Source organism: Echeneis naucrates, chromosome 7 (assembly GCF_900963305.1).
Source record: "Echeneis naucrates chromosome 7, fEcheNa1.1, whole genome shotgun sequence".
Classification (NCBI taxonomy): Eukaryota; Metazoa; Chordata; class Actinopteri; order Carangiformes; family Echeneidae; genus Echeneis; species Echeneis naucrates.
This window is the reverse complement of record NC_042517.1, coordinates 7,296,881-7,368,969: the sequence shown is the minus strand read 5'-3', so window position 1 is coordinate 7,368,969 and position 72,089 is coordinate 7,296,881. Positions and strand designations below refer to the sequence as shown.

Below are 72,089 nucleotides of genomic sequence, written 5' to 3'. Positions count from 1 at the left end.
GGCGGTGCCAGGGTCAAATCAGGATGCAAATGAAAACTAAACTCAATTCAATAAATTGAGTTGGCAAACATCTGAATGGAATATGCTGTCCAACTTTGTGTATCTTTTTGCACATTTAATTAAATTTTCGAAGCAGCTTATTCCCCTCAACGTTTTCCTGTGGATGTCAATCGAATTAGCTTTTTATGAGTTACCCAACATCATTGGGAAATGAAATGATTTGTGAACCAGACGAACACTGATTGGTGTTTTGCAATTATTTACATTTTATTTTGCTTGACTTTTTACAAATTGTGAGTCCAACGCTATTTAAAAGTGCAGTTTTAATAGTGTGACAGTGTTATTTTGACTGTGTGTACAGTAAGGGATTGAACTAAATGAAATTCACTTATTCTATCAAGGGTGAATAGTTGAGTTGCTAAAATCTTCTGAAATCTGTATTTCTTCCTAAATGTAGGGCGAGATCATGTCTCTGTAATTGTTATACAGTACTGCTATTTAGAGGTGCTTTTCATGCCAGCTAAAAAGTGAATTTGGCCTTGATTACTGACGTGCCTATTAGTTTTCTCCATAATGGCACCCTAAAGCTGAGCGGACAGAGTGTCAGCCTGTATTTAACTGTTATAACCCTTCATTCCTGCTGTGTGGATGAGACTCCTTCTCATTCACATATGGTCTTTATCTATTTTATCATAATGAAAACAAAAGACTTAAAGGCCACGCTCCAGCTGAAGCAGACAAAGGACAGTGTGTCTCTCTATCTATCTAGCAAACTGTCTCACGGCGAAGGCTTTTTTTTTTTTTTTTAAGAAATCAGTTTGTGCACTGACTCATCTATTAAGATACTGCCCATTTATTATGAGATGAAGAGGTGTTCGCCGACAGATGTTATTATTCAAGATAAAGTCAACGTTTGAAGAAAAATGACTTTTCCAGTGAGGGCTAATTTGTTTTCTGGCAAACTTCATGCATGAGAGCGAACTTCCCCTAATCCAATGCAGACCATGACAGTGTTGGCGAAAAATCTGGTTGCAAGTCAGAAGCGGCTTTTTAACCCCGCTGTGAATGCAGTGCGGTGCATGTGCTAATTACCCTTTAATGTCACATTTTGTCCACAAAAATTCATGTCGAGACTGCTGGTTAAAAATGTATTCCTTGGAAGTTGACATGAAAAATACTTGACATTGGGAGCCAAATGCAGCATTCAGCTGTTAGTGAATTAGCTCTTACAATATTGGTCTGAGGAAGTCGCTCCTTTAAATGCCATCATCAGACCAGCTTACACTTGGCAGATCTGTGCGACACTGACCTCCTGTATGGGCTTTTATAATGGGGTGCTGCGTAATAACTGCATGGAAGGCGTTCACATGAAGGTTGATCTCAGTAATCCAGATGATCAGTAGTTGGACACACAGTTTCAGGATGATCACACCACACAGCTGGCATCTCTGGGCGCCTGAGTGCCAAACCTGTGTGTTTCCAAGCCTCCCCTCACACACATGGACACACCCCACACACCCGTTATCATCCCTCTTGCTTGTATTCTTTGGCTCTTGCTCCTAAAAGTAAAGTGCTATTCTAGGAGCAAGGTAACAATCAAATGGCCAAGATCGTTAGCCTCAGTTTTCCCCCGTGGGCCAGACACAGAAAATAACTTTCCCTTTTCTCTGGCATCTGCAGATAGCGGGGTAAATGAAGACATACAGCCCGCGGGTCCAGCGGCCTGCTCAAGGTAACCTCTGCTGTCAGCACACATTTACTAATGCCGCCTGTCGACGGGAGTGGGCTTTGGGAGAATAGAGAATAATATGCTGCAGAGGTGATGCCCCTCGGTTGATATATTAATAAATAAATACCTCTGCCCAATCCCATTTCATTTCCATGAGTGTATTCACAGAGAAGAAATCCACCTTGAACCTTTCTGCGCGATCACTAGCCTGCAACAACTAGTGAACTCTTCCACAAATCCAAATCTCAGGCTCAATTACAAAATGAAGGGATTTAAAATTTTACTGTACATTTTGTTTCAGGGCTGTGAGGTGAGCATAGACACATTTATGGTTGCCAAAGGCACTTACGGCTACTTGAACTGCTTACACCAGGTCGTATTGTGTTGTTTATAGTGTAGCCCCCTTAATTGCCTTTTCAACAGTATTTGCTCTTCACGCTGATCAGAACATACCACTTGGGATTTTGTTGTCATCCACTCAATTAGTTTGTCTGTAGTCCTGTATTTTAAGGAGTCTTAATTTATTTAGTTACATATTCAAATCAACTGTGACCAGTATTGATATCTTTATTCTCATCAGTCTGGAAGTATTAGGAAGCACAACGACTGAGCGCAGCAATAGTAAACTGAGGTGCTCATGTACTGACCCTTGTTTGGCTCCAATCTACAACATGCATGAATGCTACAAATACAGTCCCCCCAAGATCCAAAGTACATCAATGCATCCATTTATAAAAAGCTGCAGACATTTTAAAATGCTGATGAAATCAGCACAGTAAAGCCCAAACTGTACTTTCTTTGTTTTTCCAGCCTGACACAAATGCGTTGCATTGTTACTCCCTGGTGGTTGTGATGTTTTTGCTCATCTGTCTTTGATTTGTATAAAGATCCGCACCATGATTACGGAAAGCGCTGGACCAACAGCTCATCACTGCATGACGATCTATCTGCATTTACACAGAAGATATTCTGACATGTCCCAGTAGGAGAAATAATGGAGTGAGTGATGGCCGACTGCCATTTAACGGTTTCGGTTTCATGATCCTGGTATAGTGCATGCCGAGGCTTATATAATTCTCCAATGATTAGCATTTTGCTACGAGAGTACTTCCAGACTCCCAGACTCCAAGTTTTCATTGTTCAAAGCGATGATAAAAAAAATAATTTAATCATCAATCATCAATTAAAAACACATCTTTATCACTTTCCTGACCTTACTTCTTTGTTTTAGCATATGTAAGCATTTTATTTTCTCTCTGGTATCCCACGGAGGCTTAATATGGGAACGCTAATTTGATGACAAAGTGACAATGCAGGCATTCACTGATGATGCGTCTCCTCGGGACGCTTACACGAACCATCCCAGCTAAATTAACATCATTGAATATTATACACAAAGGCAGTAAGCTGGAGGCTCTCACTGTAGACTGTAATTTCAGCATGTACTCGGTGCGATGATTAATCTGACTCAATGCTCCACAGTGATTCCTTGCATACAGTGAACAGCATGACAAAAACTTTGAGCTTGCTGCATTTTTCAGCACCACGGAGAGCGACTTTGGGCTCTGGGAAAAACGTGAGTGTTCATCATTTCATCGTGTCAGTACATTCAGGCAGGTCACAGAAACTGATGTATTTTAGTGTCAGTCAGCAAAAAAAAAACAAACACGCAAAACAAATAAATCCTTCCCCAAACATAATTTACACTTCATTCCCTTTTGTCAAAGCACTTCACTTTCATATCCTTCATATTAAGTCTGTCACGCGGGAATGTGTTTTAATATATCCCTCTGAGGTCCTGACTTCGCAGCACTGATGCTGCACAGGATACCCTCTGATTTGTGATAACTGGAGAGGCTGGCAATTTAGTCCTTTGTGCGTCTACATTGTAAAACAAATCCGGGTAAGGAAAAACTCATTATAATAGACTGAATGCTGAATAGAGTATCATAGTCTCTGGGTGTTGTTTTAGCCACTGATTTAAATAGAAGCAGTAATTTAGTCTAAAATCTGAAAGTTCTGTGATGATAAGTTAAGTGGAACAGAAAGTGGATCTGTGCGGCCGTGAGTACCCCAAATAAAACTCTTTGTCTTCTTTGGTGGCCTGATTTCCATCCACAGAGAACCGCATTCTTGACCTGGTTACTCCAGTGACCTGCTGTTGGTTGAATACATGAAAGAATATGTGAGTCAGAATAACCTAGCTAAAGTCATCCTCTGCTTAAATGTGCTGCTGTGGCACAGAAACAGTGTCTCTCTCTGGTCTCACATACTGTCACAATGTTACGAGGGGCAGGTCAAAACAGAAAGTGACTGGACTTGATCTTCCTTCCTGATTAGAACAATATGAGACTACTATTTTCTTCGTTTATAACAGAATTTGGACAGTGAGCAGATTACTTGTACTTCTTTGTAAGTCTTCCTTCTTTTACAAATCTTGAAAGGTTCAAGATCATTATACCATAATTCCACTCATAATTTTTTTTTACATAGGGTGAAGCCAAAAGTAGTGTTGAATACATCTGTGTAAAGTGAGCGCATAGAACTTCTACAGGAAGATGTGGGACGATCTCAAACCTTAATCATGCTTCCAAAAAGTTGAATGAAAGATTGTAAAAAGAAATCCCTCCTCAGTTCGGTATAGTCATGATTCTATGGGAGAACCCCACTTTGTCTGGTATCTAGGAATTTATTTCAAATGCACTTTTCATCCAAGAGAATGTAGATCAAAATGCTTTCCAAACAACAAAAATAAGGCCAGCATAATAAAATAAGATAAGATTGAAGGACAGTGAAAATAGATATCAGCTGATAAAATACGAAAAAAAATAATAATCTAAGACTAGTAAAATTGTGCTTGTATCATGTTAGCTCACTGTAGATACAGTTTAATTTGCTGTGTAAATGGATTCATCAGATTTCTGGCGTTAAGGCTCATGCTGTACTACATTTGTCCAACACTTTCCACAAAACAATCGCAAAGCTCTTTATCACATAAACATGAAAAAACGCAACGTAAACACACCCAAGCTCAGAAGATAGCTCTCCAGTGGGTTTCTTTCTCCCTCTACCCTTGTTTTTTCTTTTGAACTTTTTGTTTAAACTTTCCAACTTTCCCCGACACAACACCTATAAAGAAAAAAGCAATAATAAAATGAGAATGTAGTGAAAAAACAGAGAGAGGTGAAAACTTACAGCAATTCATTGTCCATCTGAAGAATATGACGACTGCAGCTCTGGGATGTTCACTGTTGTGTTACTACAGAACAAATCATTTGATCCAAGTCCCACGTACAGTACAGCACAGTTCAATCTATAAAAATGGGTCAGTTTTCAACTGTGCTTTGAAAGAGAATACTTCTGTGAAGACTTCTTTCAATAGCTGACTTCTGGTTGGTTGTTTTGAACCTTTGAGCTCACAGTTATTGTTTCCTCTGATTTTCACTATCCTTCCATGTCGCTCCTAACAGAAATAACAACGGCTCTGGATAAATTGTTAAATGCTTTGCATTTCTTTATTGACGTCACAATTCCTCCATCACTTGGCAGTTTCCTATTTTTCCACACTTTGTCCAATATAATTCCACGTGACGTGCATCCACAAATAAAGACAGAATAAAAAGTGTAATAGATATGTCTTATTTTTACCTTGACTACTGATTCCCTCATTACATTTTACACACAGCTCCTCCCACGTCATATTTAATTCCACTCCCCATCTTTCCATGATATTCCCTGTATTTTGCAAAGCCTTTTATATATGTGTGAGAGTATTTTTTGAAAATTTGGATGTTTTTCTACAGTACTGATAAGATCTTCTCTACTATTTGGCTTTTTACTGACCATTCTCTTTCTTTATGGCGTGTATGTGTCATGTTTGAACCCTATATAAATAATGTGATAGTGTAAATTGCTCCATTAGATAATAAATTCATTGTATTGAGACCTGTGCTGGCCCATTTTCTACAGTCTCAGATATGTCTGTGGATGCATCCAGCAGCTAAAGCAAGTCAATAAAATGCAGCAAAGCTGTTGGGGTTGATACATGTGGCATAAAGGGGCACTAACTACAGCAATATAAAAATCTTTTGTTTGTTTTTGTAGATTTTACCAAACATGAGTGCACGGGATACTGCTGAGATAGTAATGGTGAAGAAAGAAATTGCGCATATTAATCGGATTTGAGGTGACAGCGTATAGATGCAAATGGGAATCTCCTCAGATTGACATAAATTCAATTGTGAATTGCAGTTGAAATCCGCATTTATCTCTACAAAGGTATCTTTACCTTAAACAAATCAGTGGACTTTTGAAAAATAAATGGAAATCCAACCTGTCATAAAACTATGGTAAGCCCTATGTGACTGCAGCAGCAGCTGTTCAGGAAAAAAAAAGATAGATTAACTAAAAGTGACTGTTGAGTACAGAGGATGTGCAAGCACCATGTCATTACTGATCAATGCCTGGCGAAGTCCTTTCTACAGTCTTTTAGTGTTCAGCCTCTGGATATATAATGTTTAATAGAACCAGGGTGACGCTCCTGTGCTACTAACTTGTCATTGTCTATTTTGCACCAGACCATCATGTACATGTATGTTATGATGCACTAAACATATTTTAGAGAGACGGTGACTCCATGTATTTTTAAAAACCACCATAGCAGAGATGGAGGCATTCTACCTGATTTCCAAAGCTGAAGTGACAGTCGGCACGGCGGACTGAGGCTAAATGGAGGATTGCATGCAAGTTTCTTTCTTTTTGCCTCCACTTTATTTCCCTTCACTTGCTCTGTTTTCACGGTGTATCGCCGTCTTCCTGCTCCTGTCGACATTTTGCCTTTCTTTCCATCCTATACTCTGCATCGTCTCCTCTCTTCTATCTCGCTTCCACTCACCCTCCTCTCTCTCCGTCTGACAGCAGTAGGGCTCCTTTGGGAGGTAATTAGGAAAAACTCGACAGAGACGCACACACCAGCTGCTGAAAACAAGGCTTTCGATACTTTCTACTCTGCCTCCTCGCATTACAATAGCAATGGGCTGGGAGTCAGGGGAAGATGAAGATGAGGGAAGGGTGTGCAGGAACTATCAGGACATCTTTCAGGAATGGTGTCAGGAGGAAAATGATGCTTTGGTAAGCCCAAACTTTCAGAGCGACTTGACGCAAGTTTCGTATTTCTTCTACCTGCTTGTAGCTCTGAAAAGCAAAAGGTATCATCTAGTGTTGTCCACTAAACTGCAAACCTGTTAAAAAAAAAAAAAAAAAAGACAAAAAAACTGAAAATGTGGCTAGTCAAAGGAGACGGAGTCCAGTAATCTAGGTCAAAGACAAAGTTGCTTTTCATCCTTCAAGTAATTTCTTCCCTTTTTTGTTACTGGCTCCTTGCCTATTGCTCTGGAGGCTAGTGCACAAAACCGTCGGATAAATCTTGGGTAAATGCACCAGATGGTTCTTTTCTTTTCTATGAACCTACCTCTTTCGCTCAGGAGTGAGTTTAAGTGTTCTTCATCAAGCGGCATGGTCATCTGGTGCCTGCTTTGCACACTATGAGTGACCTATTTCAAATCTTTCACTTCAGAGAAAAAAAAAAAAAAAGAAAACCAGAGGGGTTCATTTGATACTTCTTTTCAACCTCTTCATTTTTCAGTCATAGCTTTCTTCTTTTGTGGGTATAACACTGTTGTGGGTGAGGTGCCCTTCAGTCATTTAAATTCTTCAGCCGATTTCAGCATAATGAAAAAAGAGTGTCAATAAACAGCATCATATTGTATGTGGACACAGGGAGGTTTTCATTTTAGGAGAGGAAATTAGTATGATATCTAAGACCCAAATAGATTTAAAACAAGCGATGAGGAGAAACGTTAATTTAATCCAGCATTCATTTTAGCGACTCTGTTTAACATCTTTCCATCACTCCTGGCCCAGATGCGTGACCTAAACATAGGGAAGACTATGAAACTGTGAACTCCCTGCGTTGTATTTAAAGTATATTTGTAGTTTTATATAATAGTAGTAGTAGTATATAGTATATTTGCTATACTCATAACTCACTAACCGCCATACAACTCCTTCTTTGTGTAAGAAAAATGTTCCCATTTTCTATCATCAGCAGGCGTAATAATCAGTCCAACAGTTGTTGAGTCTTAAGTCGAAACCAAAAATTAAACCTTATGACGACATTATTGGGCAATCTTTACAACAGGTGCTGAGAAATTTCAGTATGGACCAAGCAGCACACTGACAGTAGCATTCACCGAGCCAGGCAAATGTGAAGTAACAGGGAGCATGGTTCACTGACTGAGAAGTCCATGTAATCCATACAAACCATGTAAAACCGAAGATGGCGCTGATTGAGGGATGTTATTTGAAGTACGTTCAGTGCTGCCACCGGTGACGATACAGGTTTTAATTTAAAACGGCTTAAATGTTGTTAAATGTTCTTTATTCTGTGTGGAAGTATTCTCGCTGCCTTTATTTTAGCAGAAAGCCAGCACATCACCGGGGATGGAGCTTCTATTTTGGGGCTGAGGAGTATCAGAGGTCTGTTTACATGTGTACCGTGTTATTACACAAGGCAATATCAAAGAGGAATGATTCGGCTGAGAGCCCCCCAATTTCTGGAGATGTTTAATTTTCTTCCTTTTGGCTTCTTACTACCGTTCCTCTTCCACAAAGACAGCTAGTATTCCATGTTTATGTGTGATTTCTACATCTGCACCAACAGTCATCCCCCTGCAGAAATGCGCTGCAGGTTGGCTCAGCTGAAGGGGAGCAGGCATTAATTCTTTACATACACACATGCAGAATATAGGCAAGCACAACATTCACGTACTACCTAGAGTTGTCCGTCTCTGAATTACAGGTCCCACTTTGTATTCTGAAGCCATCAGAGATGTATGGTGCTTTATTGCTGTGGTTTATTGTAACCTGCAGAAAATGGAGTGATGGTCACGCTGAGGCGAAGTTAGGGTGAATGGATAGCTTGTCTGCGGTGCAGAGAGAAGGGAGATTGGTGGGATGATGCCACAGCATCAAGGAAAGGCCTGAGGATGGATGACTCACCTTTCTTTGTCATTGTGGTCTTAAGGACAGAGAGGATAAACATATTTGGATACCTTCCAAAAGGCTGACTCAAAAGTAAGGGAAACCAGCTACTGTATTTTAAAGTGGCTTTTTAACCTGTGGCCATCTGTCACCCTCCGTTGCCACTCAGGGCCTCAGAAATGATTTTTCATACTTTGTTTGGCATCTGATTGCAACTGGCTTTGTCATAAAAGTCAAAGGAGTTTTTAGAAAAGGCAAAGTGATATTCTGTGGTAACTAATATGATTAGAATATCTGGAAAGTTCAAGTTCATCAGAGAGATTAAAAAAAGAGAGAGAGAGAGAGAGGAAGAGAAGTGATGGAAAGAAAACCCTCTTTATTCGTGTTTAACTTTTAGACTCTGAGTGTATTAGCAGGTTTAATTAGCTGGGTTTGATTCTCAGTGATTTCGTTTATCTTTAGCTGCTGTCAGAGCAACAAGTCCTTAAGCCCAAACCTGCTAAGCTGCAGCTTACTGAATTGAATCATCATCAAGAATTTTCAGCATGTCCTTCTTTGGAGGCCTCATTAGAGGGATGTTGATAAAATTATCATTAGAGATAAAAGCCACCAAGTCACTAGAGCTGATTTTCATATTTTACAGCTAAGTATAAAAATGAAGACGTTACAGTAAAGTGGAATTTCAGAACAAACACACTATAAATGTTAAATATGAATCTGCCAGTAGCATGTGGCTAACTCATCTCAGCATCAAGGCTGGAAACAGCTTTGGAGAGAGCTAACAAAATCTGCTCCTGATTTATTACACAGTTGTGTATTCAGTGAGACACTGCAGCTTCTTCAGATTAAAGCTGTGACATCTAACCTGAGACACATCAGTCAAAGCCACAGATGGAACATGCAGATGGATGGACACATCGGGGCTGGAAAGTGAACGCAATTCTGAAAAGCCTGCAATCTGCATGTTATTGAATGGCCATCAGGGGACAACACCTCTGGGTGTAACAGGAGCTGTCTGTACTGAAGTCTATGTAAAAATCGTCGCTTGATTTATTCGCTCAGTAAATCCTCTTCCGTTGAGTTTATGGTCGGTGTCATTTCAAGTCTTCTATGCATTAGGGCGTGGCCACACAGCGAAGTACTAGACTGTGCCATCATAGAGCGGGTCAGATCCACCACTTTCTCCTCCAAATATGGCTTCTTCCAACGTGGCGACAGCCAAATTGCATATCCAAACTGAGAATTTCACAGCGGGTTGCCTCTGGGTCACAGCAAGACACATCTTCTCACTTCTTGTGCGATGTTTATGGAAAATCTGACTGATATCTGGAGCTGGATGAAGAGCAAATAGATGAATGGATGGACAAATAGAAACAAATAAACGAAAAGAACGAAAGATTCCTGATTTAACAGCTTTGGGAGGGGTTCAGCAAAATTTGTGGCTCATGATAAAAAATAATGCTGAAATGTGGAAAAAGAGCAGTATGCTCCTTTAAGCATCAGTCCAGACTAAGAACTGAGACATGTTTGAATGATTTATAGTGAGATGTTTCATTAAGTGACTGTTAGCAGTGAGGCAGGCGGGCAGTGTAGCATGTGTCCTGTATACAGTGTGAGCGCTCTTTAGTAAGACTGAAGAGATGAAAGCTGCCTTCAGCCACCATGTGGATCAATGTGACATCTCTCCTGAGGCATGACTTACTACGGCAGCCTCTTAGATGCCTTTAATAATCCACAACTTCCTGTTTTCCGCTTAAACAGTTAGACAGAGCAGGTGGTAGCGGCATTAAACAGGAGCTGTGAGTCCTGTTGGAAGTGTTGACACAGCGGGTCACGGCGGACTCAGCAGCAAGTCGTCTAATCACCAATTCACAAAGCCTGCAACGTTCCTGTTCAATTTGGTGATACAGCACCTCTGGGTGGGTGGGTGGGTGGGGGGGCAGGGGGTTCAGTGCAATGTAGGTGAATTTGAAAGGCTAAGATTGTTACAAGCTCAGGGGATCGAGTCCAATAAATGACTTCTATGTGTTTTGTAAAGCCCTTTAAAGAGCAAATCTAAGATAACAATTTCGCCTGTAGTGTTTATGATCTCCGAGGTGCTTACATGGCCCCGCGGTTCACGGCAACAGAATTACAAAGTGTTTGGTATGAGTACAGGAGCCCGAGGCTGATACACCTCCGCTGGTAGCCATTTGTGTAATATCTACAGGGAGCCGCTTCACTGAATGTGGAGCTACTGAGGGGAAAGTGCCAAATCATTAAGTTATTTAATAGTTCATTGAGTCTCTACAGTTGGATGGTAATTAAACAACATTCGATCAATGTGAGCAGGGAGAGGCAGTGGATGACATTAAGTAGATGAGATGGTCTTAACCCCTGCAAACTGCAAGGATCAACTGATTGGCAATTAATGTTCTCACCAGCTGCCACTGATGAAAGCTGCTGAAATGACTTTGAAAGCTTAAACTTTCCGACAATAGCGAGACTGGAGTTTTTCTGCTGCGGGGATGGCACTGCTCTGTGTCTGTGCGCTCGCTTCATGTCCACGTGCTGTTCTTGACTGGACTCACTAAAACAATGAAAAGCTTTTATTCCACATTCAGAGAGCATCTTTCACAATTCGACAAACACTCACAATACATCAGATGTGTTTCCAGCAGACAGAAGCTGTAAGAGGGGGACCTTCCTGTGGCTCATCTGCTAGCTTTTTTTTTCCCCCTGTAAACTCCCTGATCTGACTGTCGCTGTCAGTTATACTCAATTAGAAAATGATTCACCAGGCTGGTGCACACACCAACATGGAGGCATTACATTTTCTGAGGTTGATTGTGTTTTCTTAATTTGCGCTACAGTGAGTATTCAGATGAAGAAAAAGGTTCATTGAGCGCTGAATCTGATCTGACAGCTCAAAGCTCCCTGAACACTCTGCCCCTTCCCTTGTTGCATCTTGAACCTATTAGGAGCTGGGGTCTGCATAAATGCTTCAAAACCTGAAGTGAATACGCTGGTTTGGTTTGTCCTCACTGTGTTTACATGAAAGCACACAATTAACACACACATTTGGTTTAACTTAACTTAATCTTCCTCTTTTAATCAAACAGCTCAAGGATGACAAAATAAAATCTGGAGCTCTTCTAATTCAGAGCCAAGGTCAGCTGCCTTGGCCATGTAGAATCTTATCATGATCAGTCCTTCTGTGATGGTTTGTTGATCACAGTTGGTGCCCAGTTAATTAGAGCAGGCACAATCCAATGCAAAATCATTCTCATGATTGTTGCGAACTTTTATCTGTCAAGCATTCAGCCATCTAACACACACTGAAACTACAGTAACTGCGACAGCCTGTCTGACGGTAATTATGATGCTTTAGGAAACTGTGAAAGACATGAAGGATTCTGGGCACAGTGTTGGGTCCTCAGAGGGGCAGCTGCTCTATTGATCATAAACAGGGAAGTCCCATGAAAACAGCCGAAAGGTCAAGCCGGCGGGACACTGTCTGCAAAATATGAAAATAGCCCAACTTATCTGTGATTATAATCACAGTGTGCCACCTCATCTGTTTCCTGCAAGCAATTAGCATCTGGATGGGAATGTGTCAGAGGGAGCAAATTAATTTCGTAATGAAACATGATACGCAGTGAAATAATTGCTCTCAGGGACATGTGGAAGAGTGACAGAAAAAATTATGTATCTTGTTTGACTATTTACTGCATAGTCATTAGAGGCGCACTGTCAGGAGAGGCAATCCAGGCAAATGTTTGGGCCCCTAATGGCCCCCTGTAATGGTAGATTTTGAATTGGCAATTGTGAGCGATAGACTGAATGAGGCAAACTTGTTGCTGCAGGCAGACAATTCCAATAACATTCCCTGCGCAAAACAGACTCACCTCTTTGAGGAAGGATGCTTTCATTTCGTACATAGGCTCCACTTAAACATCAATCACGCAGCAAATCATTAGTCATTGTTGAAATAAAAGTGAAGTAAACTGCAATGGAAAGGATGACAGCCATACATTAAAGGACAGAACAAACCAGAAATTGATCGAGCAAGGGGCCTGAATAGCTTTGTTATGTTTGTATGTTTATTTATTTATTTGTTTTTATTCCACAAATTGTAAGCAGAGAACAGAGTTGATATAGTTAATTAGAAGTTTTGGATTGTGTCACATAAAATAGCTCTTACATTTCTATCGACATGCACGTGGGGAAGCTGCGGTGAAACTGCAATCTGAGGCAAAATTTCGGGGGCTGATGGGGTGAAGGCACTGGACGCTTCATTACATAGGAAGCACAACATTTTCTGCCACATTTGAAAGGGCTTTCAAAACAAAGCCATGCCGCTGTGATGCAATCGGTCTACAAATACATTCACACAAGATCACAGGCCCCTGATTTCAGACACAGCGTTTGGATAAGCAGGTAGATAAGTCACTCCTTATTTTCCTCATCTTAGACATCTAGGGAACATCAATAAATCATGGTATCTACTGACAGTATGACTGTAAGCTGTTTAGGGATCAACTAAATCATATAGAACGAACACTCCTCCCCCCTCAATAGGCCCAATGGGCTTCTATGCCCCCCCGCCCCCAAGAGCCTACGAACCATTAATTTACTGTAAGCATAAAACGTCAGCTCTATTGGGTGTAAAAACTCTCTGATTCCCTGTACATGAATAATTAGCATCTTCACATGACTTCCTCTTCGTTCTCCTCATCCACTTAATTCCTTCCATAGTCCTAAAATGCTGACACGCAGAAGTAACGTTAAAAATGTGTTGCATCAAAGTGTATAGCTTCCGTTTGCTTAATTCCATCATCCCCAGTGGCGGAGCGATTGTCACAGTGAACAAAACCGACATGAAAGCTCTCCTTGGCTCACAGCGACAAGTGCGATATCTCTTCCTTACCCTTTGTGTTACATTCACACCAGAACCAGCTTTGATCTCATTTACCCCCTCAAGTTCAACGTAAGATTAAATAAGTATGATTTTTTTGGTGTTGAGGTTTTGTTGTGTAAACATTGATCATCCTAAGAGTTCGCCTACGTTTCTGTAAAATAATAACATTTCCAGAGAAGCAGTATTTCAATCATATGCTGTGTTGACCAAAGATGCATTTTTCGAGCAGTGGATTAGAATGCAATAAGATAGCTGGCAGATCAGCTGTCGTAACCTGCCGGCTTAAATAATGACAAAGAAAATGAAATCATTAAAAGACCAACATGTATAAAAAATGTTCTGTATCGCCTCTTAAGTCAGATCCAAGAATGACTTTCACTCCCTCTTTCATCCTCTCCCGCCTTGGTTGAAAGAGAGCCCAGCGGGAGAGAGAAGTCCTCTCCTCAGAGCTGAAAGACAACAACTCGCAGATGGCGGACAGTCACTGTAGCTGGAGCTCTTTCACTCGTGCCCATTCTTCCCTGTTCTCTGTATTGTTAGATGGAACCCTGACCTGCCAGTCTCTCCATTCAGAACCACTTGGCCGAGAGAAGGTAATCAAGATCCGGTGTGGAGAAAACGTAACATCAGAGCAATGCGGAGAGCAAAACCCTGGAGATAGATGGGAAAGGCCGGATCCTAGCAATCATGAAGTCAATCTGCGTTCGCTCAAAGGGAGCGAATGAAGTGGTGGTGGGAGGAGGGATGGGGGGGAAGGTGGGCGGTGGCAGCAGGGCACTCAGTGAAAGAAGTGGATATCACCTCAGGACACTTCACCTCTCCTGCTACTGCTGAACTCTTTTAATAAACATTTAACATTCACAGGGAGGAAAATCAATATCCACAGGAGGCGACTTCCCCGTGTTCCCATGAGTTACTGCTAACTGCTGCTAACATTAGTGTGTGTGTGTGTGTGTTAAAAGGCAGGTTTTTATGGTCTGGCAACAGAATCTCATTCTATAGATTCACCACAGTACAACATTCACAGTCATCTGTCCTTTATGTGCCAAAGAGAAAAATGCTTTTTATGTCATCACAGGTTAGATGCTACTGAGCAGGAAGTTCATACCAAGTTAACATCTCACAGATATATCTGATGGACATGGATCATCTAAGGTGATGGCAAAAGTTTGCAAGAAAAGCAAAGTCATTTCAGATCTTTGTGTCTCCAACACGATTCATTTTATACAAGTTAAGACTTGATGTTTAATGAACGATCCATTTAGTGAGGTCTCTCTTTTTTCTTTCGGTTTTTGCTTCCTTTTTATGAAGGAAGGAAGCTCTTCCCTTTCCTTCCTGATTCACAGATCATCTCAAACTAACATGTCTGGTTCAGTTGCTGTAATGACAGTGGTAAGTGATCTATACATGTCAAGGGAACTGTGTGGTGGCCTATCGTGAATGAAGCAGCTACGCAATGATAGTCGATAAAATCTCACAAATGTTGTGTCCCTTTCACATTAAGAGGTGCAGGGGCACTGTAGGACATTGTAAATACTGGCAGGCTTAGTATGGAGACTATCGATCTCCATGTGGGATTCGTTATGGCCATTCATATGACAGAAGACTTCTAAACCTCAGTGGGTCAAATTTTTGAGGGCACTGCTACATTTCTGTTTGCGCAGACGCAGGCTCATTATTTGATGTGCTGTTTAGAACACTACTCAGTGGAGCTTGAGAGTTAAATTACAGATGTAGTCACAAATCTAAGCTCCTAACTGGCTTAGGTCGCACATTATCCCATGAAATCAATACCGAACAACGGGCACAGTTTTTCCAGCTCAATGAAATCTTCCCCAGGATCAACCAGGCCCTTCCTCTTTGTTCGAGTATCCACGCAGTTTGTCAGCAGCTCTCTGGAGGAAAATCTCCACGGTAGCACTGACACTCGTGGATAAAAAGACATATTTCAGGACAATCTTTACAATGACACCACGAATCCTGACCCTGAGATCCAACTGGAGATATGTTTATCCATAACCAGTTTGGATTTGTGTCTTAATAAACCGAGCCTGACGTTCTGGACAGATGAAACAGTTGTGGTTGAGCCCTGTTTTCTGTCTAATTGTGAGTAAACATTTACTCCTCTGCTGGATTGAGCTTCTCTATTATGATCCCCCATAATGAGACCATTCATATCAGACTTTTTATTTCAGCTTGTTAATGGTGAGGGGGTGCACCTACCATATCAACTCCAGTCCAGCTAAATTATGCCGGAAAATTCATGCTGTTTATGTGCACATAAACAACATATAATTGGGATTCTGTAAAACCCTGACAATGACCTGGATACTTTGGAGCCCGTAAAAGCGCTGAGCGTAAGCACGCAGTGAGCAGGATTACATCATTCAGGCTGGAGTTCATGTTACTTTGTTCACATGCAGTGTGTTTCAGCACTGGATATTTTTTGGACATGCCAGCAAAGACTGCATTGATCCCTCCATCCATCTGTTGTTATCAACAAGACTTTATTTATTTCTGCAGCAGCATTGGCCTCATTTTCAGCCAGGGGCACGAGGCACCTTCCGATACAAGGCTCTGCCAAACAGGAAGCCTGGGCAGCAGCTGGGGTGCGTTCACTGTCAGCGACTATTACCAGACACACACACACACACATGCAGAGAGAGCAAGAGAGAGAGAGAGCTTTAGTGTCATTTAATTACATGTAAACATAATTAGTATATCATTGTCTCTACTTTGGCAGTATAGTATGGGAATATATCTGTGTGCGCACGCGTGTGTGTGTGTGTGTGTGTGACAATAACAGAAAGATAGGCTACCCCAGCTCAGCAGCGCAAGTAGTGTGTGATAAAGCTATTCTATCAGCCAGCGGGTCGGCTGTTATTGCATCCGTTCCGGATCTGTGAGCACTCTCCTTAAACTCAGCAAAGGAGCTCTTGGAGAGTCCCATTTGCACAGAATTGAATCACTCTTTGGAACATGAAGTGGCCCGACCTGACGAAGGAAAAAAGTTGTTTTCACTTCAACTGCATATACTGTCTCACTGTCTCACACACAATCATACACAGGTGGTGTTTGAGAGGCTGCAGCAGAGACAAAGAAGAAAAGAGCCCATGAATGTTTCATCAACACTTTCAACGTGCAGTCAAAACAAGCCTTTCTATTCCTCAAGTCGATATTAAGTGCGGATGTGTGGAGGCTGATCTATGTTTAGCCATGCAAATGTGGGGATTAAAACTTCAGGCTAGGCTGGAGAGCGGAGAAGCGCTTGCTGCTAAATTAGTCATTGCCAGAGAAATGCATTCACAGGCATGCGTGCATGCACACTCACAAATGTGCCCCAACTGAGTCCTAAATTTTGGTCTGCTGTTCTTTAACAGAATGTAATGTAAAATCGTTTCGGCAACAAACGCGTTGTCTGATTTGCCGTGCTTTGATGACAAGCCATCAGCAGGCTGACTGATGGCCCCGTGGATCTGACAAACATCGGCCATCCTGGAGACATCGCCCATCCGCTTCAGCATCAATCAGCCCGAGGCACGAAAACTGCCACAAAAAAAGCCCATTTGGGTCTTTTTGTTGATGTATTTCCCTCAAAGGTGAGTCATTTGTTCCACACCCAGACACTCTCTAATTGGATTGTAAATCTTTGGTGACGATTAATCATACGACCTGTTTCAGAGGTGCTAATGAGGAACTATTTTAGCGGGATTACATCACCTAAAATCACCTCTGGCAACTGCGAGCTCCGGGCTTTAACCTTTTTGGAGCCTTTTTTTTTCTCCAGTTTTAAGGGGAATTAAATTGTCATTTGGCTGTTGAGGGCATTGTGAAAGGCCTTTTTCCCAAATCTGTGCTCAGCTCTTCCTCTCGTACCGGATTGCCTCACCCTTTGGTGTCTCGCAGCTCGTCTGAGTGACAGACATTAAGTTAGTCTGTCACCCGAAAATGTTCTGCCATTTGCAGACTCAACAATGCATCGCTGGGGGCACTAAGGACGTGTGTGTTTTTACAGCATGGCATTTGAATATAAGCACTGTGTGATATTGTGCTGCTCCTTGTCCTTTTTTAGCTCATTACCGGGGTTGTAAAATATCAGTTTAGTCCCACTTGGAGGATTACGTTCTAATCACAGATTGTGGAAAAAGATGGTGTTAGTGTCTGAGAAGTCACCTCTAGGTTTTTCAAGGGGCATTGAGGGCTTTTATTTGGATTTAGCAGCTGGCATTTCTGGCAGAAAATCTGAAAACCGGTCGAGGAGAGGGGGGCTGGATGGTGCTGAGACGTGATGTGAGAGTAATGAAAAGCACCAACCCTCCAGCTGACTGACAGAGTATGGCACCTGTCAGTCAAGAGCGTTTCACTCAAAATATTAAGTTGCAGCTGAAAATACATGAAATAGATTTCACACAGGAAGTGATGCTGCTCACATTTGGTTTGTGTCTAAATGTTCCATTCTTTAAATTTGATCAAATATTAATTATGAAAATATTCAACATTTGTTTTTATTGCGCTACTTAGAAAAAAAAAAAAAAGTACTAAATTAAATGCACACGAAAGACAACAGCCCTTCCCTAATTTTAAGTGTTTTTAGAAGCCCTAATCCAACAACACATAACAGTTTGTGTCCCCAGATCTACTGCAAAGTTTTGTATTGTGTGTGCCCACCATTCCCCCTCATCATATTCCTATGACATCTGTGCATCTACAAAGAATGCAAACTGCATGTTTCCATGTAGGTGTCTTTCAAATTACATGCCAGAATGCATTGTTGGTCAGTGATCCTCAGAGCCGCACACATGAGCATCCCATAATCTGATCCTACTATCGGGAGGACAACACAAAAGCAAACCCTTTTATGAATAGAGGCATGCTTTGTTGTGTTTTGGTTCGGTTGAGATATGAAGATCTTGCTTTGGGATAAAATAAGTACAGGGTGTGTTGACATGGTTACAATAATGTGTGTATTTAATGGGCCGAGGCAGACTAAACTCTCCTCACCCTTAGGATGTGGCGAGGTGTTTAAAGATACCACAGCCTGCAACAAGTTGAAAGATCAAAACGAAACTAGCAAGAAATGATCCCCTTCTGCAACTACACAAACTGAGAACGAGGAAACGCTGCGATCTAGATTTTAGATTGTGTTCATTATACAAAGCAGAAAACGTGGCAGTTTTACGCTGCAAAAATGGGCTAAAGGAAAGTCGGCTGGTTCATTCAACGGGCAGCGGGGTTCACGTGATCTAATCTGGAGAGGCATGGACACTAAGACACTACAAATCACCTCCATCATGGCTGTAGACTTTCATAAAAAATAGATCTTTTAGCTGGACGCTTTGGTCTTCTTAGCTGAGCTCACTCTACACCGGATGACCCAGGAGCTAATCAGCTCTGACTGTGCTGTCTTGGCTGGGGGGTGGCAGAGTCTGTGACAGGTGGAGGTCTGCAGCAGGGATTAATCTCAACACACTAAAGTATCTCCCTGCATCCAAGCATCTGTTGGCAGGTGCCATCCACCCCGTTGATTGGGCCCGTCTGTGTAGGCCGGGCTGGATAATTCTATTTAATGTATGAGGAGAGAGGGGGGCTCCGGGCCTGTCACAGTCAGTATGGACCAATCCAACCGGTCTCATGCTAATGTAACCTGGCAGGCCTCCCGGAGGACAGAGCTGGGCTTTAGGGGGCGCAGTGGAGGACTCATTCTGCCTATGCCAATTCGTCAAACAGGAGAGGGGAACTGTATCTCCAGGTAATCCCAAAAAGTTCCAGGGAGTGTGAGAGGGAAAAGACAGGAACAGATGACAAAGAGATGCTGCTTCCATCTTGAATATTCCTTCATTTCTTTATTTATTTAAACATCTTTCTAATTGTTGTCATTTCACTATCTGTTTAGAATTACTTTCAGCAGTTAATTTGTATACAACAATGTTTTTATTATATTCTGTCTTAACAGTGCAAAAAATGTAACCAATAACACATCACCACATATCAAAAGAAAATATCAGACTGTCCTGATGTGTATAAATAGCATAAATCCGTCTTCCAAACACTGAACAACATGACTGTGGATCATGGGAGAAAGCCAGATGTCCAGATGGAAGAAAGTCTTTAGTTTTTTCACTATGAAATCATACAAGACAAGACTTTGTTTCAGTTGATGTTATGTCTTTCCTGGAAGGAAAGTCAATCACCGAAGTCAGTAGCATTCATCCACTGGGTACCATGAACGGTGAGTGAGTGGCAGCCGATCCGATTTGTTGTGATAATATAAGTTTGAATCAGATTGCAGTGACAATGACAGGCCAAAATGACAACAGAGGTTCCACAAAGAGGAAAAACAACAGCACTGAAATTGAACATGAAAGAAATTTTGCTGCTACTAGGTCAAAGTCATGAGTGTGGCTCTTTCACGTAAGCTACTGAAATGAAACTGACGAAAGTTAATCAGGATTCTTCACCCAGCTTGCAAAACCACGGAGAAGGGAATGATAAACAGAAGCTCTGCTCACAAAGCTTTAATCAATGCTATTATTAATGGCTGACTGCTCCTGATAGGAAGAAAAGCCAGCTGAGAGGACATTTCACACCTCAGCTAGAAAAATAGCTATTGCAGCACTTACGGCTCTGCCTGCAAATATGTCACTGCTCATATTTGAGCATTTTATCCATCTGACATCTTTTTTAAACGTAGTTATACATCTTCTCTGTCACACTTCTCTCCACGGTGCGAGCAGCTGCAGCTCAGGGCGCTGTTGTTGCTTGCACTCACTCACGCAACACTCGGTATTGATATAAAACCTAAACTTACTTTGCTAATTTAACTCAGCCTTTAATGTATGCTGTTCTGAAAAATGGTGGCCATAACTACGGAAATAACAACATCATTTTACTGACTCAGATGTGTAAGGAACACGGGAATTTTTGTTGGGAGTCTGAGGGTGAATGCAGCAAATGCAATAAATCAGTTTGATTTTTAATCTGCTGTTGTTGTAGTCCCCCCATGCACTGCAGCTGTAATCAGCACCTTTAGAAAATCGCAATATTGAGGAGTTTTTAAGACCAATAACCTGAGATAGATTGTTAATGTTTAATTTTTTGAGACCAACTCCATTAGTCAGTCTAATATTTGTTGCATTTCTCTCCTGCATTTCAAGGAGCTTTGAGAAGGAAAGCTTCCCTTTATTGCTGCTCTCATTTGTTCATTTGTATAATACTTGTTTATCAGATGAACAATATCATTATTTATTAATCAAAATGCCTGCAGAACTGCTTTAAAAAGAGTTCAGAAAAACACATAGTTTGAATTCATATTCAAATCTTTTATTTTGTGCTGTATGCCCTGATCAGTAGCCCACCCCTGGACTCATTCCAACAAACCCTCAATAGCACAAGCCCATGTTGTTTTACATTTTATTAATAGCAACATCAGAGTACTAAATGTACAGAGGACGAATCCAATGAGAATCGCATTTACAGTGCTTGCAAATACAGAGCTTAGTAGTACAAGAGTAACCAAATCAAAGTCACCTGGAAATCGAAACGTTTACCAATAACTACAAAAGGAAGAGATGTGGCTCATAAGACACAAAATAAAAGTTATACAACATTTAGCTGTCACAGAGACAGACTGGAGTCCCTTTTGTGGAGGTGTGGTGCGTGTGTGTCTGTGTGTTTGTGTGGGTGTGTGGTGTGCGATGTGGATGTGTTTGTATATACTATAGTCTTATACAAAAGTTAACAGAGGTACTCATTGATATATTAAACACAAATATAAAAAGTTTAAGAGTCACAAAGTACAAACTCTTCATTTTTATGGCGACAACACAACAGGTTCTTTCACGGTAGTTATGAATCGTGATTGTAAGTCGGTTTCAATGAACAGACCACTGTGTCCCCCTGTGAAAAGCCCTCCCCTCCCAAAGTAAAATAAACAAATAAACAAAATAAATAAATCCTATACTACTTCCTCACCTAAATTTGACACTGCATGTAAATAAGTTTTTTTGTTGTTGTTGCTTTTTTTTTTATATATATATTATTATTTTATTTATTTTTTTTTTAACTCCATTCACTAATTTTGATTTAAGTTAGCAACCAGCTATGGATCGTTGTCACTCATATCAGCCCTACATTTTGTTTTGAAGGCATCACACAGAGTCAGCGGTTCTCCATGCAAATCTAATGCCGCTACGGCAGATTTGGGTCACGAAGCTAGTCTCCATCTAGCAGAGGGATTATGGGAGATTTCAGATGTTGTGTTATTTTAAATACTTTTTTTTTTTTTTTTTTTGTTTCAAGTCTTTAACTGTATTGATAAGCACTGACAGTGCCTTAGCTCTTGTGAGTAGAAAAGTAAAAACATGACCCGAGAGGAGAGTCGGAGCCCTCCACTTTAGATACAGTAAGCGCACAGTACGTGATTTGTCTGAAAGGATGAGGAGAAGCAGAGTGAGGAAGCTACAGTTTTCTCATGACTAAAAAAAAAAAAAAAAAAAATGGGTTCAGTACCATACAAATCAGTCCGTAATTATGGACTTTGTCCTTTCCTGCGAGTGTCACTTTTTTTCATCTTCCTGCTGAGTCTCACCTTGTAGTTTGAGCAACCTGCTGTAGACTTTTCCAAATGAGTATGATCACCATGTTCCCATCACTGACAGCTGTGACACATGTTTCTAGGCTAATCAAACACCCTAAGGCCGTGATTAAATAGTTGGAGAAGAGTTGATACACTAATTCCTCTCCCCTCACATTAATGCTTCCGATGATATGGAAAATAAAAACACAAACCTTGGCCTTGGAGATGTTCAGTCAGAATCTAATTCAAACACAACGTCAATAATTTCTCCTCTGTATGACTGACATACAAACAGGAATCACAGTCCCTGCGCACGAGTGTGCATCCTTCATCTTGACACGAAAAGCCTTACTGATTGATAGCTTGTTTGTGTTGAAGGAAGCATAGGTTTGGTCGGTTGCTGAAGAGACAGAAACGGAAGCTGCAAAATATTCATCTGTTGTGAAAAAGGCGTGCCGAGTCTTTGGCGCAAGCCCGCTCCTCTTCCCTCCCAACACTTGCCCCCAAAATGTTCCCCCTACCTTTTCCCGTGCTGCTTTCAAAATGTTTCCTGGATCGAATCTGACCTGGAGTGGGATCATTTTCCTCCCTTTTAGCTGTAATAGTCCACCCTCATCAGCTGAAATGCAAACTGAAAAGGCAAGAAAGCAGTAAGGCATTTCCCTACGTATCAGTTTGATTTCAGACAGAGGTAAAAGGAAAAAGGCTGAGTGTGCCGATGTTTCTGAACATATACGGTGTCAGATTTTTCTTTGTCCAGATGTCCTTCAGGCATGCAAAGTGTATTGCTTTTAGCTAGTTGCTTACAATGCAAGCAGGCCTATTCAAGGCTAACTTGAGTAAAAGCCCCCCCCCATGCTGTATGAAACGTGGCCAAATATCTTAGTGTGATTTTTGTTCTTTTCTAATAATCAGAAAGCAGTTATTATTGGCATGCTGGTAAATTTCAATCGCTTTCAATATGGCCGCACTGATATTTTACAATAATCAGGTGCAGTGTTATAAGTGTGTGAAATAGACAGCCACAACTATCCTCTTTGATGAAACATGCACAGAAATAAAAAAAAATTGTAGAATGAGTGCAAATCATCAACTGATAGGTCTGACGTGTAATAGGGAACCACGTTAAGATACCTCAGCATCGACCCCTCACAGTTTTCACACTGGAAGCTTAAAGGATAATTCATGTTTAGCCTAACTTGGGTCTCAGTTCACTGTGTTGGTTTAGTCTAAGTAATATTGATTGACATATTCCAGCCTGTGCAGCACTGCACAGACCAGAGAGGCCGTCTGTGTCTTTTCTCAACCATCGTAGCAACTAAATAGAAATGAACCCAGGATTATCTTTTAAACACAACAGCTAATGTAAGAGTGAATGGCCTGCTTCATCACTGGCTTATCTGATCTTGGCATTGGAGAAATAGGCTGAGTTAGCAGTTGCATTAAAAAGGAAAGTAACGACAAAAAGAACTTCACATACCATCTCCCCTTGATAGTTCGTTCTTGTGATGTTGTGCCCTGATTTTATCGTCGTATGCTCATAAATGCTAACCGTAGTGTTCACGGACGCTTCTGTATGGGGCAGTTGGAGCAAAAATGGGAAACTTGTTCTGCAACCCTGTGCAGATCAAGTTTAGTTGGTTCCTGGCAGCTACTGTTGGTGATGAAACGTTGTAGATTAGAGTTCACTTAGAAATGATGTTAAAGAACCGCAAGTCATTGGTTTCCCAGCCAACCATGAATACAACAGAGCCCGTGGTATGACAACTCTTCCTCCAGCTACTCAGCAGTTTCTATCAAACATACAGCCTGGAAATCGCTCTCCAGTCTCTGAACTATTGCAGCGTCTACTGAAGTATTATACTGGTTAGCTAAAGATATGATACAAGTACTGCTTGAAAGTGCAGGTAGGAAGCTTGGCACAAGGTTAGTTTTGTGTTTTGAAAGAAATACAGTAGTTACACATGTAAACAAAGACACTATCCCCGACCTAGCTGAAACCTTCCCAAAAATGGGAGAGGTCTTGTAAAATAGAACACACCTGTACACAAATAGAAGCAAATATATAGAAAATACATTTACACGTGTATAATATACAGTAAGTTTTTGTAACCCTCTGACTAGTAAGATAACACTCTTCATTCAAAAAAATATATGTTATGTCAAAGAACTCCATAGCCTAACACGCACGTGAGGCTAAACTGGTATGGGCCATTCATGACAGTGGATTTCATGTTGTGAATGGGCAAAAGCACGAGTTTTGCACCACAGTGTTGATTCTCCGCCATCCCGGCACCTCCTGAACGGCTCACATTTATAGATGCAGATTTTTTGTGGGACAACCTGTTTTCTTGAATCCTTCAAGGAAGTGAGCAAGCCTAAAAAACCACCTTAACGTATTACGGGAGCTTCACTGTCGACACGCATTAAAAACCTTTTTAATCTGTACATATTGCTGTCTGCGGCCAGAAACATTTACAATTACAGAATTGTATTTGTGCTTTGTACAAACCCGCAGCACAATAAAAGGTAGATTCAGAGGCGGCCTCCTCAAAAGCTTCATAGCACTAAGGTATTCTGTCTGTCAGAGCTTCAGGTTGATATTCAAATTATTGGTGCAAGAAAAGGCTCTTAGGAGATCTTTACCTTCTTCCCTGACCACAGAGGTCCCTCACCTTGATTTAGCAGCTAATTTAAATGCATTTGGCAGCAGCTGACTGTCTTATCATGATCCCGTTACTTCAACAATTCACTGATGGAGTGTTTTCAGCTTTTGAAAGAACAAAATTGTATGTTTCGTCTTTTTGCTTGGCTTCCTCTGGCACGAATTGTGATTTGTGCACACACTGCCTCCGACAGCTGAAATTCTGTTACGCTAGAAGCACTGACTGGATCTGGCTCTTGGGAGAGCCAGCTAACCCTTATCACATATCGAGTGAGGGAATTCCTTCCTTCCTTACGTCCTGCATTTAAAACAAACAATGCCAATTGTTTTGAGCCCGAGGGGAATCCCCCAGCAGCACCTCTGTCACAGTTTGTCCCTCCTCACTATCAAGTGAAACCCTTTGATCCACCTTCTTTAACAAATTTGGTTCAACAGTTCAGCCGTGCAGATTTCCAACGTAATTTGTTTAAAATGAAACAATCTGGGGGTTGGGAGGGGATATTTGTATACCATCAGAGTTGGGATTATTTTTCAATCTCTCACTGCAAATTTCATGTGAAGCTCAAATTCAATTTATTTCTTCCTACTCATGTTGCAGCTCACACCTGAATCCCAACACATCTTTAGAATTCAATCGAAACGGCTGCTTAGACTACGACTAGCATATAGTGTGCAAAAGAGCTTGACAGACCTGAGGCAGAATTAATGTCCTGTCCAGCTCAATGCAGTATGTTGTCGCTGTTCCTACCCAATCTGAATGTGAATTTGCTGCCATGGGATTTGTTGACGCTAAGAACCCGCACCACGGAAACCTTTTCTGTATTTGTCTATTAAACCATATCATTTTTGGATGTTACGTAATGAGCATTTGGAGCAGCCATTGGTTTGTCTTGCACCAGGTGATTTCTCTTTTCTTTGTTATATTCTCTGCTCAGTTGGGAGAATTTAATTAACAGTGGTGAATCCCATGTGATGTATCCACTGTTAGGGCTCTGGCAGAATCTACTGTGTAAAAAAATAGACCTAAGTATTCTGTTTTTAAAATGGGACCGTTTTAAAATCAACTGTTCAATAAAGCATTCACCACCCCCCCCCCCCCACCCCGACTACCTCTTCTCTCTTCTCGCTTCTCTGACTAATAGAGTAGTGCTTCATATAAATATCTTTAAGACTCTTTTGCAACACATTTCTTAAAACTATTTCAAAACATATTCAAATACACTTGTAGCATTTTTAACTTTCACATTTCTTTAAAAAACAACCCCCCCCCCCAAAAAAAAAAAAAAACCCAAAACAAAAAAAAAAACAACAACAACAACAACAAAAAAAAAAAACTTAAACAATGCAGTTGGAGTCAATACACGGTTAATATAGAGCTCTTGGTTAAGTCCAGTTGTTGTTGAAATGTCCTTCTATCCAGGTTGTGGCACATAGTGGCATTATTGGCACATAGTTCATAAATACAGTTCATCTTCCACCCGCAGCGGCTCCTTTTTCAAATCTCAAACGTTTTTTCCTTGAGACATCTGTGATGACCACAGTCTTGTCCCACACATCCTGTAAATATACTTATATATATATAAGCTATATCTAAATGACTGTACGTTCCTGGAAATATGGAGTGGCAGCGCTGTGGCTGCTCTGCTTGTCATCTCTATAAAAATAAATATCTTCACCAGTGTCCAAAGAGGGATCGCACTACTTTACAAAAGAAGCTGTTTTGTGTGTTTCTTGTTTCCAACTGGATCCTGTGGAGATGCGCAGAACAAAATCACAATTATCCCTCATTGTAAGCACAGCGCAAAGGAAAACAATCACTGTAGCACAGATGGGATTTTCAATAGATTGTCTGAGAGGGGACTGGTATCCAGCTCTGGCCTGAAAAACATGCAACCCAGTACCTTTCTCATACTGAACGTAAGCCTAAAATGAGAATCTTTATGTCTAAAGCTCACTGTAATATGGTCTTGTGTGTAAGCTTAAGTCATGCAATAGGTCCGTTGAGGTAATATTGCATCTCATATGTCTTTTAAGACGACAGTATAGAGAGCATGTTGTGGAGGACTGTGCTGACTGAGGCTCATGTGTGTCCAGACAATGGAGGGGCGCTGTCCTCTTAGTATGCTACCTGCAGGCAATCTATTCCTTTTAAAATCTGGGTCAATAGCAGACGATAGACCTCCCCCCGGGCTTCCAGCTACACTGTAGGACCAGAGCATGTGCTTAACTTTCACGCTTTGAATTTCAAATGCAGGCCATTCTGCCATACGTGAGCCATGCATGAACGTGTGTTGCAAGTCAAATGAATATGCTTTGATATCGTGAAAAATGTTCAAAACCGCATGTTCCTTGTGTGAGAATGAGAGGGGCCTTCTAAATATTCATGAGAATGTTTCATATATGAAATAATTTACTGTGAGACTATAGTTGCTGATATGTAAATATAATAAAAAGTCTCTTTCTTCAGCTACAGGCCTCTTACACTGAGTGGCTTTCTAAAGCCTTTTTTTATCATTGCACAGAAGATGGAAGGGAGCATAATCATGTCATAAATAACAAACATATGCCAAGTTCCCCTCTATTCCCAAAGTGGGGCAGCATCACTACAGGGATCGTGGTGGTTACAGCTCAGATGATGATTTGCAAGCAGACAAAGTGGCACAGTACCCATCAGAGCGTGATTTTCAGGGAGTCTCTTCCACCCACAGGAAGTGAACAAGGCCTTCAGCTCGTCAGCAGGAGATCTCGAACCATTTCTCTGACACAAAGGCCACAGGAATGAGTTGTCTTTCAGTGGGGGAGGGCCTGCAGAATGACATTGAAGACTTTAGGAGATGAAATTGACTCATTCCAACGGATACAATGCGTTTCGCTCTAACTGCATCAACATTTTTTCAATAAACATCCCCAAAGGTTTACTAATTTTGTAAGCCGTTGGTGCCATAGTCAGCACTGTACCACCGGTTACAGATACCTCCACTTCATGTAGGAGGTCTATCCATCGCCCCCTGAAGGGAAATCAATAACTCCTGACATTATTTACACAAAATTAATTATCCTGCAGGGACTGTATCCACACGGAAAGTGTAACTTGTTGCTCTGCAGTGTAAATTAATATTATTATCAACTTACACTTTAAAGATTCACTGTCAAAAATGATATATAGACCAGACACACGGCAAGATTTCTATATTAAGCATTGTTGGTCTAAAAGATTAGGCGGGATATATCTTTATTCTCAGACAGAAACTCAGTGAAACGCAAACACACCGCTGACCCACTCATCTTTAGGTTAGAAGCACAGATTTACTGTGCTGGTGAACATGTACATGTACAGTTTACTGAAATCAAACCACATGACTTCAATTTTCGAAAGGTATGCAGCATGCTGTATATACATTTTATGTGGCATTTGAAATTCAGTCAGAAAGATCATTTGGACAAAAGATGGCACTGTAAAGACTTCACATCTCATTGCCCTACTTCTATAAACTGAATCATTACAACCCAAATTACTGGTAGCCTGAGCACGTAGAGGGACAGCATTGAGGCAGCTCTCCAGGTGTCAGGCAGATGGAGGAGGAATGAAGCGATGGATAACAGTGCTAAAGGCAACCAATTTCTGTGTTGATTTGCTTGCATAAGGCCTCATAATGAAGCAGAATGTGGGTCAAGTACCATTAAGTTTCGATGTTCTCTTATAGGTTTTTGTTTGTTTTGCTTGCATTGCCATCTTTTCTTATTGCATCATAATTTCATGCTGAAGATATTCTAACATTTTTACCTTCATGAGAAATATTATCAAAAAAACAATAAATATTGATTTCTTAGCAAAAGCTGAATTCTTGAAGCACTACAGTTCAGCGTGGCATTCAATAACACATTGGCCATTAGACTCTAATGAGTTGATAATAACAGTTATGAAATGTAATATCTTTAGTGGATGCCAGCATTATTAAAGGATTACGCTGCAGCCAATGGCTTTCCAACGCTGACTGGCTGAAGATATTTAGTACACCTTTGTGGGCCACTGTACCTGTTTCCGTTGTAAGCAGTCTTGTAGACAGGCGTCTGCTGAATCATCTCATCAGTGTAAATGGGCACAGCAGTCCGAACGCACTCATGTGAGCACTGCAGGCTGTCATTGTAGGCAGTGAATATGTCCACCTTGCTGGGCACCCGCGCTGGGGTGAAGTCTGTCAGGTTTTGGCAGCTTTCTTCCTGCTGGTGGATCTTGCGCTGATGGCTATTGTGGCGACCATTTCCCGACTGTGCACAGCTACAAAAACACGCACCAAAGACAAGAAACAAACATAAAATCATACCTTGAATCTTTAATCGTCTATGACGATTGCTGACAGACAATAGAGTTGACGTCTTTATGTGTAAAAAGTAAAGGAATCTTTCCTACCAGTTTTTGAGGACCAGTGTTGTGATCAAGGCTGCGATAACCATAATGAGAGACACAGTGATTGTAATTATCTGGTGAACTGCCAAACCTGAAGAGGCAGACAGAAACACATGAGCAGGAAGTTACAGCAAGTTCATACAGAAAACTTTTTCCACTCTTGTTGCTTATACCTGAGCGCCAAACAGTGCCCTTCGTTTCTCTTTTATTTTGGATGTGTGACTCAGCTCCCTCGACAACAGTGTCAGGGGCAACTCAATTAAAAAGTACAACATGACAACCCTGAACAATTTAGCTCCACAGTAAGTATTGATGATGTTGTCATCCACTGCTATTCATAATTTAATAGTGATATGAATTATTCCATTACAGTACAGCCGACTGTAATAGATGACTCGTCCAGATTTCTCTAATTATAAAACTTACTATTTTTATCCCATAAAAATATTATCAATATAATGTTTAATTCTATGTATTATTATTAAATCCAGGTACACTGAGCTAATTGAGCAGTAGTCTGTATAAATAGTGGATAGGCCTTTGCTGTCATAAAGTTTAATGCATTTGAAAAATTGTTAAACGCACACAGCTCTGCAATACCACAGCTCAAACCAGAACCGTGATAACCAATAATTCCACATACTTTTGTCACAGCTTCCGGGTATTGGGTAAATAAAAAGCGGTAAAATTTTAAGTAAACACTGAATACAGTCTTTTGCTTACGGTGTGCACCTTATCCAGATTACATATACGAGTCTGGACTAGATGTTCTCTGCCTCTTCTCTTTGTTCTGTGCATTGTTCTTATTTAAACTCTTAAGACTCCCATGTGTGCTGATCTCTCACTTTTGCCTGAGGACACTAATCCACAAACAAAACTGTACTATACATGTCTAAACTGGGGATTTGTGCAGGTCTGTTGCGCCCTACCGTTTGGTTAATGTCTTGCATATGTGTGTGCGTGACCGATAGAGCATGTGAGTGACTCGGACACAATGACACACTGCAGCAGGTGACATGCTGCAAGGGTAAAAAAAAAAAAAAGCCGTCATGATGAAAATACCCATGTTGGCCTTATACATCTCACCTCTTCATCTGCCAGCTGCCTAACTGCTGATCCAAGCCAATTTGTCTTCAAGAAGGCTCAAAAGGAAGTGCTGCTCAGTCATTTTGGAAACACACATGCTCTCTCCTCGGCCTCCTGCTGCCTGGGCAGCGTCCTCGTGCAGATCTGCTAATAAACCTCTTTGGCCAGGGCCGTACAAGTCATTTGCACTTCTCTCATATCATCTCCCTATCCTGCGTCTGTCCCTCTGCCTGTTTCTGCCTGAGATCGAATAAAATCAGGACTGATACATGACCGGGATCAATATTCAACCTTATATCATTGAACACTTTGACCGGTGCTTGTTTCAGTGCTGTGGTGAGGCAGGAAGCATTACTGCTTTATTTTTTTTTTTAATTGTTGCTAATTAAATACAACTTTCTGCATAATGTTGGATATAAAAGAGAGTTTGAGACAGGTCTATAGTTGTTCATTATAGAGGCATCCAGACTCCTGTTTTTTAATAGTGGCTTAATGGCTTGGGAAAAATGCCTGATACCAGTGAGCTGTTTACTGTTAGCAGTAGCTAAAAATAGTTTTTGAAAGTGAGATGGAATTATGTCCAGAGTGCATGTGGTTGATTTCAAATGCTGACCGGTTTCTCTTAGGATTTTTAAATAATCATATTAAATTGTGACATCAAAGTGAAGTTATTCCCAGGTTTTAGACACAGATTAGCTTCTAGGTTTACTGTGTGGCAATAATATTTAGACTAACGGCTTTGATATTTTTTTCACTAAGAAAGTTGGCATATTCTTTGCATTTCTCAGTGGAGAGGAGTTCTGCGCTTATCTGTTGTTGTTTTTTTTTTAGATACCAGAAGAATCCCATTGCTAATGTGACTAACCACAAGCATGCTGTGTCTAGTTTACTGATGGCTTGTTTCATGTTTTCATGGTGTTAAAGTCTTAATAGCTCATTAAGATTTCAAAGCATACTTTGCTTTAATGCTTTAATGTAACAAATTAATCTAAGAATCTGAGATCCCGAAACAAACGCCATCGTTGGGTCCATTATAACCTCATTTGCAGTACAGTAGGATTAAGGTTTTAGGAATAATAGAGCAGATAATGGCATGGGTGACAAATTTGTGTGCAGAGGTCAGTTATATGTACATCCACAACTGCCAGTTGGACGGAGAGAAACTCTGACTGATCTAAAACTCATTGTATGCTGGTGGTCAAAGTGAAACATCACCTTGGTTGTCACCTCTCTTTAGAGATAGCCAGTAAGATTTTGTTTTATCAAATCACTGCAAAACAAAAAGAGGCTGAGAGAGAGACAGAGAGAGGACAAGGCAGAAAAAAGGGTTAGAGACGAAAACGAAGCACATGGGACAGCCAGCTTCTGACCTCTGTTGCAGCAGGATTAAAGTCCCCATCAGTCTTCCCAGCAAGAAATAAATGAGTTTTTTTTTTCTTTTTCTTTTTTCATGCCTTCCTAGCTATGACAGTTTGATGAACACGCCAAATAAACGCATAGCAGCGAGATAAAATCTCCCGTTGCTACCTGCTTTTAATAAAAGATTTAATGCAGACAGACACGAACACAGCGTGGACTGAATAAATGTGCATGGCAGGTAAAGCCTGGTTTGTGACACCTTTAAAAAATTTCTTATTGTTTTTTTTTTTTTTTTTTTTTACATTGTCATATACTATTATAGTCACCTTTGTAAAAATTTGGATTATATAATTCCACTGGGGCAGCACGGCATATTGGTTAGCGCTTTCCCCCACAATAAGAAGGTTGCAGGTTTACATGTTCTCCCCGTGACTGCGTTGGTTTCCTCCAATCGTCCAAAGACATCGTGTTTGGGTTTACTGGTGACTCTAAACTGTCTGTAGGTGTGAGTGTGAGTGGTTGTTGTTCTCTGTCTGTCTCTGTGTGTTGGCCCTGTGATGGACTGGTGACCTGTCCAGGGTGACCCCGTCTTCACCCAGTGTGAGCTGGGAATGGCTCTAGCACCCCCCAAAACACGGAAAGGGATGAGCAGTTGAAGATGAGTGAATGAATGAATAATTCCATTGTGTGCACCAAACAGCAGACGAAGGTCAGTGACTAGCTGGTAAAGACAGTAAAGAGTCAGATACTTGTATTTCCCTTCAGAGCAAATGGACACAAAAACAACACTGTAACATTGTGAATATTGGACGTGGGGTAAACTGGGCGTGTAAAAAGAACCCATCGTCTGCTTAAAAGTTAACAGGGCGATAAATTGTCAGTGTCGTGTTAACAAATTCTTCTGTTGCCCCATGAGGCAAAAATAATTAAATAATGCTGATTTAAGCTCAAAACATATTCTCCAGCTCTCAAGTGATGCACTGGTTGTAAAAAAGGCAGCTGCAGGTCTCTTAACCAAAGGTGTTATTTTTGACTTATTTGAATGGAAGCATTAAAATCAAAATTGATGAACTAAAACTAAAAAAAACTGCAATTCTTTGTTTTCAGAATGTCCAGAACACGTTTTAAAAACCTCCTCCTCACCCACGAAGCCCCTAATGGTGAGGCCCCATCATATTTTGAAGAGCTCATAGTGCCCCACTACCACATTACTGTACCACAGTACTCTACTCCCAGAATGCAGGCTTACTTGTGGTTCCCAAAGGGAGGCTCATCTGCTTTGGAACCATCTTCAAGTTTACTTCCTGGAGGCAGAGAGCCCCTCTATATTCAAGAGCAGGCTTGAAACTTTCCTCTTGTAAGAAAGCATAGCGTTAGCGCTGGCTTAGATTTGCCTTTAACCATCCTCTTCTTATGCTCCTATAGACCTAGACTGCCGGGGGACTTCCCATGATGCACAGAGCTCCTCTCTCCTCTCCTCCCTGTCTGTACTCCCTCATATCCTATTAAAGCACACCGCAAACTCAACATGGTCTCTCTTTCCTCTAGTTTTGTTCTTTCTCATATCTCTACTCTCCTCCTGTCGCTTTCTACAAGTATTTCTGTCTCTTGAGCTGTAGAGTCTGGATCTGTAACTGCAACCCCTTATTATTACCTGCTGGAACAACAATTTCCCTGACGGAGACCTCCCAAGGGATTAATAAAGTCTATCTTATCTTATCTTATCTTATCTTATTAGTCTCTTTGCTATTATCATTATTGGTACTATTATTGTTGCTATTATTAATTGTGTTTCACCGTCCTAATATCTGGTCTAGCATCGTATTCTATCCATGATTATTGTTTTTTTTGTCCCCCACCACCCCCGAGTCAGTCAAGGCTTCATGAACTGGACTCTGCTCCAGTCTCTTGTTAAAAAGGATTTCCTTAACACTTTTGCAAAGAAGGGGGGATTGTTATGTCGCTTTAATTGATATGATAAAGAGTACACTCTACACCTGTTCAATATGAAAAGGACTCAGTTATGATACGGCATGATATAGATTAGATAATCTCTAAGAGCCAATCTGAATTAGGAATGCAGACATCTATTAGAGTCTATGACAGTAGCTCTTATTAGGTAATGTTATTAGCTTCAACAGCTGGCAAGATTATTTCCACGCAAAATACCTGCAATATCAGTACTACGTGACTTCCCTCATAATTAACGTGATGAAGAGTATATTAGGACTTTGAACTAAGATCAAGAATAGACTCAGACTTCATTGCAGACATTTTTAATTCTAACTGCAGTTACTGCAAAGTTACTAAAAACAGACTCATGCTCAACAATGTAAAAGTTGGCAAAAAAAAAACAAAACAACTCATGGCTTTAAACTATTTAAGTATTTTGTACATTGCATCATTTAGATGGGAACCACATCAAGGGGCATAACTACTTTTTTAGCTCATAAGTGCATTCATTCAAAATGTATGCTCATGGATGCAAGTTAACTGCAGACAACTTAATCTTGGGCATCCCAAATTCTGCAAAAGGATTTTCAAGCATAGCTTTTTATTCTTTCATCTTCTACCGCTGGCAGTGCGGCGGTATAGTGGTTAGCACTGTTGCCCCACAATATGAAGGTCGCGGATTCGGTTCTCATGCCTGGGGCTTTTCTGGGTGGGTGGTGGAGCCAATCCCAGCTCACACTGGGTGAGGTCAGGTACACCCTGGACAGAACACCAGTCCATCACAGGGCCAACACACAGAGACCAACAACTCACGCTCACACTCAGACAATTTAGAGTCACCAGTTAACCTAAACAAACATGTCTTTGGACTGTGGGAGGAAACCGGAGTACAACATCATCAGAATTTTTTTTATGTTTTGGGAAAAAAAAGCCTGTTGGAGGAAAAAAAATGTGTACATTGAAACTGCATGAATAAAGCATCTTCATAAAAATGTCAATATGTTATGTTACATATCTATGTCATGCTAGGAAGCCTTTTCATCTAAAAATAAATGATTGAGGCCATATACCCCAGAACTAAATGCAGAACAACAAATAACTACATGATGTTGTGGCTCATTATCACATTTCGTTGGCAAAGACAATGCGTTCTTGATGCAGCCATTTCTGTTTTGTTTCCAGTTGTTGAAGACACCGAACCCTGGAATTGTCTCCATTAGCAATTTCCATGCTTAATAATGTGAATTCTAGACTCCAAACGATTTGTGTTTTGAAAAAAGGCCTCATGGAACAAAGCCTCAAAGTGCCAATGCTGGACAAATGATGTGCAAGAGAAAATTAAATTTTACGCACGTACACACGAGTTACTGTCTGTGACGCAAGTCTTTAATTGTGTGTGCGTGCATGCGTGCGTGTGCGCACACTAGACCATCTGTATGTAGTGTGAAGTCCTATCACATTTCCCTAACAAAGAGCCATTTAGGTCTGCCCACTCTGTGTTGATTTAAAACCTCCTCCCAAAAAGGCCCCTCATTTGTTAAACTGAGTTACAGTTTATGAAGGTCATGCCACTTCACACCCGCTCAGCACAAAGCACAGTTGTACATGCATATTTAATGCAAACTAATATGCCGTGTGGCCCTTCCAAGTTCGCCTCTCAGACACCTGAACAGGACAGGCTGAGGGGAAGACTTCTGTCAACGGCAGGCTGCTGATAGTTAGGAATTGCCAAGCGGGTGTCGAAATGTCAATCTGTGCCAATTTCCACTGAGTCACCAAGCAATCTATTGAATGCCTATTGAAGAAGAGGGTGCTGAGATAGCGAGAGAAAAGAGCAGAACAGAGAGAAGAGGGGAAAGTTGAAGAGGGAGAGACAATTACTCTACATGCCTTTTCTCTCAATGTTAAAGGCATTGCTGCGTAATTCAGTCAGGCTGGATGGCAAATGGTTGAAAAGGCCAAAAAAGAGGCGGTAACCAGATGATCCTGTCTCAGTGATGGCATCCTTTTGTATTGTGTGTCATCCTCTGCTCGGAACAGTGAGGAACAAACCGTAACACATCCTGTTAACAACAAATAAACAAACTGTAATTCTCACGTGGGCGTAAAATGACATCACAAAGAAAGCAGCTTCAATCAGCCATCCTGACATCTGTGAGCTGGTTTTGTGGTAGGAGTTTTTTTTTTAACTAAATATAACCTTAACAAAACTGATTAGTTGATGAATGGGTTCTGACAAGCAAAGCATTGAACACCTGGACCAATTTTAAGTCTTACTTATCTGGATAGTTTATTAATTTTGATCTTCCCTGTCAAGATACGCTAGTGTGTTAACATAAGTGGAAATCTCTCAAAAGCTTTTTTTGCTTTAATTAGCTTTAAAAAGGGGTCATATTAAAATTCAGTCCTATCACTTCCGATTAACAGAACAATCTTATGTATTCAAAATAGTGTCCCAGTCAACATCTGCACTTCTCTTGCTCTAGGCAGATGTGTCAGGCCATGAAGAAAGAGCTGAGCAGCAGAGAAACAAAGTGAAGCAGCATCTGCTCAGTCCGACCCTTTCATCTCCTCTTGGCTGAGTTTTCTGTAAATCAGGGAAAGAGGGTTTGACTCTGCACGCCTGTCACCAGGCATCAGCATTTAAGTCCAGATTTAACGCTTGCGAAAAGGAGATTCATTTTTACCCACTTTGTTGAGAGTCAATACAGAGAGTAATGGCACATTTATTGGATTGCCATGGTAACCGTTGGGAAAAGTGCTTTCTCTCCGTCTCTCTCTGTGTCTCTCTCCACTGAAGAGGCAGTATTGTACGCCTCTACAGGTACACCAGAGGTCAGCATGTTGCATTATAATGTTCACTGAGCTCACTTCTTTAAAAATAGATTCCTGAGACACTTAACATACATTTTACATGCGCTCACTTTGCTCTACTGTTGACGTAGACTTACTTATTTACTCAATTCATTTAACCCTCCAGTCCCTTCACAAACTTCATGCTGGATGCTTGACGGATCTCATTGTTTCAAATACCTGCTGGCTCCTACACTGGATGTCATCTCTTATTCTGCATATCCACTGACCGTGTTTGTTTCAGGAAGCCACGGGGGAGATCTGCAGGGCTTAACGCATCTTTGGCACCTTTACCTTATTCTCATCAAACATTTAACCCTGCAAACCTCAGAGTGTCTACTAAGTCATCAGTAGTGGCTTTACTGACTGTAGTTTTGGTTCTGTCAGCCCAAAATGGGGCTGACAGCTCCATCTGTGTAGAGTACTGTGGAGTTACCTTTACGAGCAGCACAACCTGTGGGAACAATGAGAGCATCTGGAGGCACCACAGCTATAACCCCGCAAACACCTCCTACCCCTCCCCCTCCTCTGTCACCTCCTGTATGATGGCCTGAGAGTTTTGACAGCAGGATCAACAAAAGCCCTCCACAGAGAGCTGCAGCATCTGCACAAACTCTTATCCAAACTGACTGAGATATGTACAGGTTGAAGGCTGATGTTGACTCCCTGCAGATGTTTAAAGCTTCGCAGCTGCAGCAGGTTCTATGGATTTCTTCAAGAGTCATCTGCCGTGTTCCTTTGAGCTGTGGCTACAACTATGGCCAGAGAATCACAGCCACCTATGGTTGCAACTCATTAAACTTGAAGTGCGGATTATGTGTGGCTTCAGCTGACACAGATTAATGGAAAACTGCATATGAAACAGAGGGGGCTGGCTCATAGAGACAAATGGGACTGCTCCTCCATTAATTGTTCAAGACACGAGCAAGAACAAAATAAATAAATTATTAATTGGTTGAAAAAAAGACTCTTACCAAAACTCAGAATCATTTCGAAATTAGATTTGTCTAATTTTTGGTAGGAATCCACAATTGTATTTCTGATTAACCTTACCTAAGCAGCGACAGACAAGAAGATACAATTGAGATCTGTTTTTCCTTCTCATTATTTTATATTGTTAATGCAATCAGCGATAGCCAATAGAGTGGTAACATTTGCTCAGTGCCACCGTGGCTGTAGCGTACAACCTGAGAATGCTGATGCGGGCTAATGGTTATGACTGCATTGTCTTCTATCATATTTGAGTTTTTTTTGTCCCCCCCCCCCCACTCACAAGTACATATGGTCACTAAATTCACTTGTGCGTCTTTTGTGCATTTAGTTTATGAGAGTTTGTACGATATTCTTGAATGAGGCCGAACAAAAATTGTTTCAATGTGTGACACTGCAAGGACATGAGTCAGGACAGTTTACACAACCTTGAAAGCAAAACATGCCATGAGACCTGAAACATGAGACATCCCTACATAATCAGCAACATCATGTTGATCGAATGATAATGGCAAGTTTACAGATTTTAGCTAAATTTTCTATTGCTGTACTAAATGCGGGTGTGGAGAACTTGGGTGAAAGCAGAAGAGAATATAAGAAAATAAATTGCTATGTGTAGTTCTCAAACTACTTTTAAACACATCACTGAGCGATAGGAGTGTAACGATATGCTAAAGTCACTGTTCGGTATGTACCTTGGCTTTGAAATCACAGTTTGATACATTTTCGGTACATAAAAATGCAAAAAAGCAACAACAAAAAATCAGAAACATAAAAGAGTGAAAACATTGAACATAACACAATTCCCCTAACAAATGAGACATCTTTTTTTAATATAATCATCCAAGCAGGAAAATGAAAACAAGTAATAAAATAAAATCAATTAAAATTAGATTCATTAACTCGACTTTGTTTGGGTAGCTCAAGCTAAGTGGGGCTGTTCTGTGCTACATGCTAAATGGAGTTGCAAGGATGGCTCAACAACGACAAACTGGGCTTTGTGTTCCATCTCTAATATTTTATTCTATTATGTCTCCACCGAAAACACTTTGCTTGGTGTAACATCGCTGAATAAATATTAGGCTAATGATGAGAATGTATCTGTTTTGGGGGTGCAGCAACAGGAGGATGCAGGTGAGTAGCAGATGGTGCGCTTTACTCTACTCAAGCAACCTTCAGTCTCGCTGCCTCAGCTGCAGGCTGCAACCACACCACAACTACAGTGGTTTTCAGCAGCCCAGCGTGCAGCTGCACAGGATGCAGAGCGTGGAGTACATCCAAGTGAACCTTACAAGAGCTGGCCTTTATTTTTCTCTTGCTCTTGAAAGCCTAGATGCCAAGACAGGCTTCACAGCAGCTATGAAGACAATCTCCATCATGTGAAGTGAATGGAACTTCTCACAGACAGAAGATTTCAACACTTTTTTTTTTTTTTAAATTATAGTAGCTCATGGTTTTAGCTTTTATTTTTCAAATCAGAGGGTGTTGTGTAAAATTCTCTCTGCATGAAGTGCTCTGTGCTGCATCACCCCTAATAGACTGACTCATCGGATGTAGGCTGTGGGTATAAGCCTGCCATTCGGCACCGACATTGGGTGGCATTCTCCTGCCTTTCCAAATCCTCTACATGCTAGTACACTCTGGGAAAAAAGACAACTTTCAAGCTACCCACCAACCTACATGCTGAAATGAAAATTTACATTGCTCCAGCAAATGGTCACCACCTGCCTTTGTTATTATTTGTACACTTTTCTTTGCAGTGCAGGAGCTTTTTTAATGTTTTCACAGGTGCAGCCAGACAATGATCCTGTGCTGACACAGCACTGCGGTCTGGCTTTGCTAGACTATCCTTGTCTGGACTGACAGGCTTTGAGTAACACATTTCCCAAATACATATACAAGGATCCCATCCAGTGACTCTTTTTATGAAAAATCATGTAAGTTATTTAGTAGCCAACCAGTGTAAAATAACATGATGTATTATATGATATATTTTTTTGTAATCTAAAGGCCATTTAACTGATTTTATCTACATTCATGTCTCAATGCAAGGAAAGGCGACGGATTTTCCACTATAACACAAAAAGCTTCTTCTTTTGTTGTCCTGCACTCTCACTGTCAACAGTGAGTGGGAGGTAAGATACGGAGGCTACAGTCAACAAATGCAACACAGACAAGCTGTGGTGAACTGTCATGTACCTTCTCTGTCTCACTAAGTTTCTGGTTTCCAACCAAACCCCAGTAGTCCTCAAAATGTCACAGTACAAGACTAGAATCACCCCCTCACAGTTGTACGCCTCCACCACACAGCCAAGTCACAGTTAACATGGCTGTGTGCACTTAATTGAATAAATAAATAAATAAATAAATAAAGGTGTTAAGCGTATTTTTTTTTGTTTGTTTGTTTTGTTTTTAAATAGAAATGGCCTGATGAAATGAACTCCTGTGAAAAAAGGCACTTTATGTCTTCAGCCTGGCAATATAGAGCTGAACAATCAACTCTGGAGAGATTCCCTTTGGGCGTTCCTGAGATATCCAGTTCATTAGAATGGGACAGACTGACATCTGGATAGATGGACAGACAACCAGAAAACAAAACCTAAGACAACTGAAACAGGGGAGAGGCTGGTAAAGCTGATTTTTTTTTCTTTCTACACTGACAGCACTTCACATTTATTTACATAATGTTTCATCCAAGCTGGATCTTCATTCTATCTTTTTTACTTTCTGTTTAAAATGTGTCAAACCTCTAATGTCCACTGCGGTACGACTGCAATCCTACTTTCTGTGTCATTATTGTGACAATGCAAAGTGAAGCCGATTCTCTGAAATTGTTCTCATACTGCCTTATTGCCACCTTCTGACACAAAACAAAGCAATCTGAGTGACACTTGACAGTCAAATCACAGTGCAGGTTTTCTATTTAAGATGAGATAAGCTGAGCTGTCATGATGTCTGCCAGAGAAAAAGTAGTAGTTTATCTGCACTGGGAAAAAAGTGAATCACAGCTATAATGATGAAACTCCTGCTTATACTGTTTACTACTTGATATCCTTCAGGTGGTGATATTGTGAATAAAAAAATTTGAATTTAATGAGGAGGATCTTAGTGATCACAATTGGATGATAAAAATGAATGGAGGTGTGTGTGTGTGTACCTGTGTGTGTTTACGGCGTGGCAAGAACATCTCAGTTAATGTGAGGAGACATTTCATTTTAGCAGCCTAGGAACTTTAATAACTTTTCGAGTGCGCTCTGAAGTTTGTATTTTCTATCTCCATGGTGAAACAGGGGTGAAACAGGCTGTCACGGACCATCATTTGATGTATTAATGATAATGTTGGATCACAATCTAGCTAGAAGCTTGAAGTTTCACAATACAGTCCACTATCGGCATCCGGTACTTCAGGCCTCCACCCAAACTCTAACTCTTACAGACACACATACACACCCACATAGGCCTAGACAATAATTTGATACATCCACAAATGATGAAATGACGATGTTCCAATAATGTTGATATGGTTTTTAAAGACATTTCTGATATTTCGATACACATTATTTACAGCATCTGTCACTGACTGAGGTTCAATATAGGGCACTGCTGTCAGTTCACTGTATTCAAACTGAGCGCAAAGACCAGAACACAACAGGCTCCATCTGTGCACTGACCGGCAGGCATGCAATCATCGCTCAGCAGTAGTAGGCTCGGCTCTGACGTGGTATGTCTTAGCTGCTAAACGTGAAGCCTGACTGTAATACAAATGTGACTGATCGGGTTTCCACAATTCACAAAGACTGGTTTAGTGTTGCTGAAGTTCAGCTAATGAAGATCAGATAAACGTCATGTTTCGGTGTGTTGCTAAATATACCGGAAGGAGAGCTGAAGCAGTTCACCTCCAGAGAATACTCTGAGACCTTGAAGATGGAGCACCATAGAAATTTGAGCCAGCCTGTCCCCAAAACAAATACCACAGACACTCATGTGTTTTGATTGTTGCTCACCCAGTTCACACAAGACAAGTTAATCAGCCTATTTTGGAGTTTAATATTGATTGATTCATTCATCCTGTACCACTTACCCATCTCGGGTTGTGGGGGGTGCTGTAGGCAGGGGCCACCCTGGATGGGTCACCAGTCAGAATTATTCATTCATTCATTCATTCACTCATCTTCAACTGCTCATCCCTTTCCGTGTTTTGGGGGGTGCTGGAGCCAATCCCAGCTCACCGGCTGGGTGAGGGCGGGGTCACCCTCAACAAGTCACCAGTCCATCACAGGGCCAACACACAGAAACAGACAGAGACCAACAACCACTCACACTCACACTTAGAGTTTAGAGTCAGCAGTTAACCCAAACATGATGTGTTTGGATGGTGGAAGGAAACCTACCTATAGTGTTGATGAATCATAGTTAATTTGTTCATTTAGGCTGCATGAAGAGTGATGTCGTAGTTACTGAGAGCCTTGTTTTAACCTGCAGTTGCTGCAGTATTAATGTGAAATATTGTGTGTGCTTTTCTGAAAACATATATTCTCATTTAGATGTATAACGTTGCACAAATTTGTCACAGTGAGCTCAGACACTACATCTTACTTAACGCATGGCAAAGTGCCATAGGCCCAAGCCTCACAGTCCAAAACTGGATAAGCAGAGACATGAAACCACCAGAAGGACGGAAAGAAACAAACAGCTGAATACTGCATTCATTGAAAAAAATGGTTTAGTAATTCATCAGATTAAAATTTAAATTTGTCTGAGGTTGACCCAGCTGAGTCAACAACTTTACAATATTAATTTGGGTTTGCTAACTTGATGTAATGTGCATTTTTGACACTGAAGAGACAAAATAATTTTCCCAATCAAATGAGTCAATTGCAAAAACAATCATGATTCAACACAGATGTGTGCCGATCCATTTTGAGACATTTTTACAGGACTGCTTTGACTTCACAATAAGTCGTGAGAGCTGTGGATGTCAGAGGGGATCGGCTTATCTTCCCAGAAGTTGATTCTGATATGATACTGGACCAGAAAAACAGAAGGACAAATGTTGTTAGACACAGATGCATGCTGATTCTGGGGATTATTATATAAAGAGGAATTAATACAGCAGTTGTTTTCTAGTTTGCTAGTTGGCATCATGATAAGTGGTGTAAAGATCAATAACTTTGCAATATAAGGTGTCAGACTTGGGGCAGAGTTGCATGCACATCATGTATTTGACTGCTCAAAGTGCAATCTTTCAACATTGCATCATCCACCTGTGATTGGTTTAACTTGTCAGTCTTTGTAACTTGTATCGTGTAACTAACTGTAAGCCTAGAGGCTGACCATATGCAACAATGGAGTGAAAACCACATTATAGAGGAGCCACCAAACAGACGTGACAGATGCTGACAGAATATATACTACCAGTCAAAAGTTTGGACGCACTTTCCTATTCATTTTAATGAGAAAGTGTGTCTAATCCTTTGAATGGTAGTGTAGATCTCAACATACTATATATAAACATAGATACAAACACACACACACACATTTGTATATGTGTCTGTCTGTGTATAGATATGCCTTTGTTATGAAACACGGAGACGTCGTGTACTCTGAGTATGTGACGTCTGTTCGTCCCTCTGTATGGACGCTTTATTTTTTTTAGTAATAACCTATGATTACAACCATTCTTTGATTAGAACAAACAGTTTAAGGTGTTTGCATGAGTTTCTCCCAATCTCAGTTCATATTAATCAGATGAAGATTTAGTAATTTATCAATAAGTATCCTCAAAGATACTGAGATGAACCGCAGCACTTCTCTCTTCAGAAATTGTTTCATTTCATCAGCGATCCAATGCTGTTTCATCGCTGTGGTAATTGCATCTTGCCTTGGGGCCAATATGAGACAGACATGGGTTAATGTGTTGTGAAGGCAAAGGAAAGTTTTCAATAGCAGTAAGTCAGTGCAGCTTTGCTTTGAAAAGTCATTCTGTTCTTCTGCCCTGATGAGACTCAGTCTGCTTACTGGTATAAAAATATGCATCCAGTTGGAAAAATCAAGAATTCTACCCTCATCATCAGCTTTCAGTTAGGAGTGATGGCTGATTTCCTCCAGGATCCAATATCAAGCCATCATTTTGACTCACAGGTGGTCTCACGCTCACCTCCCAATCAAGAGAAAATGAAGAGATCACAACAACATTGACAAGACAATTACATCCTGCCATTTAATTTCACTTTCATTATGTACCCATCAGTCACCACATACCATGTGCACCATTGTGCACACTCTATGTTTATACCATGAATAGTAACCTGCTTCAGTGTTTCCAATCCCAGCTCACAGTGGGTGAGGGCGGGGAAATCCTGGACAGGTCACCAGTCCATCACAGGGCCAACACACAGAGACAGACAGAGACCAACAACCACTCACACTCACACTCAGACCTACTGACAATTTAGCGTCACCAGTTAACCTAAACATGACGTCTTTGGACAGTGGGAGGAACCAAACAGGCTTATATTTTCCAATATTTTCTTGTTTCTTTATTCTTATTGATAGCAAAATAAATATCTTAGGTTTGTGAATAAAGAAAACAACACATTAGATCCTTATTCCAATAGATAAATCAAGCTGAATAAGTTGAGGTAAAGTGCACTCCTTCACTTTTTTCCACTACTCCTGCCAATCTGTCATTACTCGCCGATTAAATGTAAAATGTACTGTAAAACTTAAAACATAATGTAACATAATTCAGTCTCACAATACATCTGATTACAGATGTGAAGATTAAAATACTATATATGACTATGACTGACTAGTGTGATCAGCACTCTCAGTCACTTTTCTCTTCTTAAGAAAGCGCATCTGACCATACGATTGGGCGGGGATACCTCATGGCGTCCAGACCACCTTTCTCAAATGAATGAAGTGGAAACTGTGTACTTTTATATATCAATTTTTTTTTTATTTTTTTTTTTTACAGTACGAAAGATGGCGTTTTTGTTTTCTAATGTGACGAATAACAGAGAAAATACATTGATATCAGCAGGCGATCTTAGGGTGTTACATATTATTAGGGATATTAAAGGACATTACATTAGTTGAATTCCAAGTTAAAATGTATGTATTAAGGGCCACCAAACACAAACAGCTTAATACAGCTCCACAAAAACACCACCATTTAGCTGGTAGGTGTGAAATGATAAAAAGTGGTTTGATCCGCTCATATGAATTGTTTCATCTTTTACTTTCAGATAAAGTATACATTCTGCTAAGGACCTCCACTATATCCTCTTTTTCACACTCCTCTCTGCTTTAGGCATTTTTCACTATAATTGAATAACAGGTGGCCAAGGACTTTAGATCACCCTTCCTGCTCGCTCCCTAATTTTATGACATTTATATTAATGCACCAAAAGGGAAACCTTCAATTAGCATAGTGCTTTTTCAGAAGTTGTTAACATGACTTGTGTTTTATGGCTGCCTGTATGGTCCATTTAAGGAGACATGTTCCTCCTGGACTTAATGAAATGGTAAATCTAATAAGCCTGGCATGGAGGTTGTGTGTCTTCAGTACAGAGAGGCTGTCCATAAAAAGCCCATATGGCCAAGTACAGAATTTCAGCCATAACAGCCACAACATGGTCAAGGACATTCGTCACATTAGGACGACATTAGCCATTTGCCACAGTGAGTCAAACATTTCTATTATTAAAACATAGACTGACTACTAATTCATTTGTTGTATTTCAGAAATGTATTTGGAATTTCATTTACAATGAGGTTGGTGATGAGCATGCCACCTGTGTTACGCATAATGTTATCAGATGCTTCTTTCCCCACCTGCAAGTATAAATGATAAAATGTGATCCAACCTCCCACATGTGAACACACACCAGCTGTGTTTGCTGGAAGAAGTAACCAAGCTAATCAGCACCATTACTGGCAACTAAACCACAGAGCTCTGTTTTGATCATGGGTGAGTATTTTGGTGTCGTGTGACCAGTTCATCTTTGAAATTGTATTTATTTTCTTTAACATCTGAAGTTTCTTTTCACATTTAGACTTATTTTTTATATTAATTAGCAAAGTGCTGCATTTCTAATTCTGTCGTCTTGTTATCAGCAAGACAAAAGCTAATCAACAGCATTGGACACAATTGGCTTGAGAGAACTTCCTCACAGCATTGTATAGTTGTTTTTTGTTTGTTTTTTTTTCCAAGGCATTGGTCTAGTCCATGGGTCAGCATCCCGTGGCTCTGGAGCCGAAGGCAGTTCTTTCATCCCTCTGCCAATTCCTCCCTGTGGCTTTAAAAAAATAATGTGACTAAATAATGGCTATTAAATTTCAATAATTTTTCTATTCTATTTAGCTATTTTTTCAATGTAATTATCATGATTCTGGAGATTTTGGTGATATTGTAACATTGAAATAAAACATGTTTTAATATTTTGCTGATCAGAATATGCATCGCACATTGTATGTGTCACCTGTTTCTGACAGGCTGGTGACTTATTTTGAGCTCTTGACCCCCAGAAAGATAACTATGGATACATCCCAAAAAAGTTTCTGAGGAAATCCTAGCTCTTTAATTTCATAAATGTGACAAATCAAAGCCCTTATATACACAGCACGAGTGTAATGCAGCTATACACGTGGTGTTACCTTCATTATTGCAGTCAATATAGTTTTGTGGCTCCAGGTGGGTTTTATTTGGTCGAAATCACGCCCAAATGGCCCTTTTAATCCTGAAGGTTGCTGACCCCTGATCTAGTGTAGTCTAGTATAGTCTATAAAGAGTGCCTGGCAAAGCAATAGCTGTAGCTGTGTCATATGTCTTACCTGATGTTTCCCCGTATGGCTTTGGTGGTTTGACAGTCTGCGAGCTGACCGGGGCCTTGGTGGTGCTTGGCCTTTTGGGCTCCGGTGTGGTCACTAGAGTGAACGTCCTTTGGGAGGGCCTGGTTGTAGTGCTAGTGGTCGTGGCCACTGTGGTAGTTGAGACCCTGGTGAACAGCGTTACATTCGGCTCCGGTTTGTCATCGCCATCTATGCTGTCTGTCCCTGTGGGCCCCCAGTCAATAAATCCAGCCACTGTAGTAGTCCGGCCCTCCTGAGACTTGTCATAGTTGTCCCATTTGAGCTGCCTTCTGGCTCTAAGTAACAACCTCACTGTGTCTCCTCTGCTCCCACTAGATGAAGATGCTGGAGCTTCTGCTATTACAGCCAAAGGATCGCTTCTCTCCATTTGAGAATACCGCAATCGACACTCCTTGCACACTGTTTGTCCTTTATGTGCTGGCTTCCGGGGCATTTGACCCTTGACTTTTAGCCCTATCCCTGCCCTGTTGTCTTGGGGTGGAGGGATAGGGTTGAGGAGCCGGCGGGCCAATGGGCTCACTGTTCTCCAGTGAAGCTTGTTAGGTGTGTCCCAGAGGGACTGCAAGCGAGGCCGTGAGCGAGGCACCGATTTGGGTGTGAGTTTGATCCCAAGACCCTGACTTAGGGGGGTGCACACAGACAAGTCCAAAGTGAGGTGGGTCATGGCCAACAGGATCCACACCCGGTGCCCCACACAGCTGCCTGGCCTCAAAGCAGACGGACTGTGGAGGAGAGGGAGAGTAAATGAGAGGTATTTTAGATACAAACAGAGTGAATTACATGATTAACCATAACTATACACCATTTAAACATCCAAATCAGGTTGCCACTGTCAAGTTCATGGCCTAGTGTAAAGATCCACATCTGTATTCAGCCTCCATTTGCACTCTTGGCAAAGTTCTACTCCACAACTTCTTAAATTCCTGCTCAATTAACCTTCAATAATAATTAGCTTCTCAGAACACCTCTTGAATTTTAGTGTAAAGGTCAAACACAAAGTAAATGTTGTAAAACACGTGAAAGGTTACGGATTTGTACTCTTTGCTCTCAGCTGTCAAAAGCAGTAAAGTCCTATCCTTGATGTAACAGATTCATATCAATTCAGGGATGATTAAACTGAAACACAAGGTCAGGACTGATTTAATTGATCATCATATTCTGCATTATCTCCCACAGACACAAAAGTCATCTGATTCTCAAAGGGCAATTTGATTATGCAGCCCAATGATCGGGGAGGTAACACACTATGCCAGTACTGAACACAGCATGACAAGTATATCGCAGAAATCTTCACCTACATGGATCTGGCATTAATTTATTCACTACCAGTGTGTCCCAAAATGTTGCTGAGTAAACCTCACTTGTGCTCGTCAACAAAAATGCAAGGTGATAGATCGCCTGGCTGTTCATGCTAAGACCCTGCGGTAGAGTGATTTTTACGGACAACCTTCAGTGGCCCCTGGGACAAAGCCATACATTGATTCCTAAGGGGGAAAGCTCATTACTGGCTATCTTTCATCTCTTATGTCCTTGGCCAATTTAAGCCGTACAAGGAAGACTCATTTCAGAGGCATCACAGAGGTGATGATAGATGGAAAAGTGTGAATGGGTTCATTGACTGTCAGAGGCAACACCAAGATGTCTGTTGATTGTATAATCAACAAGTTATGTTTTTTAAAGTCTCATAACCATCGTCTAGCTATTGTGTAGTGACACTGGACCTCAGCTGGTGCTGAAGGTCTTTTGCGATTACCCTAGTCACAAGTAATTCTTCTCACATCCAAATCTAAATCACAGTGTTTATGAAATATGAATGTTCAGGAAATAGTACAATGGCTGAACTATGCCCATTAAGTCCATAACAAGTGATCTGATGAATTACAATGAGTTTTCAGTGGATTTGAAATCATTTTTGTCATCCGTACTTAATGGGAATATCAATTTTGATCAGGAAGTCAATCTATCTTCCAAACAATCTATGTCAAGTACTGCAGTATACCCAAATTCAAACCAAACATGTGCGGTAATATACACATAGGTACAACGGTACGGCTGTTTGCAGATCATAAAATGCCACTGTGTGACAGTAATGTTAACTTGTCACTTCATAGAAGTGACAGACTCTAGTTCTGCAATGTAGTTTAGGATCTGTTGGCTGCATTTTAATTATTTCACGCAAAACATAGGTTAGTTCTTATTTATTCAAACTTGACAGCACTGCTGCTCCTGTTACTGCCACAACACTGATTGACAAATCAGGTCAGTTCATTACCTAACAAATTACATAACTTTAGACTTCATTCAGTGTCTTTTTTGACGCCAACACTTGATACGAGAAGTGATCCGTGTTTTTATTATTCAACACACCTTTTCTTTGCGGTCCTAGCGCCCAGCAAACCCCTTACTGAGAAATAATTTAGAAAGGCATTTTAATTGAGCTATAAATGATGACTGATGTGGTCATGAAGGAGCAGTGGCAAGGTCAGAGTATTATTGACAGTAAAAAATATGGCATAATAATGTCTTGTGATTGTTTTGTCCCTGGCCTCTCACTGACCTCCTGGCACTCCCCCTATCAGCACACTTGATGTCACTCAATTCTAATTCCAGGAGACAAATTTCCCCGAACCTGATAAGAAGTGATTGCTCATCACAAATGTGATTGCTCATCACTAATGTGATTGCGAGCAAGAAGAAAAACCTGAAAAATTTCAAATGACTATGTTTGTGGAACACCTTGCGGTTGACAGTTTTAAAACAGGTGGCACACTGTGTAGTGAGTAGTAGACCAGTGAATGCAGACACACAGATCACTAATTCTGAAACAACACTGACTTCTTTTTCACAAGTCAGAACTTCTTACTGTTAAATACATTCATTTAACCTTGTACACTTGTGTCACCTTTTGTAAAGAGAACATTTTGCAACTGTGCTGTTGAACACGTAAAGTAAATAAAAAAGTGACTCCTTATAGTTTTGTCCATTAAGCACAAATAGTTTTATGGTAGTTTTCACTGCTGCACCAACATATTCTTTATTATCCCAATTAGGAGCAGAGCTCTGATAGTCTATCATTAAAAGATGGAAACCATTTCCAAAAAAAAAAAAAAAAAAAATGGCACAGAGCTGGTTTACACATCTAATGGCTTTTGGTTTGCTCTTCAGACTAAATGCCATCCAAACTATTTTTCACTTTTACTGTATAGTGAGCAAGTGTTCATTTTCGCCTGTAAATGTGAAGAGAGCCCCCACCATTATGATGAGGGTCTTTGTATTTTTATTTAGGTTATCTTTTTCATTGATGAGCATAAAAACGTTTGAGGCTACTAGTTAATATTTAAATTACACATCATATAACTTGCTAAACTAGATAGTGAAATGTGTATTAACATAGTATTTATTCCTTTTCAGCACTGTACCTTGAAATAGTTGTCGCTACTTATAAAATGATTTAATGTGCATATGAAGCTGTTCATTTATTAATCTATTATATTTTTCACCTGTCACTTTGCACAAGACAGCTATTGATCTTGTGCCCCATTTATATGTAAGATATAAATTAGCTAACAGTCACCCAAAAGTTCTGTAAAACAAAAGTCAATTCAGGGACAAACTGTCTACCTCATTAGTGTATTGACTGTGGTACTGGTAAGTGCTAGGTTTGAAATGCAAAATACTAAAAAAATAAATAAAGAGATTAACAGACCAGGAGGGTGTGTCACAAAACTGGATTAGGATTTCCGGGGTCTCTTTTCGTTATCTGGCTTTGCTTACCCAGACATCCACAGTCCTGATAAGTGGTCTAGAAGCCTAGAAGTTATCATCTCACTAGTTGAACTCAGGGTTTTCCTATCTAGATCAATTTGCGTTCGTATAAAAGAGGCAGTGTTTGTTGCATGCGACTAATCGAGCCATGGAGAAGAGCCAAAGAGCTACATATTTCTCAGTGGAGGAGCAAACTATAAATATGAAAATATGAAAACTATAAATAAATAATTCAGGCAAAATGTAACACGCAGCTGCCAGAAGCCACAAAGGATGCTGGGACAAAAAATGGCTGACTCCATCCATGCGCAAATTATTAATTGGTATTTATAAGATGAAATCCCCAGCACATCCTTGAGATTTACTATATCTGTCTTATGTCAATTTATGTTTCAGATTTCATTAATGCTTGTTTTACAATTTTAACCTCATGATTTTAGTTTTTACCCAAATGGAGCAAAGCAGATTTGGGAGCAAGTCTGTTTACCTTGCCCGGAAAATCAAACAGTTTGACTTGGTCACGAACTCTCTCTGTCTTGAGAGCTCCTCTCACAGTTCTTGCGCCCACATCAATGGGCTGGTCTGGGAACGGCCAGGCCATTTTCTAGAGAATTGATTGATCAGTAGGTGGTTTTATATGCCCGCTGAATTCTTAATCCTGAACTTAACCTGCTCCGGTACAAGTTTGGCTTTCTGTGCAAATTATTACAACACACCCAAATAGAAAGTAAACCACCTTTGTGAGACAGTCACAATGTCTTTAGTGTTTTTTAATTCTGCATGAAAATGAACAAAGTATTATGAAATTATGTATATTACTATATAAATGTGACAAACTGTCACAAATAAGTTTTCAGTTATCATGTTGTCCAAATATGTGTTGTTTTTATGATAATACATTTTTGGTATACATCTGTAACACTATTGAATTATTCATATAGTTCTCAAAGAATCATTTTAAATAAGCCAGTGTAGGCAATGTGTTTTTACTTGTCATGGTCAGTAAGCAAAGGAAAGTACATGTGGTTAGCACAAGTTAACTGATATAATCTAAGGAAGCACAGCACTTTATACAGATAAGATGGACTAAAAATAATATTTCACAAATCCTGGCGTTTCATAATTTATTAACCACTCTGTAATACAGGTTGACATTCTACATAATGAAAGTATAATTTGGAAGTATACTGCACAGATGGTAGATATAGTGCAGTATTCACAGCGTGAATGTGCCAGATTGCTTTCTGGTGGCAAAGTGTGTCTGGTGTCCTATTTTATGAGCACATGCTCCATCATAGCGTCATTACCAACTTCAGAGTATAGTTAAGCCCTGACAATATGGCAGGAAATCCCTTTAGTGGAGATTGTGACGTCTCCTCATTCTGAGCTTGAACTGCCCCCATCTTCCATTTATATCATCCCAGTGCATTGTGATTGTACATGCAGTCCCTGCGGGCAGACGATAAAACATGGAAAAACCATATTTAGCTGGAAAACAGAAAAACAAGCGTGTGGGTGGAGGAGAGCACAACCCCACGCACATGTTTACTGGAGGATCGGGGAAAGTCAAAGCTGACAGAGAACTACTCGATATGTAATATTCAAGCAGTATTTGGTGGCCCAAAAGGCTGTTTTCAAGTCCCAGATCTCAGTATGCTAAAGCCATTCCAGGAATGAAATTACTCTGTGTAGTTCTCAGCAAATCAATTAATTAGTGTGTCTGTTGGGCTAGCAGGGCAGCACGGTGACATAGTGGTTAGTGTTGTTGCCCCACAACAAGATGGTCGCAGTTTCAGTTGCCGGTTCTCAAGCCTTTCTGTGCAGAGTTCCCTGGGTTTCCTCTGGGTTCTCCGGTTTTGTCCCACTGTCCAAAGACGTGCATGTTTAGGTTAATTGGTGACTTTAAATTAACCGTAGGTCTGAGTGTGAGTGGTTGTTTGGTCTGTCTCTGTACGTAACCCTGGGATGGACTGGCGACCTGTTCAGGGTGTACCCCACCCTCAGCCAATGTGTTTTGGGATTGGCTTCAGCGGCACCCACGACCCAGAAATGGATAACAAGATGAATAAATGATTCAATGTTGGGATGGAGGATTCTGCTTTGAAGGTCAGGACTTGCCGGAGTTATAATTTTAACCAAGAGTTGACAGACACTAGATAAAAGAGGCCGCCTGGGCTTAGAAACAACAGACACATCTAAATCTGAGTTCATTGCACACACCACGCACATACAGCTGGAGTCTCAACCCTCAAAATACACACACACCCGACTTTTAAATATGTCTTTCCTGCTGTTATCCCTCATTGTTTTTTGTACGGATTGATCCAGTGACCTTGATGCCTGCCAGATGTTCAATTACACCGGACAGACAGACCTGTCTGTTGGACGTGTGTGTGTCTGTGTGTGAGAGATGCCGTGTGTGATCGTAATGTTTGCTGTTCATCGGACTGAAGCAGTGTAGAATCTCAACAGAAAGGCAGTGATGTAACAGCATATGTAAGATTTGATATTTCTCAGCAATATATTGAGATTATGTTGCTCAGCCCAAATACAAAAAAGCACTGAAAGAGGGTTCACCAAGCTTGACTCTCCTTGCTGCCAGTTTAAGCTGTACTATATTCAGTAAATCTACTTCCAACTTATGCTGCAGCTTCCGACAAATGTCACTGTCGGGGGTTAGGATTAGTCTTTGACAGGCACTCTACATGAAACATATGAGCTGCATGGTTGGGAACCACAGTTTGTAGCACATAATTAGGGTTTCCCAATTTATTTAAGTATCATTTTGCATAAGACTCAAACTGTGATTTATGTAGCTAAATTGCATTTTAGAGCAAGTCATACATAAATAAACTTTCTCCCACTATGTTCAGAACATGCCTGTAGCCAAAAAGGCTGTCAAAAAAGTGCCGACTTGCACAAGAAAAATACTTGAACAAAACTTTCTAAATAAGTAATAATAAATAAAGTAAAACTAGGTACTTTGCCAGCTGAGCTAGAGCTCACGGTGTGCTGGATGAATGTTGGAAACGAGTGGACATTTTTCTGATCTCCTGTCACTTTCCTCTTCAAAACCCACGCTGCACTGCTAAGCAAACAGCGAAAACATTAGACTGACTAATCCATTGCGCACAGTACTTAATACCATTTACCTATCCTTGAAACTAGAAACCGATCATAACCAACTTCGAGCCATCAAAAGACCAGAATAAATGGGAAGTAGCCTTTGAAGTCTGTGAAAAAGAGCAACAGCATAATCCTGAATCAAATGCTTGAGCAAAGGGTTGTGGGAGTGGTTAATAAAAAAATGCCTTTCATGCAGACTCTTAAGCCTTGACGATAGGGTTAGATTGCTGTCATAAGAGGATGTTGTCTACATTCCAAATGTCAGATTGTTGCCATGCCAAGTGCTCTTCTGCGAATTGCACCGTTATAAGATTGCTGGATTCAAACCTAGAGTCTTTCACTTGTTCATGGTGTGTGAATTCAGCCAGACCAGCGTTGGAGGGTTCTTGTTCCCAGCAGCAGTGACCAAGGCACTCTGGATGATATAATTACATCTCCCTCCCTCTGCAGTATCAGCTTATATGGATATTGAAACTGATTTTAATATTACCTCTGTGACAGCATAAGGCTGCCTATACTGTGCTGTTGGAGGATTGCAAGGCCTGTGCTAAAATGACTTTATCCGAGATTTGTCAGAGTCTGATTAAAACTCATTCCCAACATAGGTTGTCTTCAATGACAATGAAAATGCCAAAAAAAATAAATAAATAAAAATCCCAGGCAAGAGTTGCAGCCGTTGCTGTCATAAAAATCACGCCATGACCTAAGCCTTGCTCATCATCTTCCTGACAGTTTACAGTTAACATTGTTCTCTCTGCTGATACATCTGTGTTCCTAGCCTGTTAGCTCCATTTTATGACTCATATCCTGTATATGCGTGAAGTCAGCAGTGATACGAAGCAAAGCTGGCTAACCTTTATATGTGCAAAGGCTAATTTAAGCAGCGTCATACATGTGGAGGAATCACTGCATCATCTAAGACCATGCATACAAACACTGACAAAAGGCAAACTAACAAACAATAAATGTAGATTCTGTATGAGTCCGTTATGGGTATAGTTTGTACTGATGTTCAATATCATTTTTTGCAACATATTCCATCGGTTTAATCTGATGATAATTTTTTTCATTACTCCTTCAATCGGGAAATGAAAATATCTGTTACTCTATCCAAGAGTCCACATGCCTAATGACTTTTTTCATTCAAATAACAGTTGAACAACCAAAGATATTCTGTTTACTAATACATTGGCCAGGGAAAAGCAGCGAGTGATTATCTCTGGCTTTTTCTGCCAATTGACTAATCTCATTATTAATAAGATTAAATACTCAAAAAAACTAAACAAAACATTTTTTTGGGGTGGAAGGAGCATGAAAACAATATTGACCAAATAATCATCACTCAAAATCCCACTGTAGAGCTTTTTCAGAGCAACTGTCATCAAGCAACAAATAAAAATGGCTCATGTTATTACTTGACCCAAGTGCAAAAATGTCACAGTGTCAGATGTGAGTGTTAATTTTAGTCTGCAGCCATCCACTGACTCCCATTACATATTGTTGATACTGGACTGGTGAAATCAAGAGTAAATTCCAAAAATTCACTTACAGTATAGTTCAACTAAAATATTTTATCAACTGGATTACAGCCGATTTGTAGCAGTAAAACAAATATTATCCAAATGTACAATCAGATAGCATGTGTCTGATATCTGTTTGGCTAAATGCAGTCACTATTTTATCTCCTACAAGAGGAAATTTACTTGTGCCGTATTTAACGCTTCCAAACATGTCAGAATCATCAGGCCCGGTTCCTGATGACTCTGTTGTTCGCCCAGGAAAGATCAAAGTGGCTGAGTGCTGTGTAGGCTGTTATGTGCAGCATTTTTGCAAACCATGTGCCATTGGAGTGAAGTGAAGCAAAGAAACAAAGGGCAGGGTGTAGCCTTTCTGAATGAAGCCAATTTTAAAAGCTCTTCTGAAATCTTTTTAAAATGCCTCAGTGTTTCAGTAATCATAAGAGTCTGGCCTGGCAGAAGGTGACAAAACTCTTCGGAATACATTCAACCACGACTACAAATTGGGATTATTAAAAACGTCTAAATTTAGAGGCCAACTCCTTTCTTATGTTGTGTGTAAATTATTGTCATGAGAGTACAAGGGGCTAATTGAAGGATTATCTGACTCTTTGAACTCATCCTTTGCATCATGTTAGACCCAGTAGAACAAAACCATTATCTCTGCAGCTAATCAGACATAGCACCTAATTATTGTCTTCTGCACTGTATCTCCTGGCCCACTTCTTGTGTCATCATTACACTGTGATCACTTGTGCGAAATGGGTCTTAATTAGAACTTCTTGGGAGTTTGCAGAAGCGTCGCCTCAGCAGATGGGCTTCCCACCTGAGGGAGGTGAAAAAGGCATGCCTCCCTCAATCCCCCCCGCCCTGCGTCCCTTAGGCTGCCATGAAGAGAAATTTTATCAGCATGGTCCCGGCTGCACTGCCACTGAGTACACATAATTTTCCAGCCAACACAGCCATTGAGAGGTGCCTCGTTGAAGGTGACTCCACCTCTGCTGAAAAGCTAGATGTGAAGGCAGACGTTATCTGCCAAGCAGGATTTAGGCTCACTCTGTGGATTGATGTTTTTTAACCTCTCAGTAGGGTTTTTCCTGCCCTGTGAAAGGTGCTGTTATTCAGCCTTATGTTAACAATTTCAGAGTACAAAAAATAACCAGCATTTTTATTCAGGGTAGCACTTGCAATTGATAGAACATTTATATGGTGAACTATGGTTTCTATGTCTCTCCTACACACGTCTAAAAATGGCCATTGGAAAAAAAAAACAACCACCAGAGAAAAGGTTCACCAACTGTAGTTCAGGAAGTTTCAAACTGCAGTGGGTGGTTTTCTCTGGTGGGTCCAAACACACATAGCAGGAGGTTAAAATGAGACCTCTTGAGCATATACCGGGGGGTTGTATCTCAACAACTTGTTTTCACTGACTTGACTTTTTCTTTTTTATATTACACTTGTTTTTTTGGTTTCTGAACTGCGAGAACAGAAGTAAATGCGTCAGCCCTCAGAGTTGAATAATAATTGAACGAATTTGTGGCAAAATAAACCTCTAAATATGTAAAAAGCAAAGCTTTTTATTCTTAATCAGTCAATATTATGCTTTCACTGACATAAATTTTTGACAGTTTGAACATTTAGAGGTACTCTGTAGCTTTATGCAAACCTTATTCTATTTTCATACAAATCAACAACATCCGATTTCAAAGGGGATGTTCAGAAGTCAACAACAGCACAAGGACGTTCTGATGAATATTTCTCCCAGAAAACAATGCTTCAGGATGTACTGATGAAATATATCTACTGCTCTCCTTTCAAAAAGGTAATTTCTGAGAAAATTATTATTTTTGCTTAAGGAGAGAATGCATTAATTCTATAACAGGGGACTACACATTATCTGGTCCATTTTGTATAAAATGTCAAAATCTGCTCAAAATCTACTTATTGAAAATACCAAGAAAGGTTTGATGAATATCTTGCGACGGCAGACCAAGGACCAACTTTGAAAATCTTTTTACTGTGTTGAAGTTCAAAGCCACTGGTAAAGCCACTGATAAAGATGGGAATTCATTCCTAGTATTAAGACATGTTATCTTTGCATCAATTATAGCTGCGTTGCGTTAAGTTTTCTCTGCTTAAACACGTGGTTGGGAGAATACAAAACAGTTAGAATATTTTCTCGAAGTAGGTCAGCCTGGTCACTTCATCGCCCCTGGACAGTGGCTAGCTGATTAGCATGCTTCCTTCAGTGGTAAAGAAAATATGGCATTGCAGGACACAGCCATAGCGAGCAAGAATAAAGTTGTCCGATGTTTCTTCGAGTCTGTTAAGATGTTAACGTTAAACATTGCTTACAATGAGTTTCTTTTATATATTAAATATAAAAAGGTCTTTCTCTCTCAGCAACTGTAGTTTATTTCAACAGTGTACACGCACACATATGTATGTATTCTGTATATCATGTCTGCATGATCAGATGCATTTTGTGAGGGTCATTGTACTGGATGTTTTTTATAGCCAAATTGTCTTTAAAACATTATAGTATCATTCCTTTGGGCAAAAGCCTCAGAGGTACGTGTGGATTGGTTATGTTTTCCTTTGAAATCATCTATACACTTCTACACTATTAAGGTGCTCTAATAGCTATGTTGCTAGAGTGAACAACTTTAAAGGATTGTGGAGGGAGAATACACTAAAGACAGTGGGATGCTGGTAAGAGCTCAGATAATGTGTTTTCATTCACTCCACCTTCCCTGAATCTGCAAGCCCTAAGCACAGCCCATTCGCACAGGGGAGAAGACTCTTAAAATAGAGATGGGGGGGGGGTCGGGTATGGAGTATGCATTTGCATTACCCTAAGAGAGCGACAGGGATGGAGAAAGAAAAGAGAGAACAGGCAAGGAGTTATGTGGCAGACTTTACCCCTCTGGGGCGTAAAAACTCTCCGATAACATCCAGGCCATAGAACAAGGACACTTCTTTGAGATGGCTCACTGTGTGGACAATGCACACAGGAGTGCACATTGGACCCTACTGGCAAAGCAAGCTGCAATTGACAGCTTCATCAAATGACATATAGAGATGCACACACACGCACATATACATATATATATAGCTCACAACAGGCTGTGGAACAGACTCATTTTATCACAGATAAGGGGTGGTGTTTCACAACCCCCTTATATGATACAATAGCAATAGGTCACTTCAGTCCACTGAATTGAGCTATTGTTTTTATAAAATGGTAACAAAGTAAAGAAAAAAAGTTCAAGTAATTGACACGACTGATTTCTTTTTTATCGATGGACATTTTTTACTCTCACTCTCTGTGACCCTCGCCAGTCCATCGCAGGGACCAACGCATAGACACACAGAGATGAACAACCACTCCACCTACAGGCAATTTAGAGTCACCAATCAACTTAGACGTGCATGTCTTTGGATGGTGGGAGGAAAGCAGAGTACCTGGAGGAAACCCACACAGAAAGGCCCCAGGCCCTGGAACTGAGTTCATGACCTTCTTTCTTTGAGGTCACCGTGTTAACTACTATGCCGCCATACTGCCTTTATACATTTACAAAAAAGTAGTTCCTTCAGGCTGAATGCTTATACCAGATTGTGGTTGCTATGCAAGGGACAAACAAGCTACATTTCATAACTTCTTTTTTCCATTGGTCACCCTGGTCTTTGATTAGCTCCACATGTCGTTTCCACTTTCTCTTTTAGCTTAGATTTCTATTGTAGTTAAATAAGCACTAGCTAGCCCATTCGTTTTTCTTTTCATGTTACTTGTCAGTCTCTGAGTGATATGGGTCTATGAAAGGTCATTTGATGTCATGGTTGTAGACTGTACACATTAGATAATACCTTTCAGCCAATCAGATTGCAGTTTAGTTTTGTTTGTTTGTTTGTTTTTATTATACACACAGTATTTCAGATATCAGAGCATTCAGAAAATATTCAGACACATTCACTTATATTTAATATAATGTGATTTCAGACAGAAAAAAGCTGGTCGTCACGCGCTATGAATTCCATCGTTGTTAATGGCTTTAGCCTTTTCACTCTCTTGAAAACTTTCTACATTTTTCAAACGCCTGCTGAATGGGGACATCCACACTCCGTGTTGTTATTTTAGCCTTCGCACCGCTTGCTGCTACCACGGCTGCTTTGTATTTTTTCAATACCACTTCTCCGCGATGACGATTTTTCAGATGAGCTATAAGATTTCTTGTATTAAAGCTTGAGGTCTTGTCTCGGAATCCTCGCTGAACATTCGCAAACAGCAATGCTGTTGTTATCTTCTGCCACTGAGAAACCAACCACTGCCAACCACACTGGTGAAGACATGTTCATTATTAGTCAGGCAGAGACGGGGCCAGGCTTGGGTCCTGCTTGTAAGGCACGATAGATGATGTAACCAGGGCGTCATGGCCCGTTTTGGGGCTACTCGGCCTACAAACAATTTCATTAATTTATCGGATAAAATGAACCTATCCGATTGATGTAATTTTCCCCCAAATCGGCCAATATTTTATCGGTCCGATAAGTCACTGTGCCAAAACAGTTTACATTCATTTTTTATTGTCCTGCTGGAAGATAAACGTTCAGCCCAGTCTGAGCTATTTTATCAGACCAGAATGTTTCTCACATGTCAAGAGTCTCTAAGATGTTAGTGTATTTGAGTGTTTTGGGTTTTTTTTGCAGTAGTTTTCATTTGTCATAAAGTATTACATTTTGCCATGAAGCCCTGATGAGTGGAGTCCTTTGGTGAGATTGTCTTTGTCTAAAAAACACGCTGGGCCAGTTTTAAGAAAGTACGATCCCTCTCTCGAAAAAATGGAATGTATGAGCTGCACAACATCCTGTCGACTAACATGTTAAAGCCCTGGATTTATTTTAAGCTGTGACAGTTGTTAATGTGATGGTAAATACATTTTATTTACTTTTCTAACTCAAGGAGTGCAGTAAACCAACTATTTTATTAGTTTGAAACCATTAAATTGGATGGCAAATTGAATAAAATCCGTCATCACATGATTTCATAGTTCAGATGTTACAGATTCATTGTTTTATAGCTTTATATTTTCACTTTGATATTGTGCCAGAACACTCTATGTGTGATATAACAAAGAGGTGCTACTGCTGTTTTGGTCTATCAACAGCTTGTGATGATTCAACAACCAGACCTATTATTGCTAATCCCAGAAAAATAATTTCCATGTCTACATAAGCACACCTCATCTCTGACCAGGAAACACACCCATCACTGCTCGGTCAGCTGACACTGATGAGTACACAGCACATAAATGACATCATGCAGTGTCACACTGTGATAAAAGACCTAAGCTTTCAATAATGGAGGAGGGTTCATGCCGTGTTAGCATCAGAGTAAAATCACAAGTGCATGAAGTCTCAGGGAGATGGAAATTTCCTCAAAAGACTCAACAGCCCTCAAAAAAATTGAGCCATCGAGAAAATATTTTCATCATTTTCACTTACTGGCATCACCTTTTAAATACTAGTAATTGGCTTGCTTTCTTACAGGAAACATAAATTCAGATTTTATGGAAATCACTTTGACCCCTGTGGGAATAGTGAAGGAAAACAGATTTTTCCTCGTTCTCATCTACAGCATATTGAGAAAATTGGGACACGATAACAGTCCTTTTCTGTCCTTCCCAGTTCCATTAATTCCAGCATGTAGCTTTAAGAGAGTCTGACCTAGAATAATCACTGTTTTCAAGAAGAGGTCAGAAGAGATGTACTGTAAAGCTGAAACAGCCTCAAGTAGAGATGCTCTGAAGAATCGAACTTAACTACAGCACTCTTTGTAGAGAAGAAGCTCTACAACCAAAGGTATTGTGTACTTTTGAAGCAAGGTATTATTTTTCATAATGTATTACAAGGAGTTAAAGTGACTCTTTAGTTGGCACGGGGAGAGAAAAAAAGTCCTTCAAACAGGAACTTACCTTTCCTGTACATTTTTTGGTCATCTAAAGTTTAAGTACAGTTATGGGAAATCAAGTTTCCTCTTTTCACAGGAGTTTGACAGATCACTGGTTGGTTGGACTGAGTTGGGTCAAAGGTTGTCAGGGGGCGATTTGTCTGCAACCTTGGTGCTGAATCAGACTGCCCTCCTTAACTCAAATGTTTGCCCCAAACATCCAATACAGTAGATTAAGCAGGCCCAGCAGGAGGTATACCCCCATCTGACCCTGGAGGAAACCCTAGCCACAGTCACATTCAGAAAGGAGCATTTTATATATGTTTATTACTGGAATTCCCACACCTACAATTACAGGATCAAATCAGTGCATCGAAATTTGTACTACCATAATAGCACTGTTAACAGCAGCTGCGGCTGTCCTGACTGACCCCCGGATAGGATGGAACAAAGCAACTGCTCATATCTTCGATCTATGACACATAAGGTGGTGAAAAGTTTTTTTAATTTGTATCAGTCATATTTGATTTCGCCATGCTGTTAGGAAGTGTCTATGCCTGTTTGAACTACACTCTGTTTTGTGTTGTCAGTGCATAACAAGCACAACAGACCTGTGGAGCCCTTGACTAAGATTAATGGGATATGAGGTAAAAGAATTTCAACCTTTCGATATCTACGGAATGAGTCTGAAACCAATCTCACTTTTCCCGATGATGCAGCTTCTAGAGGAAAACAACTTTTTTTTTTTCCTCCAAAAAGCAAATGTTTCTATGTCAGCATGTCAGTTGTTTCTCTGAACATCATAAAGACAGAGATAAGAAACAGACAACAGCAGCACAATAAAATCTAGTGCAAACTGAACATAATTCATATCATTCACCAAACATTTGAGCTGCATCATAAGGCATAAAACATAAAACAATGTATATGATTGTTTTGATTGTGATTGCATTTTACATACTGTAAACATGTGGACTGGAGAACTGTAGGCTCAAATATTTCCTTGTACACTGGCAGGCTTTCAATACATGTCAAAATAAACTTACTTATATGTTACAGTTTTACTTTTTCCCTCTTGCCTTTGTGGGGTAAGGGAGATGATGGGGGACTTTTGCAATGTCAACATTTTGGAGCGAAAGTATGGGTCTTGTACTGTATAATTTGTGCACAGTGAAAAAACCTCCAGGGGAATGAGAGAATGCGCAGGAGCTTTAATTCAACAAGCTCCAGAAGCACAGTTGCTCAAACACATTCCCTGACCATGCTCCTCAGAATACATCTGATTCTCATGTGGACCAGCAAACAAATGACACCTCAGACTGAGACAACCTCCCCCCACCACCGCCACCAAAAAACACACAGCATTATTTATAGAGAGAGAATCCCTTGACTGCTAAGACAATGTAGAACATTGTCGCATCGCTCACAGATACAAACTGTACTAAATCTGATTCAATCAGTAAAATCTGGTGCTGGTCCTAGAGGATGGGCAGTGGTCATTTGACCTTTCATCTGTTGGTTTTAGCAACTCAAACCCATCACATACTACACATGAAATAATAATAATATCATGAAGAAGCTGTTTTTCTGAAATAAAGAGAACATGTAAGTTTGCAATGAACCGAATACAATGATCTCGTACAGTTTCTCATTAACTCTTATGGTTATAGAGACTTTATTAATGATTGTTTCATCTATTGAAAATGTAAATTACAATTGTAGTGTAGTGTAGTGAAGTTGTCCTGCTCTCACTTGATTATCCTAACACACGTTGATGCATTGATCACTGAAACCTGAGATGAGAGCTACAGTTGAGTCGTCTCTGGAGAGGATGAGGCATTGAGTTAAATAATTTCTGTTTGGTCAAGGGAAAAAATCTACATAAGGGAGAGTCCTCATGTGGATATTTTTTGAAAGAAACATACAATTGTCATTTAAGAAAATATACAGACATTATAAAGGCTGGAGAAATGTGTTATTCATACAAAAAATACAGCAAGGCTGCCTTTCCAGTTCAATAAACTCAATAAACTGTTAATGATAAAGTAAATTGAAAATGTCAGAGGGTATACAAAATGCTGAAAGGATTTCCCTGCAACCTTGATGAATGGTGTTGCATATTGGATATTTATGAATTATGGGCCTACATGGCTTGTTCCATTATTCCATTTAAAACTCATTTTAACTGGCACCTGGCCCACAGTCCTAGACACAATAGAATCTGTTATGCCAATGAAAGCAAACATTAGCACATTGTTGAAACAGTGCTTCACATTTAGTCAGGCTCAAAAGTAAATTCTTCACCAAAGGAAAGCAAGCCCTAATTCATCACAGTTGTCGAGGGGCCTTAATGTGTGTTCACAAGGTACCATTTCTGAGAGAAAGACAGCCAGTCAGCACACTTGTGTTATCAAATACTAACAGTCTTTCACAGCATGCAAAGCATTAGGAGTTCTCGAGAGACATCAGCACCTTCCTTATCCCCCATGATTCTCACAGACAGTATCATATTGAGGCAGCTGCTCAAAATGGACCATTAGCAAAAGGCTCTGTTGTTATTTTTAATCCAGTTCTGTTCATTCTTTACTTTGCCTGGCATTTTTCCTTCTACCATTTGGCACACTGCTTTGTAGGGATGAGGCTTCAGCGGCCTTTTTCATTTCTGAGGAGGAAAATGAGGTGGATGGCAAATTATGGAGTGTAAGGTCGTAACATCTAAAACTACACTGAGTCTCGGTCCTCATCACTGATGATCGTTATGTGTGTTTATTTTTGAGAACTAAGTGACAGCACTTCAGATGTGGCTTAAAGTGCATAGACACACATTTTTTTATATAGATTATGAAAACTACTTTCCTCAGTGTCATCAGTGTTTATCAGTGTCAGGCATATGTGTTCTGAGTGTAACTGTTAATATACAAAAATGTACTGGATAAACTAAAAAACAAAAAACAATTCCATTCTTTACTTTGACCTGCCAATTAAATTTTTGTTTTTAAGAAAGTATAGCAAGCAACTTTACTTTCATTGCTGCATGTTCATAATCAAATGGTGACTGTTAAACGGACACAGTTTTAGTTTGCACAGCTGCAGTTTTCAGCATTATTATGTATGTCAGTTACTATTAATTACTTGACTTCAGTAAATATTACTTGTAAGCGCTGAATTCCAGAGCTCACAAAATTCCCTTAAACAATATTTAAGAGCTGTAGACAGTATTTTCTGATTACAACCACTCACTCACTCATACATGTTTGCCCCATGTTGTACTGTAGATGTGTTTGTATGTCACAGAGTTAGCTGTGGGGGCCAGCTTCTGTCCACTAAATGGATGAGCTCTGATACCTCTGAGGCATTATTTTCAGCCTTTTGAGTAAGCAATCATGCCTTTGTTGGAACTGAAGAGGGCTGTGTGCTCAAGATCTCAGACTAAGCGACAGGGCAAATATAACCCCGACTGCATATACATTCACATACACACATACAAATGGCTCTGTGGTGGCAAGCTCTTCTGCCAAGATACACAGGGATCAAATTGCTTATTCCCAGTATGTTGTGTTTGTAATTTGTTGATTAAAATGGCTTAATTATGCTTATCCGCCAAAGTTACTTGCTACTGACATCAAGTGACTGTGAACCAAACTGAAACAGACCAGGTGTTCATATTCTCTGCTCTCACCAATCAACAACAAAACACCAAGGATTTGGCTCATCTGCTTCTTTGAACAATGTACCATTTGCAATTACATTTTTCAGCTCTTATTTTGAGTGTGATAAGCCAAAATATACTATTTAGGAATTATGTCAATTCCCGGGAAAAAGGCAAACGATCACATTCAGTTGTCAAGTTACTTAAAGAAAATATGTTTTAACAGTGTAACCTTCATGGACATGACAAGTGCATGAGTGTTTATCCCAAACACTTTGAAAAAGGCAAACAAAGTGTCTTCAGGAGCTCAAAAATAACAGTGGTTGTTTCTACACAGTCGTCTGTTCAATACAAAATCTTTGTTCCAGTGGACATCTTATGATAAAATTTTACCTGGAAATGCATTTTCATTAAAACTCAAAATGGACAGTTTGGAATTAAATCCATGCATTGGCTGTTTGTTTTTTAAATTACAACCACGTTTGCGAAATACAGGCTCTTAAGTGTGGGAGTTAAGCTCTCCTCGGTAGATAACCAGTATTAGGGAGATAAATACCAGAGTTGGCTCTCCAAAGAGTTCCTGAGATTTATGGATTGCTTCTGTGCAGCAGGCCTCTGGGAGGCAAATGTTCTATGAAATCTTCCAAATGTTTTGGTAGTGTGCAACACACGGGCACACATACAAATAGATGCACACACAGAAGCAGACTCCAGCTTTGCCTGTAAGGCTGAGCTCTAGCAGCTGCTACTACTGTTTTAGTCTAAAAAATACTGTTGTATTGCTGAGTTTGGAAAATAATTCAGAGGAAAACAAACAGAAGCAAAAAAGGATTGAGTGCATCGATGGTTTAAGGGTCCAGGATGAAACAGCCAAGGGTGTTGCATCAGCCTATTAATTACTCCCACAGCACAATGTCCTCCAACACAGTGTGCATGACCCACATGGTCGGAAAGATAAGCTGGGTTGTAAAGAGCATGGGAATATGGTGAAAGGAGGGGGAAAAAAAAAAATCTGACAAACAAGACAAGGCTCCAATCAACTCAGCTCCTAACTATTAACATTTTCATTTTGCCCTATACCACGGTCCACATCAATTACCTTTCTTTGTTTTGTTCATTTCTGAAATCTTTTAGTGGAAAGTGGCCCACTGAGAAATTCCCCTTTGCCTTGAGAAGGCCAGTTAGTGAGAAGGGCCATGACGGATAAATCTGATCCTTTGTAGAGGCAGTATTGATCCAGCAAAAGCTCACTACATGAATCAAGTATGAGCTCTGTGTTGCTAGTTCCTCTACACTTTGGGATGGATGTGCTTACCCACAATTGAAACACACACTTTCCCAAGTAGCCCAACCTTGACAAGTTTGTCATGAAATCCAATCAGATTGATGCACTATGTTGGGAGCTTGCATTTGAACTTCACAACATCTTAATGTCGGGATTCAAGTTTAGGAAGGAAGGAAATGGTGTCATTACTAGCCCACTTGACAGCTCCCAGCTCAAATTGACGTTTTTCTAAAATAAGCATTTAACTCCAGTCTTCTCATTATAAATATCCTTTATGCAGTTATGTGTAATGGTGGGAAATGAAGTGGAAGCAGTTATGGTGCAGTTCTTTCTATGTCTCCTCTGCATTAATTACCGTGCCGGTCAATGACAAGTCATTTATAGTTGACCCCTTCATAGCGACAGCTATTTCTCTCTTCTTATCTTGTCTGTCTTCCCTTGGAGGTATTTCCAGAATGGTTGGAAGAACCAGCATCCGCGTCTGTTTAGTCTCTTTGTGCCATTTCATGGGGACAACCTGTTCTGCTCCTTCTTGATTTAACAGACTGCTGAGCACAAGGTGTTTATGTCGGACACGTCCACATCCACTAACACACACACATACTGACAATCATGCACACCCACATGCATATCTCCAGAGGATAGGATCTCAGAGAAGCAACACAGCCTATTTCACAGCGAATTAGGTTAATCACGCTCCAGAGAGGCCCAGTTAATAACCCTCATAGATGCTATTAAGATGGCACCTAAATCACAGAAATATCTGAATATCTGATGGCCCTTTTCACAATAGTGCCATGTGTAACTCAGGAGTTCTTAGTAAAGGCAGCTGGGAGGGAGACAACTTGGGTCATATACACCCTTGGAAACTTTAGACAAATGATGTTGGGCTAGAGCAATTGTTTCTCACTGGAGAAAACACCTCAGAGTAAAGTATAATAAATTAGGAACCCTGGTTCATTAAGCTGGTGATATTAATCAGAATTAGACTATTAGTCAGTTTTCTTTCTTACATGGGGGTAACGCACAGAATACTAAGCACATGATTGCCAGAAATAGTAACATGAGAAAGTAATTCCAAAGCCCTTGTAGGTCACGATTCATCAAAGCCAGCATCTGTCATCGAATGACAGTTTATAGTGTTTCCTTTGGAACTAACACACCACTCCCTTGACATATCTCATTTACCCTACCCCTATTCATTACAGGAATATTTATCCATTTCCATCCAATTTATCCAGGCCAGATCAAGCTAGACATCTGAGGGAACAGTCACCTGCCCTTAGACGGCTTGTTGTAGGCAAGCAGAAACCGACAAATCAAGCCGACTTGAGAGGCAACTGGAGTCCAGGACCAAGGCCCAATAGTATCTTTAGTGCCTTGGCCCTACGAGAGCTCACCACGGGGAGCCTAAAACTGTGTGACGTCTATGAAAGATTGAGCCTGGAGATGTCAAGCCTGGGAGAGATGAATCCCTGTTGGTTAACACTCAACTGAGACACTCTCTGGTGTCAGATCACAACTCAATTTATCTTTATTGAGATACATAAAGATGAATGTTCCTTAGACTGAATAAAACCACGACAAAAAAAAGTGTCAGGTTAATTTCGAAACTTAGCATGTGCTGTTTTGCTCCGGTTTATATGGCATGTTGCTGTAAAACAACCGACTGCAAACAGTATGTATTTCATTTTCAGTCTGAGCCCAATGTCTTTGGCGGTTGATGGGATACAAAGTATTTAACCAAGGAGTACTTCTGGTAGGAAAAGTGTTCAACGACCAACTATGTTCTACGATCACGATACATTAAACATCTAACTTTTTTGCTGCAACCATTAGTGAGTATTTCAATTAATCAGCTATATGTGAACCTCAGCCTCAATCAGCCTCAATTTTGATAATTTATGTAGGTAATTCATAAAGAAAAAGTGCAATAGATTCAGTTCATCCCGCTTCATCAATGCAGGAAGCTGCTCATTTCTTATATAATTACATAATGCTTCTGGGGCATGAGCCAAAGACACGATTTGAGGACAGCAGCTTGGTTTGGTGGAGGTTGTAATGGGATTATTTTATCAATTTTTGTATGACAGTAGAAGTTGGCATCACCCCTATACAGTAGACTGAGCCAGAATAGCGAAAGTGGTTATCAGACTAGGAGATATATATCGATAGACATTTTAAGAGTTTTTAATTACAAGATGCTTGGAGAGGTTGGTTTAAAACAATAGAAATTTGGGAAATTATAACAAAATATGATTATATCATTATCATCATCATCATACAGCTGAAAGCCAATGACCCAACCACCCGGCCCTAGTTAAACAGTTGGCATCACAAAATCCTTGCTTTGTAATTCTTCAGTTACCCATCCATCAATCCTTCGCTCCTGTGTTGCTTAAGTCAGTGCTGTTGAATTTACACCCACATGCAATTTCTGTAGGTGGTCTGTTCTTTGTCTGTTCCAACAGGAGCAAGATTTTTCCCTGCACATGCTCCCTAACCATTATTTATGTTTGCTATTTCAAAAAAGTATTCATGCTCTTTTCCAAGGAGCGGCTGCCAATGTCAGGTAATAAACGATAGTAACAAACCTTTAAAGCCTGCACATGCATTAAGCCTGCAGTAGAGGAGAGAATCTAAAATAAGGTGAATAAAAACTATTACAAAGAGGCTTCGGTCCATAATGGCAGTTTTTCATACCACATCTCATTTTGACCTTCCACATCATGTCAGCAGATGACATAAATTGGTTTCTCTGTGCCTTTGAACTATCAAAGTAGAGGTACATAAATGCATTTTGTTTCATCATCCTCTTGTACAACTGCCTTGTCTGTGCCATGTCTTGCGAGGTCAGCCCAAAGTTGCACAGTGTGTGTCATGCATAATAAATGTGAGACCACAAATGGGCAGGAATGGCATGTTTGGTCTAATTTCACATCGTGTCGTTCCTTTTAAACAGATTTTGCACCAAATTAATGAGCTGAATTTTGGATTTTGTTTGCACATTTCCTAACTAAGTCAGTACTAATTCCCTTTTGAGCCCTGCTTTGGAGATTTAACTTTGTTTATTATAAAAAAAAAACATGCATCTGTTATTTTGTTTATCATTTTGTTGTAAGGCTGATTCCCCTTCGAACAGTTGTCATTGTGGAGTCGGAGCAGAGGGAAAGGACTGACTGGATATTGTTTAATGGGGTAAAGCTTACCTCCCCATGCAGCCAGTCTGGAGGCCATCCTGCCTCTATCCTGGATCAGCACTGTTCAGTACATACACCCCCTAAGTCTGCCTCCATATTTTCGGTGAGAAGGGAATTTATACTTTCATACCAAGAAACTTTAACATTTAATTTGAAATGAGCTTGCAGCATCATAGCATGTATAGCATGTGATTAAAAACAGACCTGCTTCCTCCTCTCATTTTACTACCTGATTAGAAATTGCCAGCATCTTTGACAGCTCATGCATGTTCTTGTTCTCCTAAATGGGGAGGAACTGACAGACCTAACCTTGAGCCTGCGTGCGCGCGTGCTCCCGTACACGTGTGTTTTGAACGCGAGCGCGCGCGTTTAGTGAGTGTGTGTGTGTGTGTGTGTGTTGCCTGCGCCGTACTGTTGGCGACCCCCAGCGTACAGGACGAGAAATTTTCCATCATTTCTTCCTTTTAAAACATCACAAATCCAAATAAAGCCCCCGCCTTAATATTCCCCAATGTCGACGGCACGACGAGAATCGGTCGCTGCGTTTTCAGAACTTTGGATCAACTGCACCCACATTTCACGTCTTGTATTTATTTTTTAAATCCAGTCACCAATTCCTGCAGACTCTCCTAACTTGCAGTGGCGTAGCTGAAAAAACTGAGATAACATGTTGTCTGGCAGCAGCGTCCAGTGTAAAACAACCTATAAAACAAAGCCTGCCTTTCTCGGCTCCACCGAAGATAATCAAATAAAAAAGAAAATTGTTCCCGTCTTACCTGCGCGCAACTGTCCGTTTTATCCACATTTTTTTTTCTCTCTCTCTCGACTGCCGAATCCGTCTCAGTCCTCCAGGTAACCTCCCATTTAGATGGATTTCCACCAAAGTCGACAATAGCTGGCAAAAAAAAAAAAGAAAAAGAAACGCACTCAAGTGACGGACCTTACTCCAGCTGTCATTATGGGGGTTTTTTTTTTGGTTTGTTTTTTTGTTTGTTTTTTTTTCTAAGCCATATCCTCCAACGTGGCGCACATCAAATTCCTCCAATGCCGCCGCCAATTCCCACTTTAAAGAGAAATCAAATAAAAAAAAAAAAAGATGCAAAAAGCAATAGTCAGGTCTGGGTGAAGTTGCTTGTCAACTGTTCAGCTGACGACAGTCTTCCTGCCGATCAGTCAGGGGGGAGAGGGCTCCGGGCGCTTGCGGGTCGGACAGGTGAGCGGGAAACCGCGAGAGGTGCCCTCAAAGTTTGCCTGCACGCAGGTCTTTCATCTCCCCCTCACCGGCCGGGATGACAGGGGCTGCAGGGAGGGGAGAGCAAGAAAAAAGAAACACAAAACCCAACAACACAAAAGACGCGGAGTTGGCATGGCTCTCGCTCTGAAATGACAGCGCACCCTCTCCTACGTTTTTTTTTTTTTTTTTTTTTTTTCAAAGGAAGCAGATGACGGCCCCCCCCACCAAAAAAAAAAAAAAAAAAGATAAAAATGGGGGCGGTGGAAAGATGATGAGGATCCTCTGAAGCACGCGAAGGAGACAAGTCACCGATGGCAGGGGGTCCTCATTATCTACTCACATTTCTGGAGGTGTTGATGGGGGGGGGGGGGGGGGGGGGGGTTGGTGGTTAGGTAAAGTAATCAAAAATAAAATAACAGGTGTAACTGAAATGAGGAAGAAGGGGACGCGGCGACGGAGAATCCAGGAGGCTGAGAGTTGTTTCGGAGGAGTTGGTTGAACGAAGGAGGGGGGGAGAGGAGGCTGCTCCGTCTCCTCCTGCTGCTCCTCTTCTCTCAGACTGACGAGCGACCTGCCTGCCGAGCCCGGCGCTGCCGTGACGTCATTTTAAAGCCAAATATGTCATGTGCAGGGATGTCTCACGTCAGCTTGGATGTGACGGGAGGCGGTGCTGTCCGCTGCGGCTCTGGAGGAGCGCGCCGAGTGCCGGCCGACGCGCGGAGGATGTGCAAAAAGTACAGCTACCGAAGCTGAGAGAAAGAGAAAACATAAATACAAATAATAATAAGAAGAAGAAGAACAGCACAACATGAGATCAGATACTTATTAGTCGTCTGCTGACAGACACACTGTTTCCAGGTTTATATGTTCTAGGCGACCAAGACTGTCGATGGTTTGGGATTTATCTTGTTTATCCTCATACGTCAAGTCAAATTTGGATTCAGTCAACATATGATAGTCTTCAATTTGTAGGCTATCACTCTCAGTGAAAATAGCTGAGGCTAATTATTATTGTTGTAATTATTGGGCTGTTATAATTGATACTGATGCATCATACCAGTGGCGTTGGCAACAATGGTTGGCATACACACACACACACACACACACACACAATGCTATGCTTGTTTTATTATTATTATTATTATTATTATTCCCTTTTTTTAATTATTATTCTGATAGCTATGCTTTTATTTTTTGCAGGCAGACAAAGTACTCCAATCCCAGTGAAAGTACTCCGGTCCCTGTGCTCTCAGTATTCATGGGTGGGACATGTGCTGCCATAAAGTAAGCCTAATAGGCCACCCTGCATTTCTCATACAACTAGAGTCAAACTTTTTCAAAATCCACAATAAAGCTTTAACCGTGGAAAATGATTTTGTTTATTTAGGTCCCTCTGGTGGCCATGGAGAGCACGTATGCAAATGATTACCTCTACATGTTGTAATAGTTCGGTCGTGAGTGGTGGTGTGAGCAGCAAAAAATAAATAAATACATTAAATAAATAAATAAAAAGCACCTCTGGAGCATTACAACTGTTACAATATATTGTGCGGTATCCTCCCTTGTCTACTGATTGTATCAGTATCAGCTTGAGCTATAATGTCGGTCACATCATATATTTAATTACGGTGGAAGCAAATATTATAGAAGCAACAGACAGATGCATGTTAAAAGTCATCATGAGCAGCTGAATGAACTTTTGTTGCTTTTGTATTATTATTCATAATTTGTCTTGTGATTTGTTTGACAATGTAGCTGTGTATCTTGACTGATCATCGCTATAACGGCCACACAGTGTCCAGAGGTTTATGCTACTACAAAATACAGCCAAAACACAACCAAGTTGTCAGGATCCAGTGCGCCTCTGCTCTCTTTCTCTCACTCTGTGTCCATGTTTTCCTTCTTCCCAGAGCTTGCCGAGGCTTTCTGG

The 72,089-nt window shown here is 40.5% G+C and overlaps 1 protein-coding gene across 1 annotated transcript; it reads right to left on the bottom strand.

Annotated features, from left to right (window-relative positions):
- Positions 1–26,575: 26,575 nt before the first annotated feature.
- On the bottom strand, positions 26,576–69,810 carry ajap1 (adherens junctions associated protein 1). The gene is made up of 6 exons (XM_029507311.1): positions 69,702–69,810; positions 46,398–47,158; positions 29,322–29,409; positions 28,947–29,189; positions 27,578–27,715; positions 26,576–26,658 (listed from the first exon to the last, which is right to left on the bottom strand). Exons 1-5 carry the CDS (start codon positions 69,728–69,730, stop codon positions 27,643–27,645), a joined length of 1,194 nt encoding a protein of 397 aa, XP_029363171.1. The 5' UTR covers positions 69,731–69,810; the 3' UTR covers positions 26,576–26,658; positions 27,578–27,642.
- Positions 69,811–72,089: the final 2,279 nt, after the last annotated feature.

Excerpts from the sequence above, each read along its gene's own strand:
- ajap1 (XM_029507311.1), bottom strand. The coding sequence starts at position 69,730 with ATGTGGATAAAACGGACAGTTGCGCGCAG. Across the intron at positions 29,410-46,397 it reads GCCATACGGGGAAACATCAG|GTTTGGCAGTTCACCAGATA; the intron begins GTAAGACATATG and ends CTGCCTCTTCAG. Across the intron at positions 29,190-29,321 it reads ACACTGGTCCTCAAAAACTG|CTGTGCACAGTCGGGAAATG; the intron begins GTAGGAAAGATT and ends GTGTTTTTGTAG.